Source organism: Peromyscus maniculatus, chromosome 8, assembly GCF_049852395.1.
Source record: "Peromyscus maniculatus bairdii isolate BWxNUB_F1_BW_parent chromosome 8, HU_Pman_BW_mat_3.1, whole genome shotgun sequence".
NCBI lineage: Eukaryota > Metazoa > Chordata > Mammalia > Rodentia > Cricetidae > Peromyscus > Peromyscus maniculatus.
The window spans coordinates 109129765-109199661 of record NC_134859.1 but is presented as its reverse complement, the minus strand read 5'-3'; the positions used below and the strand labels follow the sequence as shown (position 1 = coordinate 109199661).

The 69897-nt window shown below is 47.2% G+C and overlaps 3 protein-coding genes across 12 annotated transcripts; all 3 read left to right on the top strand.

The window, feature by feature from the left end:
* The first annotated feature begins 672 nt into the window (after positions 1-672).
* On the top strand, positions 673-2838 carry LOC102906236 (testis-expressed protein 19.2). Its single transcript, XM_076543957.1, has 2 exons — positions 673-805; positions 1122-2838. Exon 2 carries the CDS (start codon positions 1425-1427, stop codon positions 2412-2414), a length of 990 nt encoding a protein of 329 aa, XP_076400072.1. The 5' UTR covers positions 673-805; positions 1122-1424; the 3' UTR covers positions 2415-2838.
* A 19779-nt stretch (positions 2839-22617) lies between these two features.
* Positions 22618-50837, top strand: LOC102906545 (secreted and transmembrane protein 1A). 4 transcript variants are annotated; one of them, XM_076543954.1, is made up of 7 exons: positions 22618-22751; positions 22910-23101; positions 46156-46311; positions 46958-47266; positions 48929-48982; positions 49239-49404; positions 49939-50837. In XM_076543954.1, the coding sequence occupies exons 3-6, from the start codon at positions 46221-46223 to the stop codon at positions 49364-49366; spliced, it is 582 nt and encodes a 193-aa protein (XP_076400069.1). In that variant the 5' UTR covers positions 22618-22751; positions 22910-23101; positions 46156-46220; the 3' UTR covers positions 49367-49404; positions 49939-50837. The 4 variants fall into 4 exon arrangements, with proteins under 4 accessions (XP_076400069.1, XP_076400071.1, XP_006987700.1 ...); XM_076543956.1 differs by lacking the exons at positions 22618-22751; positions 22910-23101 and adding an exon at positions 40237-40318 and having other exon boundaries at positions 49326-49404; XM_006987638.4 differs by lacking the exons at positions 22618-22751; positions 22910-23101 and adding an exon at positions 40237-40318.
* Positions 50838-54453: 3616 nt separating this feature from the next.
* Positions 54454-64571, top strand: LOC102906851 (secreted and transmembrane protein 1b-like). Of its 7 annotated transcripts, XR_013042013.1 has the most exons (6): positions 59294-59446; positions 61102-61258; positions 61502-61807; positions 62401-62539; positions 63165-63246; positions 63757-64571. XR_013042013.1 is itself a non-coding variant. In XM_076543953.1 (5 exons), coding segments are annotated over exons 2-5 (540 nt in total). In that variant the 5' UTR covers positions 54454-54589; positions 61102-61164; the 3' UTR covers positions 63166-64571. The 7 variants fall into 7 exon arrangements, 6 of the variants coding, with proteins under 6 accessions (XP_076400068.1, XP_006987701.1, XP_076400066.1 ...); XM_076543953.1 differs by lacking the exon at positions 59294-59446 and adding an exon at positions 54454-54589 and having other exon boundaries at positions 63165-64571; XM_076543951.1 differs by lacking the exons at positions 59294-59446; positions 63165-63246; positions 63757-64571 and adding exons at positions 54553-54589; positions 58506-58640 and having other exon boundaries at positions 62401-63154.
* Positions 64572-69897: the final 5326 nt, after the last annotated feature.

Sequence of the window (69897 nt, the reverse complement as noted above, 5' to 3'; positions counted from 1 at the left end):
CTGGATAGGACGAAATGGGTGCAGAGGTCATGTCGGTGACTGGAGGGCCTGGGGAGGACAGGGGCCAAGGGCATCTGTAGAGAGACTGCTCCCCGTGGCCCTGTGACGGTAGGACACAGCATCATACCCGTGTCCAAACTGGATGTCGGGAATGGACTGCGAGCACCTCCTAGAGGAGGGGACACCAGCGGTGCCGCTCGCAGATGAACAAACAGATCTCTGTGCAGTGAGGGCTGAGCTCCGGAGAGGCCACTGGAAACCTTGTATCTTCTGCTTGGTTTCTCTCCGAGTCCCAAACCCTCTAGAAATAAACTCGACCAAGAATTCTTCAAGACTGTTGAAGAACAAAAAGACCGGAGAGGGGGTCTTTAAACGTGTTTAAAACGCAGTTGAGGGCCATTGGGCAGTTTCACAAGGTTTAAAGAACTTTTACTAAAGAGACCGGGACGAAGACATCCTCTTTCCAAACAAGACAAGCCGCAGGCCCAGGCCTTCGTGTCCCTTGAAGGGACAAGGACCCAGGGACCCAGGGCACCTCCAGGCAGCACACACGAGGCGGAGGGGCGCTTGGGTGCGGGCAGGCGGGGGAGCAGCGCATTGCGTGCCCTGGGGGCGCCAGGACGCACGTGCGCCTGGGGGCCAGGGTGACTCAGCGCCTTAGCTGCCTGCGTTGGGGGCTCATGGGAGATATGTAAATGAGCTGGAGCATCATGGGTGATGGCCCCGGATAAGGCGGCGGTGCTGTAGCGAGGCGAGCCTTGGTTTGGCGTCCATTAGACGACTGGCTCGGAGCTCAGCCGGGAAGGTGAGGATGAGAAGGCACGGCTGCGGGGGCGTCTGGGACCGGCTGGGTGGGACGGCCTGCACCGGGTGAGGGGTCTGGGTGGGGGTGCGGGGGCAGAGTGAGAGCCTGGCTCAGGCTTCCCGGCCTCCTTCAGTTGGTAGCCAGGCCCACGTGTGAGTTGGTGCAGTGAGCCCCGAGGAAGCTGATGAAGCTGGGGGTGCGGTGAGGGGCCCCCAGTCCGCTCAGGGTGAGCATTGCGCCCCAACACTCCTCCCCCAGTGGGCTCCGCCACCTGCCCAGCACGGGGCGCCAAGCCTCATTTTCTTTGCCTTTCTAGCTCCCCAGACACTGGAGCAAGTGTGAAGCCGGAGAAGTTTCCGCTATCTCAAGTCTGTCCACTTCTCCAAGGAGGTATTCATTGAATTGGCACCCGGTTCTTGCACCGCCACCCCGTGTCCTGGAGCCCCAAACACCCCAGGCCTCCTGTTGCACCCGGTCTTCTCCTGTTTCTCCCATTCTCAGCTTTTCCCGCACGTCCCTAACATCACACGGTCCCCAGATCCTGTAGACCTGACCTCCTGAGACTGCCAAGCAAGTCTTCCTCTCTCTGTCCAACCAGCTAGCGGCAGGCTTCTGGGCCATGTGTCCCCCAGTCAGCGTTCGCCATGGGGCCAAGGGCATGTCTTGCCTCTATGCGGCCTGGCTCTACCAGCTTGTCCACGGAGACCAGATGAAGATCTGCTTTGCTTGCTTCAAGGCAGCTTTCCTGGTAGTTAAGAACATGCTGGAGATGGGAGACTGGGATGAGGAAGAGTGGAGTGCTGAGCCCATGGAACTCTCGGAGGCAGGACCTGAGCCGGACCAGTGGGCAGGGCTTAGCTGGGGAGAGGGGCAAGGGCATCTGCCGCATGGCACTCCTGTCTCTACAGGTCCTGGCATCCTGACATCAGGCCCTGTAGGGACAGAGGGGATAGCACTGGGACCCCAGCCTGTACCCACTGAGCTGGGGCCTCAGGAAGCTGTACCCCTGGACCTGGGCCCTGAGGATGCTGAATGGACCCAGGCCCTTCCCTGGAGATTTGATGGTCTTTCTCCCTGCTCCCACTGGCTTATCCCCCCTTTATCCTGGTGGGATATTTTCAATGTAAGCCCATCTCCTGGGCAACCTGTATTGTTGGAGTTGAGCCCCATCTGGCCCATGGATCCGTTGGAAGCAGAAGCCTGGTTGGTAGACCTGAAGTTCGTCTTCCTGTTGGGTGGCTTCGATGCCATCTGCTACCTGCTGTCAATGACTCCCTGCTGGGCTGTGAGGACCCGGGTTCAGCGCTGGCAGGTGTTGCTGGATCCTGGTGAGGTGAGGGTGGCTCAGCTACAGAATGCACCTGAACAGCACGACCTGAACCGCTGGAAGCTGAGCATCCTGGAGTCCTCGGAGCTGGGGGTGGAGATGGTGCCCGCTGACTGCAGCCTGCGGAAGGGAGGCTTCAAGGTGCACTCCTACCTGCCCTGGCACAATAGCACCCCAGAGGCCTGGAGCAGGGAACCAGGGGAGAGGCTGCTTATCATGGAAGTTATTTCTCTGAGGGAGCTGCCCTGCTTCCGCTCCCCCTCCCCTGATTCACACAACTGAGGGAATGATGCTCAGGCAGCCTCCATTGTCCTTCCTGTACCAGGGCTCCAGGGACTGTGAAGTGCCAGAGGTTGCCTGTCCTCATCCACAGGTCCAGGAGGATGTCCATCATCTTTAGGGGAGGGCCTCAGAGAATCCTGGCTGAGTTGTCCTCAGTTGACTGTTCAGTGTTGGAGGGTAAGGCCCTGCTTCATGTGTAGGGGGAAGACTTGTGTACCAAGTATTATGGGGGACTTAGGTGTAGGTAAGGACACAGGAAATGTGGCAACACCAAGTCAGGTGTGGTTGACCCACGCATGTTCTGAACTTGACTTCTTCTGAGAGGCCACGAGTCCTGGTTTCAGAGTTGACTGTTTATGCTGTTCGTTCATTTTCTGCCCTGTGCACGTTTCTGTTTAATAAAGTTGTTAACATTTTCATAGAAGCCTTTTGCAGTCTCATTGGGTCCTAATGGGTTGAGTGAGTAGCTTCATGGATTTAGGGTCCCACAGAGCTGAGAAGGGGACATTGGGTTCTGGTTTGTTTTCTGGGTCATATGATGAGTTTGTCTCAAGGATATCAGTCACATCTTCATAACCCAAATGTACAGGGCTTAAAATGTACAGTTTCCTGTGTGGGAAGAGTAGTGTCTCATTTCACAGATTGACAGGAGGCAGGGTTGTGATCCCAGAAGGAGCATTAGGAGTTTAAGGTCATTCTCATCTACATACTGAGTTTGAAACCAGCCAGGACCTGGTGATAGCCAGTCTCAAAAATACAAAATCAAAGGTGGCGCATGCCTTTAATCCCAGCACTCGGGAGGCAGAGGCAGGCGGATCTCTGTGAGTTCCAGGCCAGCCTGGGCTACCAAGTGAGTTCCAGGAAAGGCGCAAAGCTACACAGAGAAACTCTGTCATGAAAAAAAAAAAAGGTTTTTGTGTGTGTTTTGTTTTGTTTTGTTTTTGCTGTTGTTGTTTTTCCTAGCCACAAGTATCAACCCTGCAAGATGCCTGCGTTGCATGGGCCAGAATTTCTGAAGCATGTTTCTTGTACTTTGTTTTCTGAAATGAAGCCTCACTGTAAAGCCCAAGCTAGTCTTGAACTTTGGGCTATCTTCCTGCCTAGGCTTCCCTAGTGCATGGGTTATAGGCATAGGCCACCATGTTTCAGGAGGGACATAATCATCTGTTAGTTATCCTGGAGCTGAATACATGAATCTAACCTAGGAATTCTGGATAAATGGTCCCTGTGCTTTGAGATGGGGTACACAGATGGAGCCCTGCAGTAGCCCTGATCTGCCTACCCACTGAGCTCCATGACCTGTTGGTGGCTTCTGTCCCTCCAAGGGTCCTGGAAGCTGTTACACTGCAGACACATCTGTGTGCTCTGGTCATTTCTTGCCATTTATGTGTGTTGATTATCACCCTTAAGTAATCATTGCTTAATTAATCAAGTACTTTGAGACTGCCATTTATTTCCATTTATGTATATGTGTATGTGTGTCCTGTGTGTGGCTGCTTGTGGAGGTGAGAAGGCAGCACTGGATCTTGTGGAGCTGGAGTGAGTCACCTGACCTGGGTGCTGAGAGCCAAACTCGGTCCTCTGAAAGAGCAGTGTGATGGTTGAATGTGAGGTCCTCCATAGTTTCCAGTATTTAAATACATGAGCCCCCATTGGTGGCACTATTTTAGGAGGCGTGGTCCTGTTGGAGGAAACATGTCACTGGAGGCAGGCTTTGAGAGTAAAGAGATTCATGTCATTTTCAGTTTCTATCTATTTGTCTCTCTCTCTCTCTCTCTCTCTCTCTCTCTCTCTCTCTCTCTCTCTCTCTCTCTCTTTGCTTCCTGCTTGCGGGTCAAGACATGAGTTCTTAGTTTGTGTTCTGGCGAACATCCTTCTTGCTGCTATGCCTTTCTGCCATAAGGACTCTTACCCTCTGGAACCATAATCCCAAATAAATCCTTCAATACATTTCCTTGGTCACAGTGTTTTAGCATATCAATAAAAAAGTAACTAATGCAATGAGCAATTGCTGTCAGCTACAGAGCATGTGTTTTGTTAAGATGGAGCCCAGAGCCTCAAGCACTCGAGGCAAGTGCTCTGTCACTAAGTTGTATCCCCAGCTCTTTCTACTTTTACTTTGAAACAGGACCTTACCAAGGCTGATCTTGACTTCACCCCCTAACTCAAGCTAGCTTCAAACTTTGAATCCTCCTGCTTTAGCTTCCTTAATTGCTGGACCTTGAGACCTGAGTCATCAGGCTTGGCTTAGAGTACCCTTTAAAAATAAATTAAAGTGTTTTTTGCTTGATTCAAATACTTCACTGTCATTTTTTTTAAGATTTTGTTTTGTTTTGAGACAGGATTTCTCTGCATAGCCCTGGCTGTCCTGAAACTCAATTTGTAGACCAGGCTGGCCTTAAACTCAGAGATCCACCTGCCTCTGCCTCCTGAGTGTTGGGATTAAAGACATGCATCACCATACCTGGCTAAGATTTTATTTTTATTTTATGTGTATGTGTATCAGTATGTTGCCTACATGCATGTATGTGCACTATGTTCCTGCACAGTTCATAGAAGCCAGAAGTGGGTGTCAGATCCCCCTGGAAGTGGAGTTGCAGATCATTGACAGCTGCCATGTGGTTGCTGAGACTTGAGAGCAAGGCCTCTTAACCACTGAGATATCCTTCCAGTCTCACCATCAAAATTTAGAAAGCAGATCAGAGGAGATCTGATTGGATCAGACTGGAGATTAGATAGGTTGAGAATCACTGTTCTAGAGAGTTCTGGAAGTCTGATGCCTTTGGGGTTTGGAGACCTGAAACATTTGCTTATTATCCCAGTCCTCCTGACCTTTGAATCACTGGCAGAATACAGGCACTCTTTTCCTCCCACTCTTCTGCCTTCTCCACATAGCAGACCACAAAGCCAGAGGTAAGGTTAAGCCCTGTCTTGGTAATAACAGCCATATCTAGGCCCTTGTGTATCAACTTCCCATAAGCCTATGGAAATAGATAATGCCAGCCCCGGGATCTAGCAGTGACAAGGAGTGTAACCACCACTTTATCCCATCCAGGCCATTATAATGGAGGCAGGGCTAGGTGCCCAGGTAGATGCTGGGGCTGTTTTGGGCTTCTTCATCACCCTCCAAAATGGCATCCATTGGCTTAAAAAGACAAAAATCTAAGCAACATTCAAGAATGAACTATTCTGGGTGAATCAAACCAATGCCAATCAATCATCTTGCTCTTAGTCACTGGCTGACTGCCCTTTTGGGAGGGTGGCCTCGCTGCCCATCATTCAAGTGACAGACAGTACTGCACACAATGAATAATATATATTTGGGCTGAAAATAGCTTTAAATATTTTTATGTAGCTTCCTTATTTTGAGCTTTAAACAAAACCAAAGATGTAAGCTGAGTGACTGGAATTGTGGGCTACAAGGGTACTGTCTGCAGGCTGTGAGTCCCTCTCTCTTAGAAAGATGGAGGGTGAAATGCATCCTGGCAGTTCTAAAAGCATTCCTAAAAGCTCTAGACTAGGTGTGCCCCCACTGTCCTGGTCAGCATGGGTCCCACTTGAGGATCCTATGAGAGACCTCTAGAGACCATTGGCAGGCACACAAAAGGTTCCCCAAACTATCACAGCCCCTCCTTCAATCATTGCTTCTGGTGAGTGATCAGATGTCTAGGGTTTTGCCTTGATGCCCTATCTTTTCCAGGGAAGACAGGACCGTGTACACCCTGGCCCAGGCACAGAGCCCTATGTTCAGGATGGGTGTGGGCATGACAGACTTGGGCCAAAAACCCATCCCTGAATCCTGCTGTGCTGAGTGTTTGGTTTAAATAGGCACAATTGGAGCACACAGGCCCCCAACGTCAGGACTGAGGCCAGCCCACACATCTGGTAGAGAAAAGTTAATGGAAATGTACTGCTCCTGGGAGCACTTGGCTACCCACGCTGGCCGGAGTGTCCAGAAGCCCACCCAACACCCCATAGTAGGACTGATTTTCAGGGTAGGCCTCCTTGAAACTTTCTGCTTGCCAGTGGCACAACCTGATGGTCCCGTCAGACTGATCAGACGCTGGTGTATCTGCTTATACTCTCCAGGCCTTCCTAGGAAGAAATGAGAGTCAACTGCCAACCCCTTAAAAATTCCTTTGACCTCCAGCCCTCTGATGTCCTCTGTCCTCGCTTTTGGATCAGAGGTGGTACGCCCTTATGTGTCCCAGGTCCTCTTCTAGCTGACTCTGGTGGGCGGCTGGGCCAAAGAAAGACCAGGAAACCCTCCCCTCCAACCTACTCCACCTTTGGCAGGTGAGTAGGGCCTAGAGCCTAAAACACCAGGTAAACATATGAAAGAAGACAGCTTGCAGAGAAAAACTGGAAATTTCCCCATGGGCTTTATGCAACAAACTGAGCATGTTCAGGCCAGTTTACATGAACAAACAGATCATGCACACAAAAAGCCTGGGGCATACAAATGCGAGAACAGCAGGTGCTACGTATATGTTCCATAAAGGATTGTGTTTTTTGTGACTCAGGGTTTAATGGGCTCCTTCTCAGTGCACCAGCCCACTCCTTGTCTCTAGAATGCTTGCTTGCTTGCTTTCTCTTTGTTTCTTTGTTTCTTCCTTCCATCCTTCCCTTTCTTTTCTTTTTTTTTTTCTTTTCTTCTTCTTTTTTTTTTTCTTTTTCAAGACATTTCACTGTGTAGCCCTGCCTGTCCTGGAACTTGCTCAGTATACCAGGCTGGCCTCGAACAGAGACACAAAGGTACACCTGCCTCTGCCTGAGTGCTAAGATTAAAGATGTGTGTTACTACCACAAGGCCTCGTGTGTGTGTGTGTGTGTGTGTGTGTGTGTGTGTGTGTGTGTGTGTGTGTGTGTGGTTTTTTTGAAACAGGGTTTCTCTGTGTAGCCTTGGCTATCTTGGAACTCACTTTGTAGACCTGCTGGCCTCCTGAGTTCTGGGATTAAAGGTGTGCACCACTATGCCTGGTCCCACTATTCTTTCTTAATAACCTTTTTCTTTTTCTTTCTTTCTTTCTTTCTTTCTTTCTTTCTTTCTTTCTTTCTTTCTTTCTTTTTTATTTTATTTTTTATTTTTTTGAGACAAGGTTTCTTACCCTGACTGGCCTGGAGCTTGCACTGTAGATAAGGCTGGCCTAGAACTTACAGAGATCTGCCTGCCTCTGCTTCCAGAGTGTTAGAATTAAAGGTATACTTGAGTGGCTACCACTATTTCTGGCTGCTTCTTATCCTTATTTCTAACTCTGTGTCTTGTAGCTGAAGTTTTCTCCAGTCCTGACTGGCCCACAGTCAGGACAAATCTCTCTTACCCGCCAGTCCTGCAGCTGCTCAGACCCAACCAAGTAAACACAGAGACTTATATTGCTTACAAACTGTATGGCCGTGACAGGCTTCTTGTTGTCTAGTTCTTCTATCTTAAATTAACCCATTTCTATTCATCTATATTTGCCACATGGCTTGTGGCTTACCGGTACTTTACATCCTACTCCTCATCGTGGTGGCAACATCTCCCTGCCTCAGCCTTCCTGTTCCTAGAATTCTCTTCTCTCCCTGTCCTGCCTATACTTCCTGCCTCACTACTGGCCAATCAGTGTTTTATTTATTAACCAATCAGAGCAACACATTTAACATACAGAACATCCTACAGCAGTGTCTCTGATATAATGCTTTGTCCTGGAACTCCAGAGCCTGGAATGGAGCTCCCTCTGAACTCAGACAGCATGGGCACTAAGCCTTTTTTCTTATCTCTATCTCTTTTCAATATCAATCAGAAATCCGACACTGTGGACTTCCTCATTGTGTTTGTAACCTCCATGCCTAACTTCAAAGACTGACTTCCTCTCCATCTGCTCTTCAGGGCTGTTTGCCTGCTTACCTAACCTGGTGTTTTTCTCTTAAACTAATAAAAAGGTCTACTTCCTTTTGAGTCTGCTTTTTGCTTTGTGTTTGTTTATTTTAAGATTTATTTTTATTGGCTGGACAATGGTGGTGAAGGCCTTTTCAAGGCCAGCCTGGTCTACAGAGCAAGTTCGTGGTTAGGCCAGGGCTATACGGAGAAACCTTGTCTCAACAAACAAACAAACAAACAAACAAACGAAAAGATCTACTTTTATTTTTATGTATGAGTGTTTTGCCTGCACCAAGTGTATTCCTGGTGACCTAGGAGGCCAGCAGAGGGCATCAGGTATCTTGGATGGGGATTACAGATGGTTATGAGCCATCACAGGAGTACTGGGGCTCAAACACCAGAGCAGAAATCCTCCTGTCTGTTGAACCATCTCTCCAGCCCCGAGTCTGTGTTTAAGTGTTTTTTTATTATTATTATTATTATTATTATTATTATTATTATTATTATTAATAAGACTAAGAACTCACAAGAGAACCCTGATTTCCCCAGTAACACACATGCCCAGACTTGGAGGCCAGCTGTGAGCTTGTGTGTATGAGGGAACAGGCATGTTTAAGTGTACATGGGTATGTGTAGGTGTGTGCATGTTTGAGCAAATGGACACCTATGCCCCTGCTAATAGGTGCACCCTCCCAGGCTCCAAAGAGCAGGTACCTGGTATGGTTGCTATTCTAGAAATGTGCATATTGAAGTAAAGTGAGCACCAGTAACAGGGACTCGAAGGAAAGAGCCCAAGGTGAGGGGACCAAACACCAAGTATTGGCCAAGGCTGCTGTTGGAAAGAAATGACACAGAATGTTCATATTTTCTGCTCATCTGTGACTTCCAAAACTTTAAATTTTTACTTGAATTTCTGTGTAACAAGAAAGAGCCATAACGTCCCCATATGGTATGCAGCCCCTCATCTGCATCCAGCTGGGCTGAGTCATGAAAAGATATCCAAGATAACCAGGACCTAGTCATCCCTTCTTGGCCATCCCACAATATAGCTGAGGTACAGGCTTTGTGAGGATGACACAGGACAGCTCAGGAAAGTGGAGTGGAGTTGAATCATTTGGCCAGGATAGGCACAAAGCTCCAAGTTCTGTGCCATCACCAGATACTGTCGCCCAACCCATCCTCTCCTGCTTTACCTCCTCTGTGACAAAGGCAAATCTCCTCTATCTGCCTGCACCCACGCAAGTACACACACACACCCCTCTGCTGGTGTGGCAGGTGGCTGGCTAGTGGGGTCAGCCGTGGATATCGCTATATGTAAACAAACACTGATTGGCTAATATCCAGACAGGAAGTATAGGCGGGACTAACAGAGAGGAGAATTGAGGAAGGAGGAAGGAAAGGGGAGACTGCCTGGAGCCACTGCCAGGACAAGGAAGATGTAAAGTACCGGTAAGCCACGAGCCACGTGGCAAAGTAAAGATTAATAGAAATGGGTTAAATATAAGAGTAAGAGCTAGACAATGATAGGCCTGAGCTAATGGCCAAACAATTTAAATAATGTAAGAGTCTGTGTGTTTATTTTATAAGTGGGCTCTGGAACTGGCGGGACTTGGTGGCAGGAGCTGGAAAGAAATTCTACAGCTACAAATGGCACCCAACGGCTCGAGTTTCCACCTTAAACCTGAGAATATTTAATAACCAATTCTAAACAGAGCCAAAACCAGGTTCCTGCTTCATGTCTCATACGGGCAGCTAGACGCTGCAAAACTTGGGTTTGTGCTGCTGGCGGATTCCTGGCGTTTGCGCTTGACCTGCAGTATGGTGGGAATGAGGCGTCTGCCAGCGGCACATTACGCTGTGTGGTAGATTTAGTCTTTACTAGTATTTTTTTTAAAAAAAAAAAAAAAAAAAAGAGGTTTCTGGGCTACACGCTGCTTTGATAGAAGCATAGACCCGCGGAAAAATGAACCACCGCCATATTGGGAAGCTAAAGTGGGCGGAGCCAGCAGCCACAGGGCCGTTTCAGTCTTAGAAGGCTACAATTTAAACCAATAGTTTATAATGCATGTAAAAATGTACATAGGCTTGAAAGAGAAAAAAAAAAGAAATATATACTATTATATAAACAAATAGTTTTTAAAAATAAAGTCTTTAAAAAAAAAACAGTAAAGGTAATAAGCCACGTAAAGATGGCTATCACACAGAGAATCTGGATTATGTTCTCTTTGATATTTGTAACTGAAGAAAAACATTTGATTGTAAAAGCTGTTGAGTTATACCAAAATGTAAATTTTAAAGGTACCTTGACTTCAAAATTTGGATATAAGGATATGTTACTTTGGAAAAGAGGTTCTGCTTTTGTTTCCACAGAAAGGCTATGGATTTGTTCCAGATTAAGATACATCAGGTTTGACCAGCCAAGACCCCCTGAAAGGTCTCCAGTGACACCATGGCCCAGATGATCCAACGTCCAGAATGGTTTCAGGCAACTGGCTCAGATGATACACCCTCATGGACTACTCCATAATCCTAAAAATTTTCTTTGTGTCCCCATAAGATACAGTGACCCCCTCCAGCAGGAAGTAGTAAGAGAAGATACGCCCAAATTCCCAAATATACCAAGCTGGCTTTAAAGATGGAATTGGCTCGCTCCCCCTCTAAACCCAGACATATTGCTTTAAAAAAAATAGTTAAGAGAGTCTTGTGTCCCAAATCAGAAGAGCCCTCTGGTATGGGACAGAGAAAAACCAATATTTTTATTTAAATAAGGTTGATTATCAATACAATCTCTTCCTAAAGAAAAAAAGGGGATAGTTTAGATATGATAGGATGAAAGGGTAGATTAATGAACCTACTTTTAAAGAGTAACAACTTGTTTAAAATGTTTTACATTGCCATAGATTTTAGTTTACTGATACAAATTTAAACTTAATTTTGTTATACTATATATATATTTCTATCCTTGTTTGAGGTATTATGTTTATGTAACTCATTTAAAATTGTAATGGATAATTAAAAAATAAATTAATAATTAGTCATCTATGATAATCATATTTGTAGCCATGTTAGTTAAGTCTTCTAGGTATACATAGATATATTTCAGATAGATAGGTAGTCTTCAAACACTTCAAAGACCTACATAATATGGCATTTAAAATGTTTTGAAAATTTAGACTTTCTGGACAGTGAGACATGTCTGCTCCTGACAGCACCGATTTACTTCAGAGAGGAGGATGGACATCGAAGATACTCCATACGGAGTTTATCTTCACCTTGGCAAAAATAGCTATTTGGGCAAGAAACTGTTCTTGCCTGGACTGCTTGATCGACTGGACATGCAGGACCCATAGGAAGGTAACCACTGAACTTTGCTTGACAAAATGGTCCTTCAGGTTCCTGCTTTGCAGAGGAAACTGCCAGACATTCTACAGGACACACACACACAAAAAAAAGTAAATGAGAGACTCTAGGCCTGTGGGCTAAAGACAGATGCCCCAACTTTACAAGAAAACTTTGGATGACTGTCCAGGCTGTCAGCTGTCTCTGTCTACCCTACAAGACTCCCGAAAGTTGCTTGCATCCTTCTCCCATTTCTCAGATAGTATTATATCCTTCTGAGGTCTTTGATGTGGTTAAAGACTAGATACTTATAATTTCCCTTAGTTATGATAAAAGATAAGTTAGATATAAAACCTTAAACTCACAAATATAAGACAGGATATCTTCTTTAATAACTATAATTCTTGCTTGATAATTGTTTTGTTATATGTAATTTTACTATATTAAAGTTAAAACCTTTTTAAAAAAGAAGAAAAGGGGAAGTGCTGTGGATATCGATATATGTAAATAAACACTGATTAGCCAATAGCCAAACAGGAAGTATAGGCGGGACTAACAGAGAGGAGAATTGAGGAAGGAAAGGGGAGACTGCCTGGAGCCGCTGCCAGGACAAAGAAGATGTAAAGTACCGGTAAGCCACGAGCCACGTGGCAAAGTAAAGATTAATAGAAATGGGCTAAAGATAAGAGTAAGAGCTAGACAATGATAGGCCTGAGCTAATGGCCAAACAGTTTAAATAATGTAAGAGTCTGTGTGTTTATTTCATAAGTGGGCTCTGGGACTGGCAGGACTTGATGGCAGGAGCTGGAGAGATATTCTACAGCCACAGGGGTCATCAACTTTGGCTACAGATATGATTTCTTTAACAAACAGTTCCAGGATGGTCATGTTGACTGACCCTATCCCAAGCCCTGGACAAGGTTTATCACAAGGTGCTTTGTCAGGCCTAGGGCCCCCAGAATCCCTGGCTTCCTAGGGCTGGAAGTCCACAGGCTAATAGACTGTGCTGGTCCTGAGAACTGGATGTGTCCTGTGGTGAAGCCCTCAGAGAAGCTTGGAATGCTGGCAGTGTTGTAGGCAGCCCAAGGACATGGACTCCATGCCTGGGTCATGCTGAAATAGTTGACCCCAGAGTCTTTCTGGCACCACTTAAAACACCAACTGGGTAAAACACAAGCTTTTAAAAGACAACAAATGTGGGAAAGTGTCCCTGGGGCCTGGCAGGCCTCCCATGGAGGCTGTGTAGCACGCAGGAGATGCCCCCACATAGCCTCAGCACAGCTATGGCCTCTGCTCCTGGTACATGTCCAGGCTCCAGAAAACTGCTTGTCGGGACATCTGGGCTGAAAGGAGAATGCTCCTTAGCCAGAGAAACACTGCTCCTTCTCCCAGTCATGCACATAATCAACATGTCCTTTCTAGCATGAGGCTCAAAGGATGCATGGCACCTTCACATCTGGTGTCAGGAAGTGGGGTGAAGGTCAGGAATGTGCTGGGAGAAGAGGCGACAAGATTGCTGATTAACTCCAAGAGCTAGAAGGGAGGAAACGGAAGAGGCTCCCTGTTGATAATTCTTGAAACTGGGCTGTGGGTGACCCTGGGTTACTGTTCTGTGTCTGTGTCAATGCTTGAACTTTTCCATAATAAATGAAATCTTCAGAGCTGGCCCGTGTAGTGCGATAACCCCAGCTCTCAGCTCAGAAAGCTGAGGCAGTAGAATCTTGGGTTCAAGGCCAGCCTGAGTTACTCAAGTGTGAGGTTACACAGCATTCCATATTTGTCTGAGGGCTTCACCAAAGCTGCATAGTAAGCCTGTCTCAATCAGTCAAATGTCAATCAAACAGGAGCTTCTTTTGGGATACCAACCCCTTTGGAGCTTTTGCCAGCTGGCTCTACTGCCCTGCTGTTTCAGAGCAGGGTAGGGATTGACCCCACTCACCTGTGTGCCTGGCATCATTCGGGGGCTGGGAAGGGTGGACAAAGGAGAAGGGACACTGGACAGTGCCTAATAATGACTCAGATGGAGGTGGAGTCACAGTAGGCTCTGGAATCCCCCAGAAATGCCTTTCCAACATTTGGAAACTGGATTCAGAGTGGGGATTTTATGACCTACATGTGCCTGAAGTTCACCATTTATTCTTCTTTTCTGAGTCTCTAGCCAGGCAACATGGGGGACTGATGTGGAGGAATGGGACCAAATTGACCCACAGCATGGGGAAAAGCATTGCCTTTCGTGGATGCTGGTTTCTTGTCAGTTCAGACTCCAAGCTGCGTTTCACTGTAGAGTCAACCCCACCCATCAATACGGGTCTGTCTGTTTCTTAGGTGATGGGGTGGTGGTGGTCATGGTGGTGGTGGTCATGGTGGTAGTGAAGGCGTTGGTTCAATGATTGACAAAGAATAAGCCCATTCAGTAATTCATACCAGCATTGGTGGTGGTGGTGGGGCATTGCATTTGGGGAGACTGAGATGGAGGAAAGTCTTGAGGCCTGTGTTGTGTTGGCCTCTGCACATGCACTGGGAGTTGGGTCTCTGTTTTAGCTCTAGGGTCTGGCATTGGAGGAAGAGAAGCTACAGGAGCTGGAGGCCCTTAGAAGCCTCTCACCACGCTAAGGGCTGGCAAACACCTACTCTGCCTGGCGACTGTCAGGACTAAGAGGAACCTACTATGGAAGTCGGGATAGCACAGCTGGTTGTGGAAACTTCAGAGTGCCAGGAGAGCAAGTGACATGGAGATGGGGATGTCACCAGCAGTGGGGAACACAGCTCAACACTGCGAGCTACATCCTGAAGAGTTCCCCTTCTACCACGCCTCGGGAGCTTCTACTTAGAAGTGACATTTTTTTTCTCATACAGGGTCTCACTATGTATCCCTGGTTGGTCTGGACCTCTATATGTACACCAGGCTGGCCTCCAACTCTCAGGGATCCTTCTGCCTCTGCCTTCCAAGTGCTGGCATTAAAGATAGGTGCCACCACACCTGGGCTTCTCTCACAGTCTGTTTATGAAGAAGTTTATTTATAAAGTAAAAAAGGAAAGTATACTTCAGAGAGCATGGGGTAGGTTGTTCTAAAATATGGCCAGTACCTCATTGTGTTCTATTATGCATTTTTTAGAAAATTGCTTTCAAAGGTGTTATTTATTCATGAAAAAGAATGAGAGCATATAAAAATGCTAAGAACTGCCACATGAGTGTAAGAGGAAAATCCCAGTATTCACAAACTTCATTTACAATGGCCCATTAACCACACTGGTTTAAAGAAAACATAAAGTTTATGCCTACTGGCATATTACAAGTGGATTTCAACTCACTGATGTATCAATCTAACACAAATTAGAATGAAAGGAAAAACTACAAACTGATTTAATAAAAATATATACTTTCTCAGTTAGGAGGTGGTGATGCAAGCCTTTAATCCCAGTACTTGGGAGGCAAAAGCAGACAGATTTGAGTTCTAGGGCAACCTGGTCTACAGAGTGAGTTCTAGGACAGCCAGGGCTACACAAAGAGACCTTGTCATGAAAAACAAAAACATAACTGCTTTGCTGTATTTTACAACAGCAAAGATTGTTTTAAAATCTCTTGATAATTTCATATATATACGTACACACACACATATACATTCACGCATTCATTCATACATACGTACATACATAAGGTTTGCGTCATTTTTACCCTCTCTTATTCCTTCCCACTTAATGCTGAGCCCCTCCTTCCAAACAAGCCACCTCTTATTTTTCGGTCTCTTGTTTGTTAATCGGGGCTGCTTACATGAGCATGGGTAGGGTTTTTTGTTTTTTTCACTGGAGCATGGGAACTTACAAATGACTGAACCACTGAGGAAAACTGCCCTCCCCCATCAACCACTATCTGTCAATGGCTCCTTGGGGAGGGATGTATCCTCATGAGCCCCTCCCCCATCTACAACAGAATGTTGACGGTCCAACTTTACCTAGGACACTCATAGATAATCATGTCTGCTGAGCTAAGGAGTGCAACAGTCATGTCACATCGAAAGACAGCTCTTCATTGCACTCTTCCCCATCCTCTGGATCTTAACTTTCTTTCTACTCCCTCATCTGCAGTGGTTTTCTGAGCCTTTGAGGAGGTGATACTGATGTCCTGTTAGGACAGAGCAAACAGCAGTCATTCATTCCCAGGGCACACAGCAGTCATTCATTCCCAGGGCACACAGCAGTCATTCATTCCCAGGGCACACAGCAGTCATTCATTCCCAGCACTCTGACCAGTTGTGAGTCTGACTGTTGCCCATTGCAATGAGAAGCTTCTCGGAACAAGGCTCAAAGCAACACAGTATGGATATAAACTTAAATATCTTAAAGGTGCTTAGATAACATGCACATTTAGCAAAACAACAGTAGTAGGTCCCTCCATGGAATTTGTGACCTCCCCTGCCAGAGGCTTTTGACCAGATTTATGATATTAGACATGGTTTCTCTCCGGTGAAATGTACCTCAAATCCAACCAGAAAGTAGCTGGTTACCTCCATAACACTCACGCCACTACTATATCATTGGGTATATCTTAACTGGTAGGTCTGTATTGTAGCTTGTAGGGTACATTGCATAAGATTGTTGCTGATTTCTCTCTCCAAGAAACCTGTATAGCACCCTCCAGCACTATGAAAGCTAGACAGTAGAGAGAAAACTTCCAGATCAGTTACAACTTGATGTTTATATGTCCTACAAAGCATGTTGTGTCTTTAACATCTTGTTCTGGTATGAAACCAAGAGCAATGTCAATAGACTGTGACTCTCTGACCAACTCATATAAGGGTATCCAATACCTAAAAACATTTTTTTGAGCAGTATTTCTGGGGTTTAAACCTAGGCCGTCATGCATACTAGGAAAGCAGTGACTTGCATCCCCAGGATTCTAGACCCCACACTGAAGAAAAGAATTTCAGGACTAGTCAGTATGAAGCAGAATTTGCAAGTTTACCGATTAGGATAAAAGACAGACCTGCTGAACACAGTGACATGCCAATAATCCCATCACTTAGGAGGCTGAGGAGGAGTGCTGTTATACACTCAAGCCCAGCCTGGACCTCACAGTGAGTCCCTGAGTCCCAAAGCTGGAACTGCCCCGGTTTCCTTTAGACATGGGCCCCTGACAGGCATCTGTACCTGCTCTGTAGGGCGTGCTCACTGTGTTCCTTTTTTGTGCATTTTGTTCTTCTGGGCAGGTGGCCAAGGGGTAGCAGACCCGGTCCCTCCTCCCGTGTTTTCCCTCCTGTGGCCTTCCTGAGGTCACATCCGGTTCTACTCACCTACTGTTAGGAGGAAGTTCTGGGCAGTGACTCTGAGGAGCAGCCTTCACCCAGGGCTGGCTCCAGGACCTTCACTACCATTGTCAGTGTAGAATTCCTCCCATTTGTCATTTTCAGAGAAGGCGGACGTGTGCGCCTTTGTCCCGGGGACTGCCAAAGCCATTTTATTTCATTAGGTGTCTCCAAGGTCCTTCTTTCTGATGAGGGGAGCCTGCTTGATGGCCACAGCACACACAGCACACTTGCACACATACACATTCCCTTTTCCACAGTTCACGTGACTTGGCACATGCTAATCCGTACCCCTTTGGTTGTGCAATGCACACTGGCATATATGCACACCAGTATGCATAAAGGCCCAGGAGCTTATCAAGAACAGCCATCTCCCCATAGGCACTGGTCAGAGAGCTTCAGCACACAAACCCCAATGCACAGCGGCCCTGGCCTCTCAGGCAGAACTGAGATATCTACTGGTGACTAACACACAGCACCAGCCCTGGAATGCCCTGTCACCGACCCCAGACTCTCTGTCCCTTTATTTCCTGCCTGCCCTTCTCTCTGACCAATAATCTACTTTTTTTTTATTTGTTTTGTTTTGTTTTGTTTTGTTTTGTTTTGTTTTGTTTTGTTTTGTTTTGTTTTTCGAGACAGGGCTTTAGTGCCTGTGCTGGATCTCGCTTTGTAGACCAGGCTGGCCTTGAACTCACAGAGATTTGCCTGGCTCTGCCTCCCGAGTGCTGAGACTAAAGGCATGAGCCACTGCCACCCAGCCAATAATCTACTTCTTGTAGATGTGGGATGGGAGATTCAGCCCATCCAAGTCTCAAAGTGTCTTTTGATCCCTGCCTCTTTGCTATTTCATGTGAGTTATAGACCTACTTTTGCTTTTCTAGCTAGTTGGTTGGCCTCAGGGATTCCATCTTTGCCTCTCAAACACTGGGTTACAGATGGGCTGTCCATATCCTGTGTGGGTGCTGAGTAGTATTCAAACCCTAGACCTCACATTCATGGCAAACATACTACCCATTTAACCACTTCCCCAGTTCCCTAAAACCACTTTTTCTGACTTAACAAGTAGTTGTCCTATGAAAGCCGCTGAATTTTTATTAATTTGGGGATAATGGTTGTCTGTGGGTCTTCAACTGAGGTTGGTAGAAATGCACCACGTCCATGATGGGGACATGGCTACAGAGCCCCTGGGCAGCTCTGCCACCTCCCACTTCCTTGAAGTTGTGAACTACCCAACATGGGTGCTGGGAAATGAACTAGAGCAGCATGTGCCATTAACTGTTTAGCCATCCCTTCAAACACATTTCAAAGGGAACAGAAATCTTGCTTATGACCCTAAAATGTCTCAGCAGATAGTAGGCAGCCCAGCCTCAGTGACTGGAATTTAAGGTAACTTGGCTTCCTTGATGCAGTAACCCTGGGAAAGTGTTCACCCTAGGGAGGAAAAGCAGGGGGCCCCAGGGGATGAAGGTAGATGGAGGGCTGGACCAGAGAGTGCTTGAGCTCTTGAGGATCCAGACTTGCTCAGGCTGTGGCACAGCAGAGGCAGGTGGAACCCTAGCACATCTGGGTGACCCGAGTCAAGGGCACCAAAGCAGAGAAGAGTAGCATGGTGTTTCAGAAGCTCCAGCTTTTCAAACATTGTCCAAAGTGGTTCCCAACATCACCAGTCACCAAAGCTGCTCTGGTAAAGGACAAACAAAAGGGATAAACAAGTGTGAATGTCCATCATGAGAACAAAGTCCCTGATTGGACGTTGATGCAAAGAGGAGACGCCAGGCTAGCTAGGCACTTACACTGCACATGCCAGAGAGTGCCCCTTCCTTTAGGAGGCAGGTACTCTGTGGCCAAAGAGCTAGGGTGGAGTCACAGAAAGCTCTGCTGCCTCTGTCCCTCACTCCCCAACTCAAGGGTCTAACATTCTCAAGCTCTAGACTGGTAGGGAGTGGGAGCTAGCATGAATTCATCTCTTGTGGCCCTAAAACAAACCATCTCCCACCTACCCAGGGTCCCAGGAGAAGTGGGGCTTGTGAGCTAGCAATGAAGCAGGTACAGTGTGGATGTCTCAATGTTAGTAAGCCCCTGGGAATATGAGGCTTCCAGGCTGTACTTGTGAGGGTACCCTGAGGCTGAGCAAAGGTGAAGCACTCCTGAACAGCCCTGGGATTCCTTTGAGTGTTAGCTGGAGCTCTCTACCCTGTGTCCAGCATCCATGGTTATCGCAGGGATGCTGACCTTGTTGAACAGGGTCCCACCACTTGCTAGCTACATGTGGCTTTCTATAGACATTTTTTTTCCAAGGCAGAGCCTGGTGGCAGCCTGGAGCACCCTGCTCAGGGACCTATGGGGAAGTTTATCTTGTCAGTATGACAGCTCCCTGGCCTAACTCCTGAGCAAGCTGGCTCAGATCTGCCAACATCGATCTGAGTGGTGAATGGTACTCTCCTCAGATGACCTGTGTCCCCATCTGTGGTCTGTACACCCAGAACTTCACCCTCGGACAGAGCAAACCCCAGGTTCTCCACTCCTAATTCAAGGAAGTGGGCTGTGGACATCCATCAGCCCAACCCTGGTTCCCAGAACGGTCCAGCAGCTCCTTGAAAGTGGGATATAAATACAAGTCATGAAATGGGACCCTCAGGACACAAGTGGATGGAGGAATCTGGGTGATGGGACTGATTCAGCACTTCTAGGAAAAGAAGTGAGCTTCTCTGAGCTTGGCTTACAGGAAGCCTGCAAGGAAATGGCCAGCTATTAACAACAGTTCCTAAAAGGAAAGAACAGGAACTCCGCTGCCCACTCCCACCTCCCACATGCCTCAACTCTCCAGTGAGACCGCTTGAGGGGCCTTTTTGTCCATAGCCCATTTCCAGTCTCATGGGCCTCCAAAAAGGCTAATCTCCTGCCTCAACCAACTAGACTCAGTAACCCATGCTTAATGAAAGGGAAAAATCAGTAGCCATCTTGAGAGATGCTTCTCCCCCCCCTCCTCCAAAGGTATTTGCTGACCAGTAGTTTTAGAAGTGATCAGAAGGTGAACTTAAGGCTAGGACAATAAATCTATGTATCCTGGACTTGGCAAAACAAGATATGGGGAGTAATGGACTCAACTGGCCAGAAGTTGACCTCAGAGGAGAGTAGGACTGGAACAATAAATCTGAATGTATATATCCTGGGTTCAACAAAAGCAGGACATAGGGAGTAAAAATTTATGTCTCTGTAGATACCCTGACTCCTGTTAGCCATCAGTAACCTCATGCTTATAGTTCAGCCAGTAACTTCAAAGAACTGCCTCCCCCCCAACCCCCCTCATCCAATCCCATGCTACATGTAAACTTTTCCTATATAAATCCCTTAAAGTAAGTGCTCGGGGCTATTCTCTTCCACCCACTGTGTCTGATGTTGGATGCTGACCAAGCTTGCTTGTTTTGTTATTAAAAACCTCTGTGTGCTTGCATCGGATATTGGCTCTGTGGTGGTCTTGCTTGGGGGTCTTGTGACCTGGGCACAACACTTACTAGTGAGCCAGACACGAGGAATTAAGTGTCAATGGGCTGTTAGGTTACCTTGTAGCCAAGGATCTCATTCTTACTCAGACTCTTCACTTAGCTGAACATTAAGGTGAGATGTCTGAACAGTTTTCAAACACTGTGCAAAGATGGAAGAGAGATGCAGGAATGTCTTCATCCTGATGGAGCTTGGGAAGAAAGTACATGTTAATACTGTAACATGGTCTTGCAGAAGTCGCCAAACATTCTGGAAAATAGACCACCCACTGGTTTCTGATGTGGAATGCTTAAAGGAGACAGATTTGGAATATGTTTTATTTTATTTTATGTTGTTCTTTTAAAAGAAAAAGTTACCATTCAGAGCTGGATAAATGACTAGCTGGTATGAGTACTCAGTGTTCTTCCAAAGGACCCAAGTTCATTGCCAGCATCCATGCTGGTCAGCTCACAACCACTTTTAACAATGGTGCCAGGGGATCTCACGCCTTCTTCTAGCTTTCCTGGGCATGTGCAAACATGTGGCATACACTCACATAGATATACGTATGTGTCCATAAATAAAAATATATGCATAAAATGTATTACATTTATTTATTTATTTGGGTGTGCCTATGTGTGTGGGCACTTTGTGCTACAGTGTGTGTGTGTGGCAGTCAGTTAATTCTTTCCTTCCACAGTGTGGGTCAAACTCAGGCCATCTGGCTTGGTGGCAAGTGTTTTCACCACTGAGCCATCTCATCAGCATTTATTTTTTATTCTTATTATTTATTCTTGGTTATTATTAATCTCACTATGTATCCCAGGCTGGCCTCAAATTCATGGCCATCCTCTTGCCACAGACTGCTGACAGCTGGGGTTATAGGTGTTCTCTAATGTGGCACTTGGAGAAGCTGGCTGGTGGCAGCTAAATCTCTAGGTGTGGTATCTGGATTCCTGCAATCTTCTGCTCTGACCTTTGGAGAGTGCCAGCCAGGTTTGCTACAGTGGGGAGGCACTCCTCAGGACATCCCTGGTCCTTGTTCTGCTCTTCTAGAAACATCTCCTCATTCTGCCCGGTGGTGGCAGACTAATGACAATCAAGCCTGGAAGTGGTGCCCAGCAAGTCCCTGTCCCTGGCTGTCCTTCAGCTCTTGATGAAACCCCAACTGGAATTGAGAGCAGACAGTGGGGGGTACCTAGGCCCTCCTCAACACCTTATCCCCAGCAGCAGCAGAACAAGGCTGGTTCTGAGATGCCTCTTAAACTCTGTCTTCCTACCAGAGAAGAGCAGCATCCTAGGGCCACGGCCCATCACCTGGGTGCTTGGGACTGAGGTACGGCTGTTCCTTAACTCACTGTCCTGTCCTGTCTCCAAGGACCAGCACTCTGATTGTAGGATAGTTCTGGGAAGGGGAGGCAGGCAGCCAACAGGACAGGGTGACTCAATTAGTCTTTCTCTGTGCTGAGCACCACTCCTGGCTCTGATGATCAAAGCCCTGCCAGAGAAGACACAGAAGGCCATCAAGATCAGGGCTGCTGAGAGAGAAACCAACACTAGCCCTCAGTCCGTGCCACCTTCTTGGAGTGGTGTACCTCATCTAGACCTTTGGAAGAAGGGAACTGATGATGCTGTGGCTAGGGGATGGGTGGACTCCTTGGTTCAAGAGGCATGGTCCAGTAATTCTCCCTGCTTTGGATCCCACTCAGTCCTCAGCCAATGTCTGATAATTAAACCACAACTAGATCTGGGAGAAACTCATGTTTATAGCATAGAGGAGTTTAAGAAGTAGGCAAGATCTGAGAACACACATGTATATGGGCCCTGTCAAAGAAAAGCTCTTAGGAGCCTTGCTACCTTATAGGTGCAGTTCTCTGAGAGAGCCTGAGAAGTACTGGCCTGTCCACGCCTGCTGGGCACCCAGACAGTGGGCCCAGGGCTTCCCTCAGGGCTGAAACATCTGGGGCCTGAAGTCAAACCCCTTAAGTGGGCCAGAGCCATGTGGTTTAGCTTTCTACTGTCCCAAAAGTCCTCCAGAAAGCCGCGGGGCTGAGGGACTGGCCTATTCTTGCCTCATCTTGGACTCCAGCTCCTGGCAGGGAAGCCGTCTCCTGCCGCCCTCCCTAGAGCCCATGTGTCATCGCATCAGGAGTGATGAGGATTCTCATACATTATCAAAAGAAAGACTCAAGTTTCCAGGAAAATGGCCTATCAGGGGTGTGGTGCCTTCAGTCTGAGCTCAGAGGGCCCAGGACAAAGCAGGGGCTAGCTCTCTGGAGACCTAAGCCATGCTGATGAGGACATCACCCCTGGCCAGAGGCTGCTGGGCCTGGTGGGAGGCTGGACCCGGAGGTGAGTGGACATCGTTCCTCTGTCTGCAGAGTGCAAGGAGACCCCAGTCCAGGAGCTCTGCCTTCCATCTCCAGGTTCTGTGGCCTGTGCCCAAACCCAAAGGCAGAGAGAGAGGCCACCGCCTCTAATGTGGATGCTCCTCACATACTTGATTGCAGGAAAGAGGGAGGATGGTGCCATAAACATCAGTGACATCTGCCTGCATCTGGAGAAGGACCAGTAACACTCAGAGTGTGCAGAGGAGAAAAGGGCTGCCCATAGTGCACTGTGTGGACCCACCGAGTGAATTTAAACCTCAGAGGACCTGGCATAGCAGAGGCTTGAAAATTCCCTTGTGGGCATTGTTACAGGTGATTTTAAATTTTCCATTATTTAATATTTTTAAATATCTCACAAAAAAAGTCATAATAAAGGGAAGACCATGCTTGTTTTTAGAAGCCCTCAACTATGCGTGTGTGTGCTGCAGACCTCTGCCCTGCCTCTGCCCACCTCTGCCCTGCCTCTGCCCCTGCCTACCCCTGCATCCTTCCTGCCATACTCAGGAAGGTGACATCTGAAGCTGTACTGCTGGGCTGCTTCTTGGCAAAGGAGAAGATATAGGAAGATACTGGGTGGAGACAGAGGCAAGGGCAGGGAAATGAGTTTCCAGGGTGGGTGGGTCCCCAGCTTTATACTCGAGCAAGGGATTCCCCTAGGGTCAGTGCCCACAGGGATGGAGACACAGTCAGCTACAGCAGCCTGAGGATTCACCTGAACCTTTTAGGGACTTTAACTCAGGCAAAACTGGATCTTTGGCTTTTTATTTTATTTTATCAAAAATTATATTCTATTTTACATATAGCAATAAAACTTGCATATTAGAATACTCTGATATAGCTATAAACAGAAGGAAAAGGGGAAATTTTTTAGACTTTCAGAACTCCTTCCCAGAGAACAATTTTTTAATTTTTTTTTTTTTTTTTTTTTTTTTTTTTTTTTTTTTTTTTTTTTTTTTTTTTGTGGAGCCAATGTGACACATGTCCTTAGGGACTGGTCACAAATGGCCAGTGGAATTTTTTTAAAAGCTGACTTTCACAATCACTGTCAAAATGGAATAGAAAGTTCTGGATTCTTTTGAAATGCAAAAAAAAAAAATGGTTCTTGTTACTTCAATTCCCCAAAAACTGAATTTCCAGATTTGCCACAGAAAAGGAAATAACAACAGAGACAAAACCATTGTAGAACTAATACGTCTTCTCTGTGAGAAATCACTCCTCACACTTAGAGATTAATAAAGTGGAACACTCAATAATAACACAGGACTGGTTCTGGCTAATGCATAGAGGAGAAGCAGCCTTGAGTAGAAATGTCACCAGTTTCTGTCTTAGGCTTAAACATTCTGCATATGCTGTCATCTTTGAATCTCTTTCAAACCTTGAATAATGTAAACAGAGAGAGGGACAGGGGACTGCAAGTCTGGTCACTGGAGCAGGTGGGCGATTTCCGCAGCAAAGATGTTGTCAGAACTACTTCATATGTACGTACATCAGTGTTATTCTCAAATAGTTGTTACGCAGTTACCTTGCACACCTGGCAGAATTATTGTTTTCCTGATAACAGAATTGAGACCCATTGGCAGGTGAGGATTTAATGTTGGTTGTCACTGGTAACTGGGATTAGAGGAACTCTTTGATGTGGCCAGGGTTAAGTCAGGGTTTTGTTCTGGGACGGAGACTTTGTTCCTTTTGTCATGGGAATGACAATCAGGGGTCAGTCTTGGTGAGCAAACACTAACAGCAGTCTTCTAGCAACCCTCAAACCTCAATGACAGGACAAAAGTTTCTAACAGCCTTGTCGGTACACTGCCTATCTTCCAGTCATGTGGGAGGCAGCACTCCATTAGCTAAGTTCTACGTGAGTCACTTAGTACTTCCTAAGCAAGCTTAATAAGAAGTCCTTTTGCCGGGCGGTGGTGGCGCACGCCTTTAATCCCAGCACTTGGGAGGCAGAGCCAGGTGGATCTCTGTGAGTTCAAGGCCAGCCTGGGCTACCAAGTGAGTTCCAGGAGAGGCGCAAAGCTACACAGAGAAACCCTGTCTCGGAAAAAAAAAAAAAAAAAGAAGTCCTTTTATCTATTTTGTTACCTCAGGTTTCTCCTGCATCAAAACTAGAGGAGATTTTAGTTTCACATCCTTTTCATGACTCAGGTGTCATTTATTCTCACTCATCACCTAATATTACCCTTTCTTGATCTCCTTTCTAAATTTTAGTCTATGCCCACACTTATACCTGCTTGCATGTATATATTGTGGGCTAGGATCTACATATGAGGGAGAACATGTGGTTTTTATCTGAGTTTGGGTTGCCTTAATATACTTCCTAGGTCATTTATTTTCCTGCAAATTTCGTAATTTCATTTTTCTTTACAGCTGAATAATACTCCATTTTGTATATGTACCACATTTTCGTTATCTGTCCATCTATTGATCGACATCTGCACTGGCTCCATTTCTCTGCTCTGGTGATTAGAACATAAATAAGCATGGATGAGCAAGTGTCTCTGTGGTAGAATATGGATATGGAGCCCTTTGGGTATATGCTTAGGAGTGGCAAAGTAGTTGGCTCATGTGATAGTTCTATTTTTTAAAGAAACATCCAAACTGATTTACACAATGACTATATTAATTTGCACCCCCACCAGCAGTGAATAAGGGCTCCACTTCCCCGACATCCTCCCCAGCATTTCTTGTCAGATTTCTTGATGATAACCATTCGGACTGGGGAGAGGTGGTATCTCAAAGTAGTTTTAATATGCATGTCCCTGATGAGTAAGGATGTGGAATACCTTTAAAAATAGTTATTGGCCATTTGTGTTTCTTCTTTTGAACTTTCCATTTCATTAGTCCATTTTTAACTGGCAATTTTGTTTCCTTGATGTTTAATCTCTGCAGTTCTTTGTTGTGGGGTGTGGTGGTTTAAATAAAAATGGCCCCTGTAGGCTCATAAGAAGTGACACTATTTGAAAAGATTAGGAGATGCGGTCTTATTGGAAGAAGTGTGTCACTGGGGGGCGGCAGGGGGTGGGGGGTGGCTATGAGGTTTCAAAGCCAAGCAAGGCCCAGTGTCTCTCTTCCTGCTGCCTGCAAATGTGGATGTAGAACTCTCAACTCCTTCTCCAGCACCATGTCTGCCTGCATGCTGCCATGTTTCCCGCTGCACTGATAATAAAATAAACCTCTGAACTGTAAGCCAGCCCTATTAAATGTTTTCCTTTGTAAGAGTTGTTGTGGTCAGCCTGGCGGTGGTGGCGCACATCTTTAATCTCAGCACTTGGGAGGCAGAGGCAGGCAGATCTCTGAATTCAAGGCCAGCCTGGTCTACAGGGCGAGTTCCAGGACAGCCAGGGCTACATAGAGAAAAAAACCTATCTTGAAAAAACAAAAAACAAAGCAAAACAAAAAAAGTTGTTGTGGTTATGGTGTCTCTTCACACAATAGAAAGTTGACTGAGACATGGGGGTCCCTGCAAGCTCTACGGCCAGCAGAGAAATAAACCACTAGAGGCAAGGGGAAAATTCAGCTCAGCACAATTTAGTCAGCTGGGCCGCTTCAAACCTAGGGAGTCTAACTTCAAGCAGTTTATTTTTTTTTACATATTTAAACACAGTAAAACTTTGGGATACATTTCCTTATGACATTATTACAACAAAGTTTAAGGCCTGGCTATGCCAGAACTCCCTTACAAACTATATGTCCTTGGTCAAGTACCTTATGACCTCTTCCACAAGAATGGGTTCTGCTGATTGAGAAGCAATGGGCTGTCTCCACAGAACAGCAAAAGATCACCAAGTTATTAAACAATACTCACTCCAGCCTTCCACGTGAGCAGGTGTCGATTTCTCCTGTGTGTTTAACAATTCTGGCTTCTCTGGTGCTGCCTGTGAGTACGTGGGCCTCGTGTCCTGCATGCTTCGTAAATTTTGGATATTTAGGCCCCTGTCGGAAGCACAGCTGGTAAAGATTTTCTCCCGATCCGTGGGCTGCCTGTTTGGCCTGCTGATAGCTTCTTTGCTGGAGATTGGTGAACCACACCTCTGGGTGTGTCTGTGGTGGCAGTTCCAGAGACTTTGGCTTATGGGACAGAAACCGGGGAGAAACTCCTGCCCTGGATGTGGGCAGCACCATCCAATAGGTTGTGGGCCCAGGTAGCATAAAAGTACAAGGAGAGAAAGCCAGCTATTAAGTGCAAGCTCTACTCTTCCTGATATGTCTGTGACATCAGACTACCAGTGGCCAAAGGGAACTTCCAGGCCTTGAGGGTTGAACTGCACCATGGGGCTCCTTGTCCTGAGACGTCCAGTATTTTGTGCTGGGAAGCTTCTGGGGTTCTCTTGTAAGTACCTTCCATTTCACGGTAGGATCATGGAGAGTACAGACCCTTGCTATTATTTCTGGCTTTGTGTAGGTTCTGGGGATTTGAACTTAGATCCTCGTGTTTGCACAGGAAGTGCTTTACCTGTGGAGCCATCTCTTCACACACACACACACACACACACACACATACATACACACACATGCACACACACATACACACACGCACACACCCATGCACACACACATGCACACACACACACACACACACACACACACACACACACACACACACACATCCTCCCTGTCTTCCTCCACAGAACTTTGAATAATACAGAAAGGAAATACATTGTTACAGGTAGCCTACCAGAGATAACCACTCAGACACAGTTTATAGTCAACTGAAAGTCTTCATTCAGGCTGGCTGGGACCACACCAGATATTCCAGGACCTGGGTGTGGCCTCAATTGTCCAGAACGCAGGATTTTAAAAACAGAACCCACACACTGGCATCTCTTGGCAGCTGCAAGGGGGATTCACAGAAGAAGGCAGAAGCAAACAGTTTTAACAAAGGCTAAAAGCAATGAAGTAGAGGGGTTTCATACAAACAAACGGCCGTTTAACAGAAGCTAAATTAGGTAGGACATCCTGACTTTGGGTTCCTAGGACAGAGCTGGGTAATTTTCCATGAGCTTTGCCATCAAGTTAAACCTGGAACGGCCTCAGCAAGAATGCAAGATGGAAGAACCTCTACGTTGCCTTGCCCTGTTACAACATTTAGGGGCAGAAAGAGAGGAAAGAAGACGTAAGAAGGAAGGGAGAGGGATCTCAGAGCCAAGTGCTCTAAAGGAAGGTAGTAGGAAAAACAGAGAGAGGCCTGGGAGATGGTGCAGGGGTCAAGAGCACAAACTGCTCTGACAGAGGACCTACGTTCAGTTCCCAAAGTCACAACTGCGTGTACCTCTCCAGCCCCAGGCGATCTGATGCCCTTTTCCGGACTCATTGGGCACCTGGGCACTCACATATACAGACACATGCATACACACATAAAATAATAAACACACACATTAAAAATAATAAAAATAAATCTTAAAAAATAATAAAGCTTCAAATAAGAGAACATTTAAAATTTTCCCTGAAGGTGAGTGGCTGAAGAGGGAACCAGGTGTCTATATCTGGCCTTCACACACACATACACCACATACGCACACACAAACATATACTAAGTTTTAAAAAACTATCCCTAAAGAAACAGGAACCAACAAACATCTCGTTCTTCATCTGTTCTGGAAGAGATTAGGACACAGAAACCAAAGTACTGTAAAAATGGGAAACAAGCCGGGCGGTGGTGGCGCACGCCTTTAATCCCAGCACTTGGGAGGCAGAGCCAGGCGGATCTCTGTGAGTTCGAGGCCAGCCTGGGCTACCAAGTGAGCTCCAGGAAAGGCGCAAAGCTACACAGAGAAACCCTGTCTCGAAAAACCAAAAAAAAAAAAAAAAATGGGAAACAAAATTCTAAAATTGTGCTGAGCATGGTAGTACACGCCTCTAATTACAACACTTAGGAACAGAGGCAGGAGGATCTCTGTGACTTTCAGGCCAGCCTAGTGTAGCTGAATTTTTCTTTGGGCCACCAGCTCACAAACAACAACATGGAGACTTATTATTAATTATGAAAGTTCGGCCTTAGCTTAGGTTTGTCCCACTAGCTCTTATAACATATTGACCTGCTTCTATTAATCTACATTTTACCACATGGCTTTTTATGTTTCTTTCATTCTGTATGTCTAACTCCCTCTGTGTCTCGTTGGCATCTCACTGGTGTAATGCGAGTGCCTAGATTCCTTTTCCTCTCTCTCCCCAGAAATCCCACCTAGCCTCTCTGCCTAAATATTGGCTGTTAAGCTTTGTATTGCACCAATCACAGCAATACATCTTCACAGTGTACAAATATTCCACAGCAGCCTAGTCTACACAGTGAAGTCTAGCTATGACTGCATAGTGAAACTCTGCTCCCCACGAAAAAAAAAATTCTGGAATTGTGTCTCATTACATATCACTGGGCCTGAAGGAGTCAGACACACCCTAAGGCCCACGAATCTCAGAGCTTGGCCACTTAGAGATGGCCTCAAAACCAGGAGAGCTGAGAGTCATAAAGCTGACTGCATGCATAAGAAGTGACAGTGTCCATGCCCTCAGGAAGTTAGCTGTCCATGATGAAGCAGTAACAGGGACCCTAAACAATTCAAATTTCAGTGCTGGACATGCAATTCAGTTGATAGAGTACTTGTCTAGCATGCATGAGGCCCTGGATTTGACCTCCAGCATCACATAAACAAGACACAGTAGCACAGGTCTATAATACCAGCACACTAGAGTTGAAAGCAGGAAGATCAGAAGCTCAAGGTCATCCTTGCTATGTAGACTACTTTGAGGCCAGTCTGGGGATATACGAGACCCTGTCTCAAGAAGGTGGGTGTGGGGAGGCAGGGAGAGAATGAATTTAAATTCCTGCAGGACATCCTATGCTGTGGATGAGAGCAGTCTAAGGAAAGACTTGACAGATTACTCACAGGAAAGGGTTAACTCAGCTCTGATCGCCTACCTCAGCTAGACCTCAAGTATGTATTTCCTGACTTCATTTTACTCTTCTACATAACATTGCTTAACATTGCTACAGAGAAGATGAAAAGAAACTGCAAGTTTTTTCACTCCACTTCATGAGTCAAACAGTGACTACAAGCATTTCCTTCTGCGAATCCCTGCCTCGGGAACCCGATTCCAGTAACAGCAAGGCTCAGTCTAGGCTGTCAGCAGATGAGTGCTGAGTTCTGCCAGAGGCGGAGGGCACTGCGGGTCTGATCTTGCTGGGGAGGTATGTATGGCAGGCTTTTGAGGCTGTTTGTTTGTTTGAAGTAAGTGTTTATAAAGGAACTTAGAAACCCGCAAGAGCAAAGCAACGAGGAAAGGCCACTGAACAGGAACCATGGTGCCCAGCGGAGTCCTCGAGTCAACGCTGCGTTCCGATCATGCAGCACACAGCGGCACAGGGGGGTTTTAGGAAAAAAACACTCAGGAATATTCTGGCACAAAGAGCCAGCTTTCCTTTTTGTTTTTGTTTTGTTTTGTTTTTTGAGCCAGGGTCTCAAGTAGCTGAGGGTGGCTTTGAACTCTTGATCTTCCTGCCTCCATCTCCCTAATACTGGGATTATGTGGGCCACCCTACCCAGCTGATATGAGAGGCTATGATTTTTTTTCTCTTTGTGTGTGTGTATATACATACTTGTGCACATGAATGTAGGCCATCACTGTCCACCTTATTTTGAGATAGGGCCTCAGATTGGCCTTGAGCTCACCAAGTTGAGTGGGCTTCTACTTGAATCTATAGGCCCCACCTCTTCAGCATGGCATTATAGAAATATGTCACCATACCTGGCATTTAAAAAAAGATGTAGTAGGAATCTTAAAGAGTCTTATTAATAAAATCAAACCTGAGGCCAGGTATTGGGGTGAACGCTGAAAGATCAGAGAAACAGAACAAGCCACAGCCACCTCACATTGCCAGTTCCTTAGCTGATCCTGTTTCCTCAGACTGGAACCTCTGAACCCTCATCCAGAATGAATCTCAGCTGAACTGCTGCTTAAAAGCCTAAAAGCTTAACCAGCCTAGTTCCTGGTTTTCACGCCTTATATACCTTTCTGCTTTCTGTCCTCACTTCCTGGAATTAAAGGCTTAACTCTTGGGATTAAAGGCATGAGTCACCATGCCTAGCTGTTTCCAGTGTGGCTTTGAACTCACAGAGATCTGGATGGATCTCTGCCTCTGGAATGCTAGGATTAAAGGTGTGAGTGCCACCATTTTCTGACCTCTATGTTTGTCTAGTGGTTGTTCTGTTCTCTGACCCCAGATGAGTTTATTAGGATGCATGATATATTGGGGAACACATTATCACCACAGAAAGATGTATTGATTTTTTTTTGAATGAGTAGTATTTTGTCTGCACATATGCATATGCCCCATGTGTGTGCCTGGTCATCCTTGTCCTTTGACCCCTCTCTTCCCAGAGGCCAGAGAAGCACATTGGACCCCCAGGAACTGAAGTTACAAATGACTGTGAGCCATCATATGGGTGCTGGGAACTGAATCCAGATCCTCCAAAAGAGAACTCACTGATCCTCACTGAGTGGTTTCTTTGCTCTTTACACAGCTGCTTTTTTCTCGTTTTGTTTGTTTGCTTCTTGGTTTGGATTCTAGTGATTGGATCCGGGTCTTCATGCTTAAATAGCAAGCACTCTGCCTACTAAACCGCCTCCCAGTCCTAGCAAAGCTCCCTGAAAACATCAGTGTGGCCAGCTCTTAACCTACAGCTTGCTACCTGCCTGTTGTCTTTTCTCCCTTATCAACAACATATGGGATATATTTATCCCACTTCCTATCATCTTATCACCTGTCATTTCAGCACTTGAGAGATGGAGGTAGGAGGATCAAAAGTTCAGTCATTCTCGGCAACATACTGAGTTCAAGGCAACCTAGGCTATATGAGATCATGTCTGAAAAATAGTAGATAAAAAACAAGGACTGGGATATGGAGAGATCAGTGGTAGAGCCCTTACTTAAGATGAACGAAATCCTGGGTGTGACACTGGGTACACACACACACACACACACACACACACACACACACACACACACACAGGCTTTTAAAAAAGAACATGATAAAGATAGAAAGGATCATAATATGCTGCTGGCCACACATCCTCCTTTATTTTTATTTTTGTCCTGTGGTCCAGATGCTGGCATGCTTTTTCCTCCTTTTTCCTCCTTTTGCTCACCCAGCCTTCTTTCTGAAGAGAAGTTGTCTCAGTGGCTGTGCCCTTGTCAGCTGTCCTTGGCACAGCTGCTTCTGCCACGCCCCTTACCCCGGCACAGTGAACTCTAAATTGAAGCCACAGCTAAACAAACAAGAGGCTGGCTTCTTGCGATCAGCTGAGCCCGGCTCTAAGTTACTCCATCTTGTGTGGAGACGTGGCTTCAGGCTGTGCCTGCCCCTGGTGACTCCATTTTACAAGCAGCACTTGGCTCTATTTAGAGTGCAAATGCCAAGACAGATATCAGCACCTGTCCATTATCAGTGGTGACATGAGGCCCAGGCTTATGCAAGTAAAACAGAACTAGCTATGGCATCAGCATGGGTTGGAACCACGTGGATGTTACTCTAAACTGGAGATCCCACTGAAAGAAACTTAGATAGGTTGGTGGAGGACACAGGACTCTACATCTCACAGAAAAAGCATTCTAGATGTTTTGTTTGTTTTGTTCTGTTTTGGAGACAGAGCATGAGGTAGCTCAGGCTGGCCTTGAACTCCCGATACTCCTTCCTCTACTTCCCTAGTGCTAGAATCACAGGCATGTGCCACACTGCCTATCCATTCCCAATTTAAAAAGAAATCGGGCAGGCCATGGTGGTGCATATCTTTGATCCCAGCTCGGGAGGGAGAAACAGGCAGATCTCTGTGAGTTTGAAGCTGGTCTGGTCTATATAACAATTTCCAGGCCAGCAAGGACTACACAGTAAGACCCTGTGTTCCCCCCAAATTGTAAATTGTCCTTGGCTTTGTTTGTTTACATTATTTAAAACGTGTGTGTGTGTGTGTGTGTGTGTGTGTGTGTGTGTGTGTGTGTGTGTGTGTGTGTGTACAACCCGCAGGAGTCGGCTCTCTTCTTCCACCATATGGAGCCCTGGGGTCAAACTCAGGCTGTCAGGCTTGGTGGCAAGCACCTTTACCTGCTGGGCCATCTTACTGGTGCCCCAGGTTTTGAAAGAAGAAAAATCTTGGAATTTCTTATGAGGCAGTGGGTGGAAGTGTCCCATGCTGTGGCAAATTCTTTGTTTCCTAGGGTGTTCTTTGAAGGATCTGGACCACAGAGACTTGCTCTGTCTTTTTCTTTGAAAATCAGCTTCCGGCCACTCTGCTGGCGTGTGTTCCTACTAACGAGGTGCGTGCACTGCCACTGACAACACCTTCAAGGAAACACTAATTTTGTAAGTGAGAAGCGCAGAAGGGTGTCGTGGCACACACCTGTAATCCTTTTCCCAGGCAGTTTGGAGATTCTTTGGAGCTGTTGGGGCTCATTCTGAATTAATTTTACTTTCTGCTATTTGTCTAACAGGAAGTGTGGTGTCCTTATCTTTCGGAGTTCTTCTGGGCCATTAGAGTTGTGTTGAACCGTTGGAGTGACTGCCACTTGTGTGACAGGCCAGCTTGCGGAGCACTTTTGAGCAAATCTGAGTTCTGTTGAATTATTTGGGTATTCCAGGAAAGCTTGGATCTTGTGGTAGCAAGCAGGAAAAGGAAATAAGGAACTGAGAAAAACAAGAGTATAGAAGATACCTCTTTTGATTTGTGTGACTACGAAAAATATTAAATCTATGCTACTTTGGTGTTCCCTAGAGAGAATTCAAATTAAACTTAGGGTAATCGTTGTGGTTAGTTTTCTTTTTTTCTTTTTTCTTTTTATTTATGTGCATTGGTGTTTTGTCTGCATGTATATCTGTATGAGGGTGTCAGGTACCCTAGAACTGGAGTTACAGACAGTTGTGAACTGCCATGTGGGTGCTGGGAATTGAACCCAGGTCCTCTAGAAGAGCAACCAGCACTCTTAACCACTGAGGTATCTCTCCAGCCCCTATGGTTAGTTTTCATTGTCAATTTGAAATAATCTAGAGTCACTTGGTTAGTGAGAATGACTAATTATCTTAATTGTGTTAATTGACGTGGGAGGACCCACTCACTGTGGGCAGCACCATTCCCTAGGCAAGGGACCCTGGACTGGATAAGGATAGAGAAAGTGAGTTCAGCATGAGCATGCATCCATTAATTCATTATTCTCTGCTCCTGGCTGTCAATGTGATGTGTGACTAATTGCTTCAAGTTTTTGTTGCCTTGAATTTCCCAGAATGGTAGACTGTGACCTGAAATTGTGAGCCAAATAAACATTTTCTCTTTTAAGTTGATCTTGTCAGAGTATTTTATCTCAGCAATGGCTAACAAAACTAAGACAGTAAAGCTGGCATGGTGATGCAAGCCTTTAGTCCCAGCACAAGAGGCAGAGTCAGCCAGATCTCTATGACTCCAAGGCCAGCCTAGTCTGTAGTCAGAAGTTTTCCTGTGTCCTGCCCAGTCCTGCAACCATGCAGACTCAAGTAAACACACAGAGGCTTATATTAATTATGAACTGGGTGGCCTGTGGCTCAAGCTTCTTGCTAACTCGCTCTTGTATATTAAATTAACCCATTTCTATTGATTCAAAAATTGCCACATGGCCGTGGCTTGCTGGTGTTTTCACATCTTGCTTCTCCTGCTGGTGGTTCACAGCCTCTCTTCCCTTCTGCCTTTCTTCTTCCTGCCTATCTGCTTTTATTTCCTGCCTGCCTCTAAGCTGCCTTGCCATAGGCCAATACAGCTTTATTTGTCAGAGCAACACATATTCACAACATACAGAAAGATATCCCACAGCACTAATCTACATAGAATGTCTCAACAAAATAAAACAAACAAAAAAATTAAGACAGTGATTTGTCTAAGAGTGCTAATGTAATTGTTTTTATTTTGTGTTTAAAACAAAGCATGAGCATTTACCTCTAAAACTCTAGTTTACCTTTAAAGATTTACCTCTAAAACCCTAGTTAACCTTTAAAGGTTTACCTCTAAAACCCTAGTTTACCTTTAGAGGTTTATCTTTAAAACCCTAGTAATAAAACCCTGTCTCTAGGAAGATGAGGAATTAAGGGAACCCAGGAAGCTCCAGCACAGTTAACAACATACAGTTAATATTCCTTTTGTTTATAGATATTTTATGTTCAATTAGCAAGGAAAAATAATAATAAATAAAATAGTAAGGAACCAGACTGAAGGACTGTATATGGTCTCAGGTCATGTGCCGTTCCTTTCCTGTACATCGATGTGATGCATGACAATTAATTTTGTGTACAGGGCAGAACGTAATCTTCCTTTGTTCCTGTGATCTGGATTTTAACTCTGTTGATAGTATCCTGTCACGTGTCCCTCAAGAACCACACTGTGATCTCATTAGCAACCCTCTGAAGAGAGCCACTTCAAAATCCACCCAGATTCTATTCTTGGCTGTATGACTGGTGCCCACACCCTAGGACATGTCTTACCCTCTCCCCAAGCACCTCTTTCCTTCTCTTAACCTTCATGTTTAAAAATCTAAATTTAAAATGTCTTTTAAGCCTGGTGAGATGTTTGAGCTGGTAAAGGCACTGACTGTCTTCATCACTCTCTATAGTGCACTGAAGTTGCCATCCTGAGCCTCTATGGCTTGATTCTACTCTTCGACTAAGTTTTGGACCTCCTAATAGTTTCCTTATTATCTTCTTATCATGGTCATTATTATTATTTGTGTGTGAGAGAGTAAGGCTACTGTGATGTGAATGTTGAGATCAAAGGACAACTTGCAGAAGTCTGTGGCAGGAATCTTAAAAAGTCTTATCAATAAAAACAAACCCAAGGTCTGGTATTGGGGTGAATGCTGGAAGATCGGAGAAGCAGAACAAACCACAGCCACCTCACCTTGCCAATTCCTCAGCTGATCCTGTTTCCTCAGACTGGAAGTCTCTGTGTCGTCATATCCAAATGGATCTCAGCTGAACTGCTTCTCGGAAAGACTAAAAGCTTAACCAGCCTCTAGTTCCTGGTCCTCACGCCTTATATACCTTCCTGCTTTCTGCCATCACTTCCTGGGATTAAAGGCATGAGTCACCATGCCTGGCTGTTTCCAGTCTGGCCTTGAACTCACAGAGATCCATGCCTCCAGAAAGCTAGGATTAAAGATGTGAGTGCCACCATTTTCTAGCCTCTGTATCTAGTGGCTGTCTGTTCTCTGACCCCAGATAAGTTTTTTGGGGAACACAATACCACCACAGAAGTCAGTTCTCACCCTCCACCACATGGATTCCAGGAATGTAACTCATGTTACCAGGTTATCAATCTTAGGGACAAGTACCTTTACCCATTAAGCTATCCTGCAGACCCATGGATGCCTTAATAACTAACCACTTGTAGTGACTGTTTATGCATCTGTATTGGCTTCTTCCTCCAGCAAGTCCTCTTTGAATGGTGTAGCTTCTTTAATCCTTTGGAATCATCCAGCAACCTACATTTACAAACCAACAACAGCAAAGTGAGGCTGAATGGAAAGACAGGGAAAGTTCAGGGATACAGAAAGAAAAATGAGCCCTCACCCAGAGTCTGGTTGAGGCCTCTCACCAGCTGAGAGTTAAGGTTTCATCACAATAAAATTAACTGTAGGAAAGTCTACAGAGTCAATTGCTATTTGAGACAGTCTCCACTCTGTAGTCCAGGTTGACCTAAAATTTGTGGTCCTTTTCCTGCTCTAGATGACAAAATGCTAGAGTTACAGGAATGAGCCACCATGCTCAGTTCGAATTCTTACTTATAGACATAGCTCAAATAAGGATGTTAAAATATCAGTGATCCATGTTTATATCCTAACATATATTCATTTGAATTTAGCCTTATTCCTTTCTGGTTCAAAGTCCTGTAATTTCCTAAGAATCACAAAAACAACATAATCAGCCTTGTTCACAGTCAAAACACACATTGACTTCCTTGTAACCTAATAAGCCAAGGGTTTATCTGACATTTTCACCTGAATTTTTATTATTATTATTATTATTATTATTATTATTATTATTATTATTATTATTTGGTTTTTTTCAAGACAGGGTTTCTCTGTGTAATAGCCCTGGCTGTCCTGGAACTTGCTCTATAGACCAAGCTGGCCTCTAACTCACAGAGATCCACCTGTCTCTGCCTCCCTAATGCTGGGATTAAAAACGTGTGCCACCACATCTGCCTACATTTTGATCTGTTTTTATTTTAGCCATCTATGACTGTCCTGTGCCCTGAAGAAACCACCCTATGATCTCATTCAATAAACTCCTTAGATCAGCATAAGCAAACTGAAACACTGATATTTAATCTTTAAAACCTTTGACCATCATGACTGTAAAAACCACTAAATCCATACATGTGGTTATCCTTTGGATTCCAGAAGTTCATGCTCTTCCAGGATGCACCTGGCCCTCAAGACGTCTCAGTTGGGTAAAGGTACTTACCACCAAGGCTGACAACCCAAGTTCTATCTCTGGAACCTTAATGATATTGGAGAAGAGACCTTCAAGTTGTCCTCTGGCTTTTATACACCTGCCATGGCACATGTGCCCCCCACAACAAAATAAATAAACATCAAAAAAATTTAAGAGAAAATCCTGTCTCCCTCCTCCACAGTTAAATCTATATTAAAACTCTATCTCTATCTCTTTCCCGTGTGTGTGTGTGTGTGTGTGTGTGTGTGTGTGTGTGTGTACATGAATATGCACATACAAGTGTGCTTGTGGAAGTCAGAGGTCAACACTGGGCACTTCCAGCCCTATCACTCTCTGCCTCGTTCTCGTGAGATGCGGTCTCTCTCGGAACCTGAAGCTTGCTGGTTTTTTGGTTAGGCTGCCTGGCTAGCCAGCAAGCTCTGCTGATGGCCCCATCTCCAGTCCTCTGGGATCACAGGCGTACACAGGTATATGTGGCTTTTCACAGGGTGCCAGGGATGCAAACTCAGGTCCGAGTGCTCATGCAGCAGGTGCTCTTACCCACTAAGTCGTCACTCCAGCCCTTCCACCTTACTTTTTTGAAACTGGGCCCCTCATTGAACCTTGCACTTATAGGTTAAACTGGCTAGCCAGCAAACCCCAGAGATCCTCCTGTCTCTCCTTACCCAGATCTGACATTGCAAGTCTGTGCTGGTATGTCTGCTTTTTGTGTGAGTGCTGGAGATTCTCTTACACAGAAAGAGCTTACCGACTGAGCCATTGCCCTGGGTCCTAAATTCTTTTTTAATAAATTCTAACTTTGTGTTGTATTGACTAGTTCTGAAAGTCTATTATGTGGTATAATAATCTCAGCATTCCCAGAATCTGCGAGACAGAGGCAGGCAGATTTCTGTGAGTTCAAAGCCAGCCTGGTCTACACAGTGAGTTCTAGGCTAGCCAAGGCTACATAGACCTGGTCTCCAAATAAATAAATAATAATCCCAGCATTTCTGGGTGTAGTGTTACATACCTACAATCCCAGCCTTTGGGAGGTGAAGGCAAGAGAAATAGAAGTTCAAAGTCATCCTCATCTATGTAGTGAGTCCCAGACTAGCCTGGGCTACATAAGACCCCGTCTAAAAGAAAATAACCGGAGAATCCTGGTGCATTTTATTGGAGGTTGCTAGTGAGGACTCAGACTGCAATACACTTCTCTCCATCACAGAGGGTTCACACCAGTCCAAATCAGCTACTAAGATGCCGGACCTGAGAGCATGTTCGTGCATATGAAATATGAAATCTCCAAAAAACTAAGCATTTGTCACTGGTGGATGTTGATACTGGAGTGGGAGCCATGAGTGGTGGTAAGCACCTTTAATCCCAGTACTCTGGAGGCAGAGGTAGACTGGTCTTTGTGAGTTTGAGGCCAGCCTGGTCTACTTAAGGAGGTCCAGGCCAACCAGGGCTCCATAACGAGAAAAATAGAAAAGAAAAAAAAAATGGAGACAAAGAAATAAAAAGGAAGCTGAAGTGGGAAGTGTTGCTGAGAAGTTGGGATTATTCTGGCCTGCTTTTTTCTTGCTCTTTTTCTCTACTACTTTCAGAGTACACAAACTGGTTGCACTTTCATGATGTGCACGCTCTTTAGGAGGAAATAAACTTAACTGTGAAGGGCATCTCTGTGGGTAAGACACTGGGTACCCTCAGCCGCCCCTTAGCTCCTCATCAGCCAGAGGCACTTCTCACATACGAAGACCCTGGTGGCCCTGCCTGGGAGATGCAGTCAGAGGAGAGAAAAAGTAGGCAGTGGTAACTTGGGCTGTAGTCTCAGGGACAGGGGCAAGGGTATAGAGGCCACGAGGTCAGAGGCGTTTGGCTTTCTCCAGCATGTGATGGCATTGGGAGCGTCTGGGGAACCTGTGAGGATGCTGCCTGGCCTCAGAGCCCCATGTAAGCAGCTGGGTTCCACACTAACATGGAACTGTCTTTCTTGAAGCTGCAGGCTCTTGGTTTTATCTGCCAACTTGAAGCAACTTACTGCTTTGAAAGAGCACAGAAGACATTGTTCTCTGTGGTTCTGTACTCTGGGCTGGCCATTCTTCCAGGCCCAATGTGTCCCTTCTCACTTCCTGAATGCCTGTGACATTTAGAAGTTCTGCCTGTGGAACATCTGGGCCCCACACCACGTCACTCTGGTCTGTTCTGCCCTTCCCCACAGCTGCAGGTTCCCAGAGTTGGAATCTGCTTCCTTTTCTCCTCCACGTAACTGGGAGGCCACCACATCACACTATCCACCAATCACCTTCTTTAGGGTGTGGTCACCATGTGTCTGGAGACTGTGAGGCCTCTTCTTAGTGTCCAGAGGTCTCTATTCGTCCCTGTGCAGCATGCCACGTTAAGGTCCAATGTGGGAAAGGGACTGGCCTGCTGCATAGCCTTTCCAGTGCTCTTCACCCACAGAGCTCACCCCTGATCTCCACAAGGCCACAGACATCACTGTGGGCCTCAGGTCTTGCGTCCACTGTACTCATGTGGGCATAGATTTTCTAAATACAGGTCTCATCACAGCTCGCAAGCCACTCGGGATGTGAACAAACCCTCTTGCTCTCTCCTGCTGCCCACTCCATCTTACCCAGCATTTTGTTCCTGCCACACACCCTAAAGCTGTCCAGATGGATCAACCCTAAGGTGCCTCTGGCCTTGACCCCTGCAGGGGAGCAAACCCACACAGCTCCCCAAAGGGCAGTCTCCTGAGCCCTGACGCAAACACCAGCTCCATCCAGGGCTTTCCTAGAATATTCCTGGACCCTCCTCTAGTGTTCTTGAGATACAGCTAATGCAAGGCTTCTAATTAAAACATATTAATGATGGAATGTCTAAGGAACTCATGGCACTGTTATTTTAACTCAGAGTAGTTCCTGAAAATTGAGCAGTTTCCTACACAGTGCCTGGCAAGGAACTGGACAGGCTGCCTTCTCTAGCCCCTCCCCCTAGGCTTTCAGTTTCCTACTGAGAGTTGGCCAGTTTCAGACTTCCAGTGGCAGCTGAAGCGGTAACATTGGAGAGCTTGCTGCAGAAGGAGCAGGTGAGGGACTGGGGTGCGCAGGGAGCATCCAGGTGCACCTCGGGTTGAGGGTTCTGTGGAGTGGGAAGGGCTGCCTCAGAAAAGGAATGAGCAAAGACAGAGCTGGGCCACCAGTCAGGCGTTAGGATTCAGAAAACACAGGACACAAGGGTCAGGGCTGTGTTCAGCATTCATTCAGCATTCAGCAGGACCTGTGTGTCTTCAGGTGCCCCAGCTTGGCTCTGGAGGAGTAGAGGAAGTCTGTAGTTCTTCAGCGTTCACTGAGTGGGGCAAATAGGATGAAGTTCTCCTCTCTGCCCTCTAACACGCAGGGTAGAGGATTTGGAGCATGGGAGGACAGACACTGTGCTCCAGGTCTGTGAATAAGAAAAATGAACTCACCCAGTAGCAGAGATTCCTGCACATTCTCATGACCCATGGGTGTGTGCACACACTTTCTGGTGGGATCCTGAGCCTTTGCCCTTGCTCGTACCCACCCCCCAAACATTCCCACATACCCATTCTGACTAGATACCAGGGTGCTCAGTGGCTCCTCCTCCCCTCATTGTTTCCTGTGAGGGCAGTACTTTCTCAAACTACTTCCCACCTTCAATATCTGCAGTGTGAAATCACATTATCTGTCTTGGGTCTAGGAGTTCCAGCCAAGACTCAGAGGCTGAGCCTAATTCCCTCGGGGCATCTATTCTGTGTCTCTGGGAAGTGAGGCCCTGAAAGGGATGGGGTTCTGGCAGGGAAGGGGCCATCTGCTCCCAGCAAGGGTAGAGGGTTTCTGTGTTAGCTACCCTTCCTAGCCACATGCCAGAGGACATAAACTTCATGAGGCTTAGCATTGAGTGGACACACACAACAGGCCACTAACATGCAGGAAATGCTGGCTGTCATCCTTCAGGCAATAACTGAATCAGGGCCCACTGTGCTTCTTGCTGAGCTGGGCACTGTACTGTAGAAGGCCAGCTGACTGCCAGCTTCTAGCCTCATGTCCTGGAGGTGGATGCTCCACTGCATCTGTGACACTGGCCCTGCTGGGCCTTAACATCTCCCAAGGGACTGAAACAGGATCTGTGGGGTTGGTGCCTTCAGTCAATGGCCCTTGGGATTATGTCTTTACCATGCTTCAAGACAAGAGAGACCCTGGTCTACCCTCTGCCTGCTATGCCTGGAACTGGGTGGGGGAGTTGGGGTACATCCTTATCTCTTAAAGGACATCTTCAGCCAGCAAAGAGCCTGTGGCCCAGGAGACAAAAGATGGTCAGGAACAAAAGTGTTGTCTCTAAGGCCAGGAATTCTTCAGTGACCTCCAGAAGGGATCCAAAGTAGCCCAGGCCAACACAGGACAGACCTCTATGACAAGACAGTGACCTTGGCCATCCTGGAAGGTGGCTTTACATAGACCTGCAAAGGCCCTATGGTATACAGTGGTGCTGAGCCTGAGTGATGTGCTCTACACATCATGATCCAGCAAAACACCTACAACCAAAGGGACCCATTCTGTCCCCGACCCCACTGCCAACTCCAGCCCTGAGGTTTCATCTACTGAAGAGGAGACAGGTGGGAAACAGAAAATCCAGAAGTGGCCTGCCTAGTGTCCTCTGGTTAGAGAGGCAAGACAGACTGAGGTTAATATGAGATGCAGCCCCATACACAGCCTAGTTTTGGGATGGGACAGCACCCCAGGCAGGGCCCTTCATCAACCACGGTTCTGAGAGCAGACAGGAGGCATGGGGACTCAGCAAACCCACAGTCAGCATGTTCAGCAAGGTCACTTAGGAGGTTGTGTTCTGGCAGAAACTTTGGAGAAAGTGTTTCATGGCACTGTCTCAGGGAAAGTATTAGGTAGATCTTGTCAGTGGTGGAAAGCCCCCTTAAGAGAGTTGCTACACCTTTCTAGAAGTTTCCACCCCAGCAAACCAGAATGCTGGAAAACTGGTTTTGTAAACCCTGATAATGGGTAGGGATGGGAAGACTGAAATGCATAGGCTGCATTTGTAGGGTACAAAATAGGTTCTGGCACACTCCTGGTTCTAAGGAAATAAGGTACAGAGTTAGGTCACCATTCTGCCTGGGAAACAGATCTAGAGGAAGATAAAAACCGAAGAAGGGAGATTATTTAGCCAGGTGTTAAGTCAGGTTTCAAAGCTGCTTGCTGAAACTTGCAAAGTAAAGGTGGATGCCCAAGTCAGGGCCGCAAGTGCTTGAGCATCTGGGCTCTTGGTGTAGTGGACAGATAGTCCTGCTTAACCAGCGTCTCATGACATGCTGCCCACAGCAGACTCTCATAGTCACAATTTCCAACATGACTTCCAGGAAGATTTGAGAACGTGTGTGTGTGTGTGTGTGTGTGTGTGCGCGCGCGCGCGCGCGCGCGCGCGCATATGTACGGGTGGGTGCATATGTATATATTTGTGAAAGGTGTTGTTCCTCAGGCACTTTGCTTTTTTGAGACATGGTCTCTCATTGGCCTGGGGCTTACCAAGTAGGCTAGACTGGCTGCCAGCAAGCCCCAGGGATCTTCCTATTTCCACTTCCCCAGTGGCAAGGATATAAGTGTGTGCCACCATATCTGACTTTTTTTTTAATTAAAAGATTTAAATCTTATGTGTGTGGGTGTTTTGCCTGCATTTATTCTGGCAATGTATATATATAAAATGCTCTTGGTTGCCTGGTGCCCTTGGAGGCCAGAAGAGGCCATCAGATCCCCTGGGACTAGAGTTACAGAATATCGTAGGTCAGCATGCAGGACTGGGAATCAAACTTGGGTCCCCTGGAAGAGTAATGTGCTTTTAACTGCTAAGCATCGCTCTAGCACTCATACCTGACTTTGGCTATTGTTGTTGTTGTGTTGTGTTGTTTCTCTGTCCTGGAACTGGCTTTGTAGACCAGGCTGACCTCAAACTCACAGAGATCCACCTGCCTCTGCCTCCCGAGTGCTGGGGTTAAAGGCGTGCACCACCGTGCCTCACTCAATACCTGACTTTTAAATGTGTGTTCTAAGAATCAAACCCAGGTCGTCTTGCTTAGCACTTTGCTAGCTGGGCTATCTCTTCAGCCTCCAGTAAACATTTTAAAGCTAAAACTTGAAGCTTGGAGAGAAAAAAACAGGCAAGAAAAGCATTGATGTGTACAATCTTTCAGTTTCCGAGGAAAAGAAATGAGAGAGAGGAATAACCGAGAAAGGAATTCATTCACCTTGTGTAAGGCCGACAGCGTGCTTCTCTAAACACAAGTGTCTCATAAACCAATCAGAAGTCAGATGGCTGCATGAGAAACTGACAGTGGCTTAGAACGGGCAGTGTGCAAAATAGAAACCAACCCCCCAGGAGCAAGAAGCAGCCCTGGGAAATGAGCACTGGCTCCCTGTGCTGTGAGTCCACGGATGTGTGAGTAACAGGGAGCAGTGGACAGGTTCCAGAAAGAGGGTTCTAAAACCCTCTTCATGTATCTGGGATTTGTGTGTGATGACACCAGTTGGGTAAAGCCTGGGTTCTTGGTCACTAGAGGGAAGCTGCAGGGATTGAGGAAAGGCTAGGGCAAGACCAAACCCAGGGCCTTATACTTGCGAGGCAAGTACTCTACCACTAAGTTAAACCCCCAACCTCACCATTAGTGTTCTGGTCTTCAGGTGACCACAAATCCCACAGCTCACAGCTGCAGGAATTATTTTCTCACAGTCCTGGGTGTCAGAAATGGAGGTCATAATTATGTACCACAATGCACAGGCTCAGGGAGGGTCTATTTTTGTCCTGAGGCTCCAGGAGACTAGGTTTTGTGGCTGTGGACTTGTGGCTTCACCAGTTTCATCTCTGCCTCAGTGTCGGATGGCCTTCGTCTCTGTGCCCATGTGCCAAATTCCTTTTTCTAAGATATCAATCCTACTGGGTACAGCTCACCAGGTCCAGTACAGCCTCATCCTGACTGGCTACACTGAACTAGCTTTATTTCCAAATAAGGTCACAGTCATTCAGTGGATAATTGTCTTGAGGGACAGATGGTGTGAAAGGGAGAGGCAGAGGGAGGTGTTGGAACTAAGCTTCACATGAAAATGGCCTCATTTGTGTGTGCGTGTGCATATAACATACACAGGGCATGCATGAAGGACGGTTTTACCTGCTTCTGGCTTCTCTCGGCTTGTGTCTACCTAGCAGTTTCTATCATATACTTTTCCTTATTTCTTTCTTTGGGAGAGAAGTGTGGTAGTGGCAAGGCAGAGTCTCGGGCTCAGGCTGGCCTGAAACACAAAGAAATCTTCCCGCCTCACCCTCCCAGTGTTGGAATGACAGGTATGAGCCACCACGACTAGCTTGCCTGATACTTTTCTGTTGCAGGTTGTTTTTAAAGAAGCATGGGAGAAATGTAGTGATTTAAGCAAACTGTCCTTCTTGTAACAATAAATTAGAAATAAGAAAAGGGCCCAGAGTGGTGACACATACCTCTAACCCTAACACTCAGGAGGCTGAGGCAGGAGGATCTTAAGTTCAAGGTCAGCCTGGGATATATAGGAAGATTCTGTCTCTAAATAAAAAAAGAAAAGGTTACTGTTGGTTTTGTTTTTTTAGACAGGGTTTCATGAATCTCAGGCTGGTCTTGAATTTGCTATGCAATGCGGATTGACCTTGATCTTTTGATCTTCATGCCTTTACCTCCCACGGGCTAAGATAACAGGCATGCAATACTATGCTTGTCTGGAAAAGCTTTTTAGAATAAGATAAAAACAACACCAACTGCCATAAACTCAAAGATACTCCAACCGCAGTCCTGGAACCAACAATGCAGACCCAACTTCAAGCTGTCACCCTGAAACAGCTTGAAACATATCTGTTGGAGGGAGAGCCCCCTTGCCTTGCCCAGAGTCTGCTCCAGGGGCTTGGGAACAGGTTGCAGGTGAAACAGGAGCAATGTGAGCCAGGGTGGAGGTGGAAGTTGGTGCTGAGCACAGGGTAGGACAGGAATTTGAGAGTCTAGGGTTGTACTCACATAGCCCAAGATGGGATGCTGTGCCTCTGGATGGGTTTGTTTAAATGAAGAAGGAATCCTGTGCAGAATGTGGACCCTGGGCACTGAGGGTATGCCCTATAAGTCTGTGACTGAATACCAGCTGATGTAAGGTATTAGCAACAAAGGAACTAGGTATGGTGGCAAACTCCTTTTATCCCAGCACTCCAGAGACAGAGGCAAGTGCATCTCTGTGATTTGAGGTCAGACTAGGCTACAAAGCAAGTTCCAGGCCAGCTAGAGCTTCATAGTAACATCCTTTCTCAAGAAAAGAGAAAAGGAAAGGAAAGGAAAGGAAAGGAAAGGAAAGGAAAGGAAAGGAAAGGAAAGGAAAGGAAAGGAAAGGAAAGGAAAGGAAAGAAAGAAGTCAGCAACAAAGAAAATTCAGAGCTGAGTCAAACAGGTATATGGAAATCCTTTATGCTTTCTGGTCAATATTTCTTTCTATAAATCACTCAGGTGTGGTGGTACCTGCCTCTAATTCCAGCACTTTCGATGTTGAGGCAAGGAGGTACAAATTTAAGGTCACCCTGAGCTACATAGCAAGATACTGTCTAAATAAATAAACAAACAAGACAAGTGACTTTAAATGTTCTCTCTGCCACGACTCCATTCCCATAAGCAGTGCCATCCCGACACTTGATAATTCATGTGTTTATCACAGCCTGTGATACCTCACCAAATACTGGTGGCTCAGAATCCTACAGAAGCTCAGGTACTCAGGCAGGGCTGGCTGGTCAACAGCTCGGGAACTGTGGGCTGTACACCCCTGGCCAGGCTAGGGCTGCTCTCACCAGGCTCTGCAGCAGCCTCATGGGCCTCTGACCTTTGTGTCTTCCTTCTTCTAGGTAGTGTTCCCAGACAGATGGAAATGACAAGGCTCTCCTAAGGCCTCCCGTTCCACCACCTGGCCATGAAGACCCGCCCCTCGGTGTCCATTGTCCACACTCCCAGGATGTTCAGCATACTTCTCCTTGCTGTTTCCCTGAATGCTCAGAATGAAAGTAGGTCTGGGTCTTATGCTAGCGGAAAGGGTACAAGGGTACAGACAGGACGAGAAGGACACACTGAGGTTAGAGTCAGGTGATAACTGCCACCCAGCAGACTCAGCACTGAAGACAGCTGGGAGGCCTGGTGCTGCAGAAGTGTGAACTGTGTACCTCTGAGGACGGCTAACAGCAAAGGGCCAGCAACACTGGGAGCTGATGTTAGAACACTGGTGGGACTGCCCAAAACTACACCCAGGCTGCAAGGGAAAGAGGGTGCCCTGGCCAGGCAACAGGGCCAACACATAACTGAGGACCTGCTTAACCTCCTCTGGATACATCCAACCTTGTCCAGCAGCCTAGGCATCACCTGGACACTTAGGCCAGCAGACACTCAGGACAATCAGAGTGGGTGTAGAAAATAGGGCCCAGGGAGTTCCCCAACACGGCTCTCCAGATCCAACATCCCCAGATAGGTAGTGAAATCACTGCCATTCCATGCCTTCCACGCAGTGTGTGCCTATCTTTGACCCAGTCAGTGTGAAGTATTTCATTCTGTCTCTTGGAGGCCTTGACACCTGCCCCTCTGTCCATGGCCCACAAGAGCAGCCAGCAACTGCCTGCAGCTCTGCCTTGCCCATATGTGATCATCTTCTCCACACAGGCTGGGACAGTCCTATCTGCACCGAGGACATGTTGTCTGTGCCTAGAGGCAGTCGCACAGTGATGACCTGCAACATCTCTAATTCCTTCACTGATGTCTCCATCTGGCTGATTGCCAATGGAAAGGAGACGGCCATCTTCAAGAAGGAGCCCCAAGGAAACTTCCACTGGGGTGGGTGGGAGCTCCACATTCAAGGGGGCCAGGCACAGCTTGTGATCAAAGACACCCAGGACATCCACACAGGGCTGTACTCGTGGCAGCTGCATGGACGCCAGAAAGTTTTCAAAAACATCACCCTGGATGTTTCAGGTGAGGTGAGGGCTGTGGAGTGAGGAAGTGAGAGGATAAAGGCCAGTATGCGGAGGGTGATGAAGTATGGTGACTTGGGGGACAGGAAGGTGGGCAGAGGGGAAGGTGGAGATTCTGGTCTTTTTGAGGAGCTTCATCTGTCTGAGATGTGGAAAGGGGCTCCATTTCCAGAGCAGAAGCCCATTAAAGGTGAGCAGGAAGCAGTTGAAGCCAACACACATCTTTTCCTGCCACCCCCAAGCCTCTCACACATCAGCTGTGGAGACAAAATTGCACCCCGATTCTCTGTGCTTTGGGAGTCTCCAGAAGAATCCAGCCACTGTCTGGCTGAGGACACTCATGCTATACCCTACTATTGAGAAGTCCATAGCCATTGTCACTAAGGATGTGCTAAGCCTTGGTGACCACAGAGTGAGGCCCCAGTTCCAGCAGCATTCACACTGCCATGATCCTATCCCCCTTCCCAAAACATCCACCACCATGGAGGCTTGCCCTGGACTCTGTGCTTCTTAAAGAGAGCAAGTTCAGCCAGGTGTAATATGATTCCAGCACTTGGAAAGCTGAGAAGCAGGAGAGTCATGAGTTCACGGTCAGACCTTGTCTCAAAACAAGAGTTGAAAAGCAAAGACCTTTGTCTGATAACCCTCCTGTCTGTACCTGGATCCTCTCCCCAGAACCCTCCTCACTACTCTAGCCTCACTTTCTACCTGCTCCACTTAAATTCTGTTGCTGTGACAAACTCCATGACCAAGAGCAACTTAGGAGAGGAAAGGGTTAGTTTCAGGTTATGAGCAATGTCCGTAATCGAGGGAAGTCGGTAGGAACTCAAGCAAGAACCATGGAGGATGCTGCTCACTGGCTTGCTGTCTAATCCATGTTTCCCCACCTCCTTTCCTCTTCCTTCTCTCCTTTTCTTCTTTCTTCCCTCCATTCTCTGTCTGTCTGTCTGTTTCTCTGTCTCTCTCTTGCACTCTATTTCTAAACAGGGTCTCACTGTGTAGCCCTGGCTGGTTTGAAACTCACAGCAATCTGCCTGCCTCTGTTTCCTAAGTGCTGGAATTAAAAGTGTGTACCACCCTAGCTAGCTTTTTTATGTAGATCAGGACCACATGCATAGGGAATGGTGCCACCCACAGTGAGCTGGGCCCTCCTACGTCAGTTAACAATTAAGATAATCCCCCACAGACATGCCCACAGGTCAATCTGATCCTGCCATCCCCCAACAGCTCCCTTCTCAGGCAACTCTAGGCTGTGTCAAGTTGACAGTTAAGGCTAGCTAGAACACCACCCTATCTACTTCCATGACTCATTCACAAAGTGAAAGTAATTGCAGGAGACCCCTGTCCTACCACAGCCCTCTTGTCACCCCCATATTGCTCTAGAGACCAGCACACCTGCAATGTCCATCCTTACTGCACCTAAAAATGGATTCCTCCCAGCCTGAAACCCACTGCCCACTCCATCCTTTCTGCATCTGAAAAGGCCCTAGTCTCCATATCCCTCTCGCCCTCCCAACACAGTTCAGTCTGTCATAACCACTGAGCCCCTGAAGGTGAGGCTGACGGTAGTTCCTCCTGGGACCAGCCAGCCCTACAGGACCACGGCAGCTGGAACTGGGGGTGTAGTCACATAACACTCAATCTGATGGTATGTCTCCGACAGAGCCTTCAAACAAGAATGAGGCCACAGACACGAGGCTATCCACATCCCCCACAGGTAGGTGTCATAACCATGTCCCCAGGCTTCTTAGCATTCCAGCTGCTCCTGCTGCCATGGAGCCAAGTGCTGGCCACCTGAGATCTTACACCCTTAGCCATTCCTGTACTTGCCCACTGGGTGTCACTGCCCAGGAGGGTGTGGGGTCAGCAGGTGGCAAACAACGGGAAGAACAGGACTGTGAACCAGTGAGGAATTTGCCAGTAAAGAACCAGTGATGACAAAAACCACCCTGACTACTCCTGACCCACTTCAGATCCGGTCAAGAGCCCTCAGCAAGAGGCCAGGCCCAAGACCCTGGTGGGAGTCGTGGTCACTGTGATCTTGATCTTGGGTCTCGCAGGGATCAGCGCACTAATCTGCTACAGGCACCACCGATCCTAGAAGTCCCAGTGGATATGTTCGTCAGTGCCTGACTTGAGGTATGTGTGGGGTCTTCCTGGGATCCTTCCCTCATACCTCCTTGGGGTGTCCCCTGAGTTCTGCTACAACAGGGGCTCAGGGAGATTGTGGAGGCTTCACAGGACCAGACAGCAGGTCCCACTGCAAGAACATTTTAGTCTTCTATAGCCAAGAACATGGGCCCTGAGTTGGGTCTGCAAGGGTCATCTGTTCTCAAGGCTTTATTCTGACTCCTTGGGGAGCAGCATGGAGTCTATAGTCTTCAGAATCCTCTCGAGACTCTTGGGAACTTGTGTTTAGGAGGGAACTTGTGGTTTCTGATCCAGGGTGTTTCAGACCTATGATGCCCTGGAAGTAAGCCCACTGTGGGCTTAGACCCAGGTTCTGCTGGGAGGAGGTGTGTAAGAATGAGGTGAGTGTTCTTAGCAAAGGTGGCCTGACCGTCCACATATGTATAAGATGATGGGTCATCTGTGCATGCCTATGCCTACCTGTACACAGGTCTGAGCTCAGAGATTCACGCCCCCTCTCTTTTTTCATCTCTCCCTGTCTAGATAAGGAAGCTCTAAGTCTGTGGGCCAGTGGAAGCTAAAGGAACTGCCAGCAGAGCTGATTTCCAGAGAGAGGCCACCAGCATGGGCATGTCATATTCTTAGCCCTTGGCAGCCCCTATGACCCTCTGGAACCCAACACCATGGAACCACTATCACATGCTTGGGAGAGCAAAAGACTGTTCATGTTAGGATCTTTCCCCAAGGGTGATGGAACCCTTGGCTCTGTGCAGAGGAGGGGACAGTGACCTGCTGGAGAAGGGCCTTGGAAGCTGGAAAACAGTTTGGGCGTCTCTCAGTCATATGAACAAGAGTACAGCCTTTGGACTGTGGTCTTCAGTCATCTGATCAGCTCCTCAACTCTTTCCAAAATTGAGATCTTTCCAATCTGCACAGCCCTTGACCCTCAGCATCCCCATTCTCTGCCTCCTATGAAGGCCTTTTCTTCTGCTGAGACCCTGAGGTCAGGGTCTCTCCACTACACAAAGATCTCCAGTGCAAGTCTAGGGCTGCACCAAGATTTGCTTCAAGTAGAACTTGGGCACACACCTGCTTTCTGATTCACAATAGTAACAAGTTTGGGACCCCCAGGTGTTAAGTTCCAGGGGCCAAAATAGGAAGATTGAAAGTCTGAGATGAACCATCACCCACTCCTGACACTGAAAGGTGGAGCACCCTCAGGACAGGGTCTATGGAAGGGTGTAAGTGTTTGCTGACAGGCATTGCTCTCCAAGGGAAGATGGCCAGCCCTGGGACTCCCCAGGGGCCCCTCTTCAGCAAACCCCCAGCCCCAACTCCCTGATTCAAATCCATGACCAACTGTTCTTTTCTGACCTTTTGTCTTGGTTACAATGCTGTTTTTTCCTTAAATATAGATTAAAAAAGGAGTTTTTTTATATAAATTCCATATATCATTGTTATTACTATTATTATTAGTTTATTAGCATTGTTGTTGTTGTTGTGTATGAGTACAGGAATGGGCATGCCAGAACACATGTACGGAAGGCAGGGGAAAACTCTGGGAAGTCAGTCCTTGCCTTTCACCTTGTTTTAAGGCAGGATCTCTCTTGATTCTGTTGCTGTGTGGTATATTCCAGTGTAGCTAGCCCATGAGCATCCAGACAGTTTTCCAGTCTCTACCTCCTGCTTTCACCCTAAGAGTGCTGGGATGGCAGAGACATGCCGCCACGTCTTGTTTTTACATAGGTTCTAGGGATCAAGTTCGGGTCATCAGGTAAATGCTTTTAACGGCTGCAACCTTTCATTGACCACTAGATATGCCGTACTTTAGAAAATCCTCCTGGATGCTAATCTCTAAATAAATATAATAAACCAATGCTGAGATCAACAGGTCAGCTGGGAAATACAACTATTAGTCAAAAACTTAAAAATCTACAGGAGACCTCCGACACTGGTGCCTGAATGAAAGCCAGGCCAGGGATGCTGCTTGGTGCCTGTGGCCTCCAGAGCCAACCCCAGAGTGTCTCTGAGCTGCAGCTTGTGTCCAGATGCAGAAGGACCTGTGCTTCTCAGATCACAGTAAGGTGATCCACAGCACTTCGGTGCTGTCCTTGTTTGGAGCCACATGTTAGGTACTAAGCAGCTTAGGGAAGAAAGGTTGACTTTGGCTCAGTTTGAGGATACAGCCTGTCATAGCGGGGAAGGCGTAGTGGCAGAAGTGTGAAGCGGCTGGAAGCAGAAAACAGAATGCTGGTACTCATCCTGCAGTCTCTTGTGTTCAACCTGGAATTCAAATCCCAGCCCACAGGATGGTGTCTCCCACATCCTCCTCGGTTAAACTTTTCTGGAAACACTGCCAGAGACATATGGAGAGGTGTGGTTCCACGGTGATTCTAAATGCAATCAAGTTGACGGTGCAGGATAAGGATCACAGGTCTTGTCACAGCCCACCAGCTCCCCAGGTCCCCTCTTACACTGGGCACCAGCTCAGGGCCCTGTGTGTCTTGGACTTTGAAGCTTGTCATGTGTTTTCTAAACCAATAAACTGTGCTGATGCATGAAGTTCCATAAAAAGTCTGAATCTCTACTGAGAAGGGAAAACTTCAAAGTTCATGAAGTCCCTCTGCCCCCTGCAGCCACAGGAACCCGGCAGGTTCAGGGGCTTGAATTGTGCTCGATTTGCTGCAGCGTCGGGTCTTCTCTTCAGGTTTTCTTTTCCAGGGATTGAGTGAGTGCCAGTCCCACAGTGTTTCCCTGCCCTGGTTCTCTCTGTCATCAAAGCCAAAGAGAAAAGTCCTTCAGGACATAGAATTCTTATAGGGACCTTCAAAGGCCACCCGGGCACACGCTGCCTCCAAACAGGTTTGTCCTCATAGAATGGGAAGCTAGTCCCAAGAAACTCATCTGCACATACACTGTACTGCTGTCCATGTCACAGGACCATAACTCACTACCAGCACAGGGTGCAGCTCTGTCACTCACTCAGACAGGAAGGTGCTCTGGGCCATGCGTCCCTGTATGATGGTGTACATGCATTGTCTCTGCATGTGAACATGAGATCACCCTCACAGTGACACACACTGATTCTGTCGTTAGTATGAGAGCTCACAGGAGACTCCATGACAGTACATGCTTCTCCTGCTGTCCTGGGGGGTCAGGGCCAGCAGGGTTTTTGACCTTGGGTCTGGACACAAGCCTGTCACTTTCATCCTAGGAGAAGGGCCACTCTTGTGGTATCTCCTGGCTACCCATAGGTCCCAGTGACCTGCCTCTGCTGTACTCCTGGGGCAGTTACAGCCTGGTGTCTCTTCTTCAGGGCCAGAGCCAGGTCTTCAGTCAGACCAGTCTTTCAGTTCAGGTGATGGTGCAGATATAAGGACACAAGTCAGACCCCAGAGGAAACGGACCCTGAAGACCAAGCTCCTGACATCAGGGACATCAGCTACAATCTGTCCGCTCCCTCCACCCTGTGTCCTCTTTCCTCCTGCTCCATCCAGGCTTCACTAACACTTCACGCTCTCTACTTCCCCCTACCCCACCACGGATGGCTCAAGTCAGTACAAATAGGTTAGTGAGTAACCCATGCCATTGACCACCTGGATAACGGAGACACTTGTAGAACTCAGCTTCCCAAGAAGAGAACACACAAAGACATGAGCCACCTGTGCAGATGACCCTGTGTGTGACCATGCAGTCATGCATGCAACCCAGTAAACATGAAAGACAAAGAGATGGACTGCTGAGATGTCTCAGTTGGTAAAGTGATTGCTTTACAAAATGAGGACCCGAGTTTGATCCCCAGAACCCATGAAAAAAATAAAAATAAAAAGCTAAGTATGCGGTGCATAGTTGTAATCCCATCACTGAGAAGGTAGAGACAGGGGGATCCCTGGGACTCACTGGCCAGCCAGTCTAACATACTTGGTGAAATCCAGGCCAATGAGAGACTCTGTTTCAAAAATGTGGACAGTGCCTAAAGTAGGACATTTCACACACACACACACACACACACACACACACACACACACACACACACACACACTTAATTAAAAATAGGATTAAGCCACAGGGGACAACAGGAGATAAACACCTAGCACTCCTGAGTCCTTAGCAGATCCTGCTGGAGAAATTGAGAGTGACCTCAGAGCATAACTCTCTGAAAACCCCATGGATCAGAGACAGGAAATGTCACAGCCCCTCTGATCAGGGGACATGCAGAGGGTGACTCCTAGTGGAGCTAGGTGGGACACAAGCAGCTGTGTCTGTCTGTACACATGGGAGGAGACTCGCCTGGCCGGAGTGTATTTTTACACACAGAATCTCCAGAAGGTTAAGCACACATCACCTGTGGACATTGACACTAAGTTGAGACTCGGTCACCAGAGAAGACTTGGAATGTTCTTCTCCTGGCCTTGTAGTTTCAAAACAAACAAACTAGTTTCACTTTCACAGTGCATTTTCATTCAACCACGAAAGGCGTTTTGATGGGTGAGGTGAGACACTGGAACCCTTCGGCTGCCCTTCAAGACTCCTTACCACAGGGCATTCTTGCCCCATCTTACCAATGACCCCTACCTCTGGTCTGTCAGACAAAGCCCTGCCAGGAGGGATCATGGGATCATAGTTATTTGACCCTCTCAATATGGGTAGACACTAGGGATATCTGGGTACCCCATGAGTGTAGAGTCCATGGACCGTGTCCAGTGTGGGGCACTAGGCTCCTATCTTCCTTAGCTCAATCCTAAAGTTCCTGCCTTTCCCTATGTGCTTACCCACAGTGGTCATGCCTGTGCTGTCCCACGTAGGAAAACAAATCACCCAATTTTCCTAAAGGAGCAGCCCCTGAGTCCTGAATCAAACATTAGCCCCAGCCAGGACTCTTCTAGAAAAAGCCTGGCCCCTCCTCCTGTGTTCCGAAGATGAGTGGCTATTGCAGAACTTCTGTTTAAAATGTATAAATGAGGGAATCACTAAGATACTTCTGTTCCTGTTGTGTAGACACACGGTAGTTCCTGTAAGTCACACTGCTTTCCAAAACTTATTTTCTTCCCAGGTGAGGCCAGACCCAGATATGAATGGGCGGTACTTGGAATGCCTCCTCTCAGCCACACCCCCTGGGCTGGATGAGATCATTGGTGGCAGCAACAGAGTTTGGCCAGAGGAGCAGGTGAGAAGCTGGAGAGCATGCATACAGGTGAGGACTGGACTGGGGCCGCAGCGCTCAGAGGGTTTGGGGCATATGAAATGAAGATGGAACCCTCAGGCAGGGTGTCCCTGGCTGCAGCCTTGCTGGGACTCTCACTTCACTGGCTGCCTCTTGCCTCAAGGATTTGTCCAGAATAAAAGTGGGGCTGAGGTACTGCCCAGGTGCCTCAGACCCCTGGAGCAGGGTAGATCTGTCTCTCCACACTGAGATCCAGGAGGGGCAGAGACAGCAGCTAGGTTCTTCCGTGTGTACTGAATGGGAAGAGGAGAATGGCAACCTCACATCTGACCATGAGTATGGGAAGCCAGGGCATGCAGTTGCCCAGGCCTACATAAGAGGGACCTGGTGCACACAGGGGAGCTGTGGTTGGTATCTGTGAACTTGTGAGGCTGGTCAATCAGGATTGGGAATCTATGTCATGTTTGGTCAGGGACACTGTGGATCCTTTTGTTCTCATCTTAACGTAAGTAGAAGCCAACTTCTGGTTGTGGGGTTGAAGATTCGTTTTGTGACTTTCTTTCTACTCCAAAATTCTTGAGGCTCCTTGCGTGTGACTCCTAGCCTGACACTGAGCTGAGGCTGCTGTGCCGTTCGAGACAGCTGCAGAGGGGGTCGAATCTGCTCCTGACCCCTTTGTGGCTCAGCACTCACATCCACCAGACATGGGTCAGGGTATCAGACCCACCAGGGGATTCAGTGAGGCACTTATTACAAAGGCATTGGGAAGGGGGTGTCAGCAAGGTGGCATACCATGTTGTCGTCTGTGTAACCTGAGTCCTGAAACAGATCTGATTCTAGAGGCTCCACCATGTGGGTGCTGCTGCTCATCCCTAAGAAAGCAAATAAAAATACAAGAAAGGAACTTAACCAACACAGTCCTTGGGTGAGGATGGCAACAGAGTCTGTCAATCCATCTCCAAGGAACTAACATGAGTTTTGGACTTAAGTAGAGGAACAGGAAGGTTCTACATAATTAAGGGTCACAGTGTGGTCTAGTTGGTCACTGACTCAGTTCTGATTGAGTAGGGTGTTGCCAAGAAGTCCTTGTTACTTAAGGGACAATGGGGTTCCCAAGAAGTGATTGCTGTTCTGAAACCCAGGGCTGCTGCACTTTAAGAACAATGGCTGAGACTTTTCATGCACCTTCAGGATCAGGAACAGGACAGAGCTGACAGATGCCTCAGTGACTCATCTTTGTTTCTCCAGCCATGAGGGATTTAGGTTTAGGGGTGCTACTTGAGTAATACCATACCTATGTGCAGAGTTGAGCAGGAACTGGATCGTAAAGGAGACATCTGCAAACGAGGCAGACGCCAGGCTCACCCGCCTCTGGTTATTTTGTTGTTCTAGGTAAGGAGGTCCTGTTATAGCTGGAAGAACTTCAGAGGTTCCCAGGGCCCAAGAGCCTAGGTGGCCAGGATCTGGGACCACGAACTAGACAGAGGCCAGAGAGGGGCAATACCAGCTTCCCCCTCCAGCTGCTCTCACAGCTGCCAGGGTGGTCCGCCACCCCAGTCAACTGGAAGGAGGCTGAGAACCCTCGCTTGGGGCAGTTAGGGCTTTGGAGAAAAGCAGGAGCCACATTGCCTGTGGAGATCAAACTCGAGTTTCTCCTCTTCCAATATGTGGGTCCCAAGGATCAAACTCAGATCATCAGACTTGGCAGCAAGTGCCTTTACCTGCTGAGCAGATGGCTCTTTCTTTTTCATTTTTCTGGTGCCTCTGCTTCCAGAGTGCTGAGATTAAAGGCAGACACAACCATACTCGGAAAAATAAATTAAAAATTTATGTGTGTAGGTGTGTGTGAGAGAGACTGTGGGTGTGGGTATGTTTGTGCGCACAAATGCGGGGTCAGAGGACAACTCTGTGGAGTCTGGTTTTTCCTTATGTCTTTACAAGGTTTTCTGGGGAAAACCCCAGTGGTCATAGCTTTGAGACAACCGCCTTCACCTGCTGAGCCACCTCATCAGCCCTTAAAGGACGTTATTTAACAGAGACTGATGTGAGAACAGGGTTAGCAGAAAGAAAGCAACTCGGGGAAAGAGTCAGACACACCCAAGAGTGTGGGTGTGAGTCTCTCAATGGAGAATCACACCTCTTTGTATTTAAAATAGTTAGGTATAGGATTTTGGTGCGTTTTGAAGTTATTGCTTTCGATGGGTTACTAAGACATTTAAATGGTGAGGCTGGAGCAGTAGCTCAGAGGTTAAGAGTACTTACTGCTTTTGCAGAGGACCCAGCTTCAGTTTCCAGCACCCACATGGCTGCTCACAACTGTCATAATTCCAGTTCCAGGGGATCTGATGCCCTTTTCTGATCTCTGAGGGCAACAGACAAGTGTGTGGTGCACATACATGCAGGCAAAAACATTCAAATACCAACAAATAAATAAATAAATCTCTTTCAAAAAATTAAATGAGATTGCAAGGATACTTCTGAGGACACTAGACAGACTTGTAATTGATAAAGTAAATCCTGGATCACAGATTCAAGAAGGTAGGATACTGTTATCGTAACGGAAGGCAATAGTCTTGTTTGTTTGAGTACCAGAAGACATCAGAGAGATTGAATAAGGACATACTTTAGCTCATATATGCTCAGGCCTTAAGCATGTTCATTGCTATTTTAACTTTTTTTTTTTTTTTTTGAGACAAGGTCTTCCTGTGTAGCCCTAGCTGGCTTAGACTTGTTATGTTAACCAACTGGCTTTGAACTCATAGGGTTCTGCCTGCTTTTGCTTGCCTCTGTGTCCCAGTTATTGGAATTAAAAGTATGTACCAACCAGGCGGTGGTTGTGCACGCCTTTAACCCCAGCACTCAGGAGGCAGAACCAGGTAGATCTCTGTGAGTTCAGGGCCAGTCTGGTCTGTAGAGTGAGTTCCAGGACAGGCACCAAAACTACACAGAAAAATCCTTTCTAGAAAAAAAAAAAAAAAAGTATGTACCGCCACAGCCAACTATTTTAACATTTTTACTTGAAAATATCTTTATATAAAGGAATATTGTCTCTGTATAAGTAATCTCTCAAAAAAAAATGTTAGCCATGCTGCAATTCTCAATTCTCATCTAACAAGTGGCTTCCTTCAGGCTCCTTTTCTTTCCCATGTCTCCATCATTTCCCTGTTTTTCTACCCTTCCTCAGAAAAAGAGGCATAGGGTGCTGGGGTGGACATAGTCACAGGCCAGTCAGGAGGCTCTCCCAGTCTGCTGTGTGTGCTGCCCCTCAGTTCCCTCAGACCTCACCACTGACATCCACTCTCTGTGCCGAGCTGGGGCGAGGATCTCAGGCAGCCAGGGCTGGTCCTGTCACCAACAAGGAAGAAAGGGCAGAACATGTACAACTGGAGGGTGAAAGGGGACCCAGGACTTTCAGAGCCCTGAGGATTCGCCTGACTCAGTGCAGAGAATATCCACCTGTGCCTCTCAGCCTGAAGGTCCAAAGTCCCCAGAAAGGCATAGACTACAATGCTGCCCAAGGCTCTGGTCAGGACAAAATCCCCCTGCATCAAGGGGCCTGCGGCTCAGAGAGGAAAAGAGTTGGCCTTTTTCTCCTACCTGCTTGACTGTGCTCCTGAATCTATTTCTAGCTGGGTCCCTAGGAGAAGCAAAGTTAGGCTCCCAGAAAGAAAGAGAAAGTAGGCTTCCAGTTCCAGGAACAATGGGAAGATTGTTCAGTTTGGGAACTGAGAGGTATCTTGAGGGACATAGCTATGCTCGTCCTGTTCTCTGATGGCCAACCTCACACCACATGGCATCCATGTCCATAGTGCAAGCCAAAGATTACCTCAAGGCCAGGGCAACCTGCCCAGTGTCATCTGGGCCAAGAACAAGAATGTGGCCCCTAGACCCTCAGTCCTTCTGCGTCTACTGTCTTGTCTGTCACTACACTGTGGCCTTCACTTAGTCACCATAGGTGCCATAACAAAAGCCACAGCACCACCCCAAGCAGAGGTACCTGAGAGGAAAAGAGAGGTGGGACCATGGAATCCCCTAGCTGGATTTCAGAACCATCTGGGACTCCCGCTGTGATGACCGCATGGTGAGCATGAAAAGAAGTTTTGGATGATCAGAGTCTGAAGTTGGAAGATGGGCTTGGCTTTGGGCAGTGGGAGAAGCCTTGAACCTGGGCAGCACTCTTGACAAGCAAAGATTCCAGCTTCCTATGGAGGCCACCATGAGGATGTCAGTTCCAGCTTTTCAGGGGTGTTTGGTGTACCGTCAGGGCCAAGATGCCATCTAATAGGAATGTCTTGTGGCATTTCATACACAGTAACACTCTAAAGGGGACTTCACAGATGTATGATTCCTGAAGTGAGGGGTAACAGGAAGGTAGGTTCAAACAGTGAGTCAGATGAAATGACGATAGGGTAATTAGGACTTGGGTGTGTGAAGTGTGCTAGAATATCTCAGAGGCTTCCTAAGAGCCAACCGGGAGACTCATGTAGAAAATGAAAGTTCCCATCACACTTGGTGCCCCCTGAGAGGTTCTTGCCTCCCCCAGAGGGCTGAGTGTCCAAGGCTGAAGAGTACATCCTCCCCTCCCAGGACTGCTGGACCTAGCTCCCACAGCCTCAAGACAGAGCCCAGCCTCTGTCTTTCACTTTCCGTGGGTGTCCCTATCCTAAGTCCAGCTGTGGGTCAGTAGGCATTACATAAACACTCTTTTGGCTAAGGTTGCTAACTTTCCATGTCACCTGGGTCCAGATGAGGACCGAGACTGACCTTTGACCAGCCTAGCTCCAGCCCAGGAATATGGACTAGGCCTCCCATGGGGCACTGACCAAACCTTCCTGAAGGGCTACTGAAAGTCCCAAAGAGCAAAGCTGCGCTCCATGTCCATGTCAGGTAAGGCCTCAGAAGAGGCTGGGCAGGGACCCTTACCCTTCCGACATCTCAGTGGGTCCAGATGCACTTGTTGGAATACCTACTGTGTGCTGAGTATGTACCAGGCCTGCGGGAAACAGAGCTGGTGACTTCATCAGGGTTGTTAAAGGTTCACCTCCGCTGTCTCCTCCTCCTCCAACATAATATTTGTGTACATGTATATGCATGCGTGTATGTGTACATATATGTGTATGCATGTGTACACATTTATGGAGGTAGAAGGAGTCAGGAAACAGGTTATTACACATTTTGCAAAGGAAGCAGTAAACTGTAAGTAGGAGTCAGGCTATGCCGTCTCTGGGGAGCTCTCTGGAGAACAAGTTCCCTAACAGGAACTGTCAGTGTTTTGCAGAGCCTTCTCTTTTCCTTTATTGCCAGTCAACGTCCCAGGGACCCTTAGAACAGGATCTACACATATTACGGAAGCTGTACTAGTGAGGAGGATGTGTAGGAGGGTCTCCGTCCTGTGCTGGGAACTGCACATTGAGGCTGTGAGGGATGGTGCGATGCAACATGCATGTCCGGGAATCTGGAGTTGCCTCCACCATAAGACAGTCAGTTGGGTTGATTTTGAGGTATAGAAGACATTGCTCACCTAATAAAAGCAGCAAGCACCCTGTCATGTGGTAAATAGAAGAAATACAAAACTTACCCGTGCTTTAGAAGTGTATAGTACAATGTAATATGTGACCAGGGCAAGTAGACAGAGCTCAGGGTTTAAGCAAGGTGGCACTGGGCAGGCCGCTTGGCTGAAAGACAGGTGCAGATTTGGCCAATGTCTCGCCTTTACTGGCATGAGTTACTGAGGTGGCTAATCTTGCTTTCCGACTTTCGCCTGCTTGCCCTCACCCTCGCTGGAAGTTTCTTCTATAATGTTGCTGTAGCATTCTGTCACCAGTGTTAGAACCGGAGCCCAGCAGCAATCCTGCCGTCTCCAGCCCCAGAATGGGACAGCTGAGACAGCCTAGTAGACTGAACCATGACCAGATTCTTGGCCTCTCTAGCATGAGACAGCCATTGTTGGACTACACAGACCACGTCCTCTAAGCCATGGTGCTCAGTGTGAGGATGACTGAGCAGGTGAATGAAGGACAGGCAGGATGTGAGAACAGCAGGCACCACTGGTCAGAACAGGGCAGCTCTGAGACCTCAGGCGCTACGCACTGAACAGAGGCCACTTAGTGCACAGCAGAGGGGCAGTGCACAGGTCAAGCCAATGTGACAAAACTGTAACATGACCCTGTTTCTGCACAAAGTACAACCCTAGCAGTTTGCCTGGTTAACTATACAGCTCTGAACAGCCAGCTCAATGCTCCTCACTCCTGGCTTCGTCTATCTGCCCATTGCTTTACCTCAGCCAGCCCCACACTCCTTAGCAAATGTAAGGACAGGAGAGGGTGGTGCACTGGTGGCTGCCCCCCTGCCCCCCCCCCCGCCGCGCCGTCATCCCCCCCCCTGCCGCGCCGTCCCCCCCTCCCTGCCACGCCGTCCCCCCGCACAGGTTCAGGAATCTGGGGAGAGGCAGACAGGAGGAGCTCTTGTCAGGCTGGGGCTGTTTTCATGGACCTCTACAGCAGCTTTGGGGATTTCTGACCCCTTCTTTTTCCTTCCTCTAGGTAGTGTCCAAAAGACCACTGACCAGAACAGTTGTCTCCTGAGGCCCATCCTATGAATGAGCCATGTTGGCCTACCCTATAACATTCACTGGCCCATGTCCCAGAATTCTCTGGGCCCTCCTTCTTCTGGTTGTCTCCCTGAATGCCCATAATCAAAGTAAGTGTGGGTTTTACTTCTCCCAAGTGGAGGGCCTCAGGCCAGACGTGGTCAGGCCCAGGTGGTGACCTTGGTTTTATAGACTCAATATGATGGAAGCTGGGCTACAGAAGGGTAACTCATGTACCCCTAAAATAGCTGACAGTAGAGCACTAGCAGTCCTGGGATCACTGCCAGGGCATTGGTAGGGGTATCAAAGACCATGCCTAGGCTACAAAGTAAAGATTGTGTTCTCTTACACAGACTGGGACAACCCCAGATGCACTGAAGTAGTGTCTGCACCCAGAGGCAACTGTGTGGAGATGGCCTGTAACATCTCCAACACTTTCAGAGATATCACCATTGAGCTGACTGCCAATGGAAAGACCACGACTATCTTCAACAAAAAGCCCCCGGGAAACTATTCTAATGATTCATGGCAGCTTCAGATTCAAGGAGGCCAGGCCCAGCTGGTGATCACAGATGCCCAGGACATCCACGCAGGGTCGTACTTGTGGCAACTGAATGGACGCCAGAGAAGAAATATGTACCTCATCCTGAATGTTACTGGTGAGATTTAGGCTAGGAAGTGAGTGGGTGAGTAGGGGAGGAAGGATCAGGGAGGAACCCCTCACAGTTGAGCTCTGGATTCCATCTGCTTCCACATACAAACAAGGACCTTATGTGTCTAAACCTACTGCCCCCCCCCCACCCATTCCTTCCTGCACAGTCCCTTCCGGCTCTACTCCCTCTGGTCCTTAACACCAGTTCAATCTACCATAGTCATCTGAGCCCCTAGGAAATTGGGGGTGACATCAGAATTCCCTGTGCTTTAACCTGGAGGTACATCATGGCTGCTGTCAACTCTGATAATTTATCTCTAGCAGAGCCCCAAGCCCAGGAAGGTGTTGAAAGTAAGAAACTGTTCATGTTCTCCAGTTCCAAAGGCGTAAGGCCTTCACACATTTCCCCCTCCGGCCACATAGCCACTGTTCTTAGAGCCCACCCACAGCCCTCTCCTAGCCTCCTCCACAGCCCTTTCCTACCCATATACTCCATGATGGGAGTGTTGAGGGGTGGGAAGGGTACAAGGGTAACTAACGTGAGTGATGCTAGAGTGAATGACTTATGAAAGCCAATTATCATCTGCTTCTCTGCTCCAGACCTAGCCACTGCCAACCAGGATCCAGAGAGCTTGCAAGTCAGTGCTGAGCCCCCATCTGCAGTGAGCAAGGAAGTCTACATCATCGTCATCGGCGTCTTCAGCAGCATCATCATAATAGGAATCAGTGCATTTGCCTGGTACAAGCACTCCCATCTCCTGAGGTGCCACAGATTTGTAGTCCCAGGGCCTGGTTTGAATCATAAGTTTCCTGGTATCTGGTATCCCCTACCTGACACTGCCTAAGATCTCCCAAGTCCTGCCCCAAAAGGTACTCAAGGGGCCTCATTAGTTCCGGAGAGCAGAGTACAGAGAGCCTCAGCTGGCTATGGCTGACAATCCAAGCCCTGACTTGGGACAGGTTCACAGGAATCCTCTGTCCCCAAGCCCTTGCTTTGACCCTGGGACACCCAGAGAACAGAATGAGGTCTGTACTCTTCAGGCTCCTCCCAGGACTCCAGGGGAAATTTATATTGAGGACGGAGCTGTGATTTTGATTCAGGATGCCCTGGACTGAGCCCCTCCTGTCCTCAAAACGTAACTCTGTTGGGATTTGGGAGACATCAAAGTATTTCAGAGTATCCCAAGTGTGTGTGGTGTATCTGGTTATTTGTGTAAGCTGTCTGTGCTGGTCAGATCTGTACCTCACACAGGCCCAAGCCAGGCTCTCAGGCAATCCCCCTCTCTCCCTCCCTCTCTTCCTCCCTTCCTTCTGTTCTCTCTTCTTTCCTTTCATCCTCCCTCTCCATCTCCCTCTTTCTCCAGATGAGGGAGCCTTATGGGTGATTGGAACCTGAGGGGAGTCGCATGAAGAATGGATTCCTATGCCTGGAGAGCCCAGAGCAAGGTCAGCACCGTGGGCTGATCATGTTCTCAGGATCTGGAGCCCCTTAGTGCCCTCATCGCCCTGTAAACATTCATGAACCTACCACCACCCACTTGGGACAACAAGGAAGAATCCTGTTTGTGTTTGCTAGGCACAATAGTCCATATCCTATGTCTGGGGAGAGGCACAGGATCCCATCCATGTCCTGTGCAGAAACAGGAACGTTGGCTCACCACGGAAGGGCTTGCTAAGCAATGACCCAAGCCTCTCTCTGACACTCACAATAACAGACTTTTTCCTGTGGTCATTAGTTGCTTACTCTGCACCTCAACTTTTTCCAAAGTTGGGGAAATTCCAAGCAGCACAGCCCTTGGCCCTCAGGATTCGTCCCCCTCTGCCATTTAAAAAGGGGTTCCTTCCCTTCTGCTGATCCCCCTCCACTTCCCTATGGTCTCCTGCACCAGCTGGGAGTGGTGGGAAGGTGCTATACCAGCTTTGCTCCAGGCACACAGATCTGTCTCTAATTCACAGCAACAGCAAATTCCAGGGATCCTGTGGTCAGGTCCCAGAGTCTGATGAGAGAATTAGAGGTCCAAAACGATGCATCACCATCTCCTGCCACAAGGGGGTGAAGTGAGCCTGTCTGCAGGGAGTCCTCAGGGACAAGGAGCTCATGACGGGGCAATTCCTGCTGGTGGACACTGCTCTCCTGGGGAGGACAGCTAAGCCCTCAAATCCCCCGTGAACCTCTCTCTGTAGACCCTCTCCCTGACTGCCTGCTTATCCCCACCTGCTGTTCCTCTTGGGCCCAGTTGTCTTCTTTATTGTAATGTCAACTTGAATAACTTCATCATTTATAGACTACAACTCATGCTTCAGAAAAAAACTTCATGATACAAATTGTTAAGTAAATATAGTAAATCAATTATTATATAAAGCTATAGGTCTGCTAGGAAACACGCTTAACAGTGAGAAACATAAAAACCCACAAAACAGGTCTGGAAAGATGGGTCAGGATTAAGGGCACTTTCTGCTCTTGGAGAAGACCTCAGTTTGGTTCCAAGCACACCCACATGGCATCTCACAGCTGTTGTATGATATTCTGTTTGTGTTCTGACAAATAAAGCTTGCCTGGAGATCAGAGGGTGGAGCTAGCCACTAGTTAACCATAGAGGCCAGGCAGTGGAGGCTGGTGCCTTTGACCCCAGCACAATCGGGAAGTGGAGACAGGAATATGAGGTGGTGGAAACAGGATCTCAGGCCCATTCAGTCAGAGGATCTGGCGAGGTAAGAAGTCACTGGGGGCTGTTCCTCTGCTTCTCTGATCTTTCAGGTTATGACCACAATATCTGACTCCCAGTTTTTATTGATAAAACTAGATAGATTCAAGCTTCACACAACCATCTGTAACTCCAATTCCAGGGGATCCAATGCCTTTTCTGGCCTCCACAGGCTCCTATATGGACATGGTGCACAGACGTACCCTCAGGTGCACATACACACACAATAAACAAACCAACAAATAAATAAATTTTTAAAAACCTTTCACAAAACACTTGCTTAGCACTACACATTGAATCCTAAAGATTAAGGCTGAGACTGAGGACACTGCCTGGTGTCCTTGACCTGGCCCAGATCAGGCCCATAAGCAGCTTTGAGTTGGTGACCCTGGACGCAAGTGCACAGAGATGTGCGCCTATTAATCTAAATTAAGGTCCCTGTCATCATGATGCTGGGTTTGGGCCAGTTTGAGCCAAGTCGGCCCACAAGCCCCTCTGATTCCCTGGGTCACACTGGACACAGCTCACAGGACCCATGCATCTTGGGGCCTCTGAAACCTGCTACATGCTGCCTACACCAGTGGAGAGTGTTGCTACTTAAAGGCCATAGCAGATGTCAGCTCTGAACCCTTGTTATAATGGGAGGAGCCAAGTATCCAGGTGCCCCCGGTTCAGCAGCCACCAGACTCCTAGAAGGGAGACCGAATGGGAGCCCTTGGCTTTTCTTTCCTCCCCCACAGCTTCTGCCTCTTCAGGTTTCCTCTGCTTGAGGCAGAATGCTGCCCCTGCAGTGCCTGGCCACCCCGACTCCCTGCTGGGTCTTTCTCCCCTCACTCCATCCACAGGCTCCAGACCTACTGTCCTTGTGCTATGCCCGTGGGACCTACCCCTCTCTATCCTTTGACCCCACTTCCTCCAACAGGCCCTGTGTCCATGGATCATGGCTAGATGTCCATCACTCTTCACAAAGAACGAAGAGTAAGGTGTCAGGATAAAAGTATATCCATTCTGGATATAAAAGTTTTTAAATTAATTCATTATTTTCTGCTTGGAGGTGTGTATATGGAAGTCTAAGGACAACTTGTAGGAATCAGTGCCCTCTGTCTACCATGTGGAGAAGCAAACTCAGGTCACCAGACTTGGTGGCAAGGACCTTACCCAGTGAGCTGTCTCTAGTGCTGGGTATAAAATGTAATAAGTTTATTCTGTAGGATAGACAGAGGTCAGGGGTGAATTACTACTAAGTCACTCCCTGGAAGGAAATGTTCCTTTTATAATAGTTAAGAGAAGTTGTTTGGTTTTATCTCATGCTGCTTCTGTAGAGTCTCATTTGGATAGATAAAAAGTGGAACCCTCTCCTCCTCCTTCTCCTCTTTCTAAAAGATGATTTTGCTGCCTGGTGCTCTTGGAGGTGAGAAGAGAGTATTAAATCCCCTGAAACTGGAGTTACAAAAGGTTGTGAGCCACCATTTGAATGCTGGAAACTGAAACCAGGTCCTTTGTGAGAGTAACAAGTGATCTTAACTGCCTAGCCATTCTCTCCAGCCTCTAAAAATACTTATTTTATTTTATTTTATTTTATTTTATTTTATTTTATTTTATTTTATTTTATTTTAGACAAGGTCAGATTAAGTTGCCCTGTCTGGCCTGGAATTCACTGTATAAAACAGGCTGGCCTCAAATTCACAGAAGTCCACCTGCCTCTGTAGGTGGAGTTTTCCTGTCCTACTCCCCAATAACCAACTAAAATAAATAAACAAATTTATTTATTTATAATAAATTTTATTATATATTTATTTATAGATAAATAAAATTTTTAAAACCACAAAACACTTGCTTAGCACTACACACTGAATCCTAAAGATGAAGGCTGAGACTGAGGACACTGCCTGGTGTCCTTGACCTGGCCCAGATCAGGCCCAGGACACCAACACAGAGTCTTAATATTACTTATAAATGCTCAGCCAATAGCTCAGGCTTGTTGCTAAATGACTCTTACACTTAAATTAACCCATATTTCTTATCTTCGCTTTGCCACGTGGCTCATGGCTTGTTACTTCATTTTCTTCTACATGTCCTGCTTCCTCAGCAGCTGACTGGTGTCTCCCTCATTCCACACTTCTTCATCCCAGCATCCTTAGTTTGGTCACCCCTCCTATACTTCCTGCCTGGCTACCAGCCAATCAGCGTTTTATTAAACTAGTTTGAGTGACAACTCTTTACACTGTACAAGAGGATTATTCCACAGCATGCCTCTGCCTCCTGAGTACTGGTATTAAAAGCGTGTGCCACCATGCCCAGCTAAAGATTTTATTTTTAATTATGTATATGTATGTGTGTGTATGGGTTTGTGTGTGTGTGTGCAGTACCAGCAGAAGCCAGAAGATGGCAACTGATCCCCTGGAGCTGGAATTACAAGCAGTTAGGAGGGATGATGTGCATGCTGGGAATTAAACTTTGCAAGAGCAGCAAAGCACTCTTAACTGGTAAGCCATCTATCTCCCCAGCCTTCTCACTGTCTTCTTAAGTAGTAACTTTTGTAAGTACCAAGATCATTAGTGGTGAGGTGTCATGGGTCATTAGGAGTTACATAAGGCATCACAAGTCGCTCAGAAAACTCCAAGAGCCGTTGTCTGACCGTTAGAGTTGGGCCTTTTGCTTTTAATTTGGGGCCTTTGGGTTTCTAGACCCATCTCCCCCCCCCCCCCAGATCAACAAGTTCAATCAGGGGCAGAGATGAAGCTCTTGAGAAGGAATGGAGAGAAGCTTTGGGGTACCCTGATTGGTCTTGCTTATCGGACATAGGGTCATAGAGAGAGCCATAAAGCATAAAAGGCTTGAGCTTCATTTTGGAGGGAGAAGGAGTAGTTATTGAAAGAGGTCGAGGCTGGAGAGTGGCACTACTTGAAGAATAGTAGGCAGGCAGTGGTGATGATGGTAAAAGTTGATATTCCTGAGACAGTACTAGCTGGATCTTTATGGTCTGTAATCTGCAACAACTGTACAGGAGTGTTAGATAAGAAAAAGCAAAAAAAAAAAAAAAAAAAAAAAAAGGAGAATTATGCAGGTGATTGGACCCAGGAGAACTAGTAACCAGGAAAGCCAGGCCCAGTGCCTTTCCAGGGCACCGTCACTCAGTAGTGCTCTCTCTTAAGTCTGATGTCTGCTCTTCTAGTCTTTTAGCTGCAGCTGGCACTGTCCCTAACGGACTGGCATAGACTCCGCCTTCCTCTCCCAGGGCCGGGCAAGAACCAGGAATGATGGTTTTGGAAAATTACTTAGCAGAGAGGACCAAGCTGGTCCTGAAGGGCCTTGCGGGCTGCTGAAATGTGGCCAATCCCATCAGTAAGTTCACTGACAAGTGATGATGAACATAAGAAGCATTCTGGAGGCAGAGACAGGCGGATGTCTGAGTTCAAGGCCAGCCTGGTCTACAGAGCAAGTTCCAGGACAGGCAGGGATACACACAGAAACCCTGTCTTGAAATAAAGGAGGAGGAGGAGGAGGGGGAGGAGGAGGAGGAGGAGGAGGAAGTCAATCTGATTACACATGTTCTGCTTTCCACTCCTGCAATAATTCTGAGCCACACAAGAATGGTGTGCTGACTAGTTTTATGTCAACTTGATACAAACTAGAATCATCTTAGAAGAGGGAACCTCAATTGAGAAAATGACTCCACAAGATTGGCCTATGGGTAAGCCTGTGGTGTGTTTTCTTTGTTGATAATTGATGTGAAAGAGCCCAACTCACAGTTGGGTGTTGCCACTCCTGGGCTGGTGGTCCTGGGTTGTGTAAAAAAGCAAACACGTGCTGGGAACAAAAACCAAGTCCTCTGCGAGAGCAGACGTCTCTCCTGCACAGGGATTTTAACAAAAGTGGAAGCTAGGACATGAAAGAAATATCTGGAAGTCATGACCACTCCAAGGAGAGGTTGAAATTTAGGGATTTGGTGTTGTGGTGCTGAGACTGTTTTATTTCCCAATGTAGGTACTGAGTGAAAATGAGGACATGATTGCTCCTAGCTGTGGTTGAGGAGAAGGTTTTATTATAGATATGGGAGAAAGAATAGTCAGAGGCATCTAGAAGGGTCCAGACTGAACTGGGCTAGGAGAGGAGATGGGGTTGGTGGGGAGGAAGAGAGGAAGAGAAGAAGGAGGGAAGAAGAGAGAGGGCAAACAGAAGAGAGGTCCATGATGGGGCCAAGAGAAGAGCCAAGAGGCCAAGAGAACATGTAGCCAAAATGGCTAGGGTTCGTAGGAAAAGAGAAGCTAGGGGAAGAAGGGAAGGAAAGTTCAGTGGCTGGAGAGGTCTAGGGTAGTGGGAGGATATGAGAAATGCTTAGGAGCCAAGACTCTGTAACAGGTACTCGCTGAGAGCCTGGCCAGCATCTGCTTCGATATGTTAGTAGGCACCTCAGTCAGCCATTTGTCCCTCCTTTCTTGGAGACCTGACAGGTATTTTAGTTACTTTTACAATACTGTGACAAAACACCATGACCAAGGAAACTTATAAAAGAAAGAGTTTAGCCGGGCGGTGGTGGCGCACGCCTTTAATCCCAGCACTCGGGAGGCAGAGCCAGGCGGATCTCTGTGAGTTCGAGGCCAGCCTGGGCTACCAAGTGAGTTCCAGGAAAGGCGCAAAGCTACACAGAGAAACCCTGTCTCGAAAACACCAAAAAAAAAAAAAAAAAAAAAAAAGAGTTTAATTGGGTTTCTGGTTTCAGAGGGTTAGAGACCATGATGGCGTAGTAGAGGCATGGAGGCAGCTGAGAGCTCATATCTTATAAGAAGGCGTCAGATAACACAGTGACTGGCTCCACTCTTGAAACCTCAAGCCTGTCTCCAGTGACACTTCCCCCAACAAAGCCACACCCCCTAATATTTCCCAAATAGTCTACCAACTAAGGACCAAGTATTCAAACTTGAGCAAGGTCAAATCAACGACAGAGATGGAACTCTTTCTCTAATCAGCTATGGAGCCCCTCATTGAAACCAAGACAAGAGGTAAGACTCAGGGGATCGCTTAGGACCCACTATTGTTTGTTAGAGAGAACAGGAATCCAACAGGCTTCTTGAGAAAGGGTACAATCTTGCCAAGTAGACAAGTTAGGACAAGTGCTGTTCTGGTTAGTTTTTTGTCAGCTTGACACAGGCTAGGGTCCTATGGGAAGAGGGAACCTCAGTTGAAAAAAAAAAAAAAAAAATGCCTCTATCAGATTGGCCTGTAGGCAAATCTGTGGGAGCATTTTCTTGATTAATGATTGGTGTGAAAGGACTCATCCCACTCTGGACAGTGCCACCCTGGACAGATGGTCCTGGATTGTATGAAAAAGAAAGCTGAATGGGCATAAGGAGCAAGCCAGTAAGTCACATTTCTCTGTGGTCTGCTTCAG

Bases quoted from the DNA above. Each gene is read 5' to 3' on its own strand.
- LOC102906851 (XM_006987639.4), top strand. From the start codon at position 61,165: ATGTTGGCCTACCCTATAACATTCACTGGCCCATGTCCCAGAATTCTC. The intron at 61,259-61,501 runs GTAAGTGTGGGT...TCTCTTACACAG, and splicing joins CCTGAATGCCCATAATCAAA to ACTGGGACAACCCCAGATGC. The intron at 61,808-62,400 runs GTGAGATTTAGG...TCTCTGCTCCAG, and splicing joins CCTCATCCTGAATGTTACTG to ACCTAGCCACTGCCAACCAG.
- LOC102906545 (XM_076543954.1), top strand. From the start codon at position 46,221: ATGAAGACCCGCCCCTCGGTGTCCATTGTCCACACTCCCAGGATGTTC. The intron at 46,312-46,957 runs GTAGGTCTGGGT...TTCTCCACACAG, and splicing joins CCTGAATGCTCAGAATGAAA to GCTGGGACAGTCCTATCTGC. The intron at 48,983-49,238 runs GTAGGTGTCATA...GACCCACTTCAG, and splicing joins GCTATCCACATCCCCCACAG to ATCCGGTCAAGAGCCCTCAG.
- LOC102906236 (XM_076543957.1), top strand. From the start codon at position 1,425: ATGTGTCCCCCAGTCAGCGTTCGCCATGGGGCCAAGGGCATGTCTTGC.